General features: G+C 39.7%; 7 protein-coding genes across 9 annotated transcripts in view; 2 read left to right on the top strand and 5 right to left on the bottom strand.

Moving 5' to 3' along the window:
- Window positions 1-15913, bottom strand: part of LOC146660481 (forkhead box protein O1-A-like) — an 18513-nt gene extending 2600 nt beyond the window's left edge. The window contains exons 1-4 of the mRNA XM_085420366.1: window positions 15085-15913; window positions 3051-3242; window positions 1764-2933; window positions 1-1637 (exon numbers count right to left, since the gene is read on the bottom strand). The exon at window positions 1-1637 is cut by the window's left edge and continues 2600 nt beyond it. Of these exons, the coding sequence (XP_085276492.1) occupies window positions 1776-2933; window positions 3051-3242; window positions 15085-15684 (1950 nt within the window). The 5' untranslated portion in view covers window positions 15685-15913 and the 3' untranslated portion in view covers window positions 1-1637; window positions 1764-1775. The remainder of the gene's footprint in view (window positions 1638-1763; window positions 2934-3050; window positions 3243-15084) is intronic.
- A 1272-nt stretch (window positions 15914-17185) lies between these two features.
- mrps31 (mitochondrial ribosomal protein S31) lies at window positions 17186-20806 on the bottom strand. The gene is made up of 7 exons (XM_085420365.1): window positions 20626-20806; window positions 19586-20020; window positions 18793-18945; window positions 18529-18672; window positions 18357-18433; window positions 17806-17946; window positions 17186-17713 (listed from the first exon to the last, which is right to left on the bottom strand). The coding sequence occupies exons 1-7, from the start codon at window positions 20727-20729 to the stop codon at window positions 17478-17480; spliced, it is 1290 nt and encodes a 429-aa protein (XP_085276491.1). The 5' UTR covers window positions 20730-20806; the 3' UTR covers window positions 17186-17477.
- A 219-nt stretch (window positions 20807-21025) lies between these two features.
- On the top strand, window positions 21026-30875 carry taf6 (TAF6 RNA polymerase II, TATA box binding protein (TBP)-associated factor). Its single transcript, XM_085420364.1, has 15 exons — window positions 21026-21240; window positions 23191-23348; window positions 23481-23567; window positions 23680-23833; window positions 23919-23975; window positions 24071-24190; window positions 24309-24430; window positions 26785-26862; window positions 26968-27069; window positions 27182-27364; window positions 28378-28452; window positions 28538-28663; window positions 28786-28959; window positions 29866-30057; window positions 30306-30875. The coding sequence occupies exons 2-15, from the start codon at window positions 23193-23195 to the stop codon at window positions 30594-30596; spliced, it is 1917 nt and encodes a 638-aa protein (XP_085276490.1). The 5' UTR covers window positions 21026-21240; window positions 23191-23192; the 3' UTR covers window positions 30597-30875.
- Window positions 30876-32794: 1919 nt separating this feature from the next.
- LOC146660478 (thialysine N-epsilon-acetyltransferase-like) lies at window positions 32795-39522 on the top strand. The gene is made up of 6 exons (XM_085420362.1): window positions 32795-32924; window positions 33085-33136; window positions 35331-35414; window positions 35892-35993; window positions 37932-37972; window positions 38141-39522. Exons 1-6 carry the CDS (start codon window positions 32862-32864, stop codon window positions 38318-38320), a joined length of 522 nt encoding a protein of 173 aa, XP_085276488.1. The 5' UTR covers window positions 32795-32861; the 3' UTR covers window positions 38321-39522.
- LOC146660477 (uncharacterized) lies at window positions 33540-46929 on the bottom strand. Of its 3 annotated transcripts, XR_014913534.1 has the most exons (3): window positions 40107-46929; window positions 39599-39816; window positions 33540-34297 (listed from the first exon to the last, which is right to left on the bottom strand). XR_014913534.1 is itself a non-coding variant. In XM_085420361.1 (2 exons), the coding sequence occupies exon 2, from the start codon at window positions 46157-46159 to the stop codon at window positions 40745-40747; it is 5415 nt and encodes a 1804-aa protein (XP_085276487.1). In that variant the 5' UTR covers window positions 46160-46358; window positions 46653-46929; the 3' UTR covers window positions 39907-40744. The 3 variants fall into 3 exon arrangements, 1 of the variants encoding a protein (XP_085276487.1); XR_014913535.1 differs by lacking the exon at window positions 39599-39816; XM_085420361.1 differs by lacking the exons at window positions 33540-34297; window positions 39599-39816 and having other exon boundaries at window positions 39907-46358; window positions 46653-46929.
- A 56-nt stretch (window positions 46930-46985) lies between these two features.
- LOC146660476 (claudin-15-like) lies at window positions 46986-52551 on the bottom strand. Its single transcript, XM_085420363.1, has 5 exons — window positions 52329-52551; window positions 48209-48373; window positions 47426-47507; window positions 47201-47311; window positions 46986-47105 (listed from the first exon to the last, which is right to left on the bottom strand). Exons 1-5 carry the CDS (start codon window positions 52543-52545, stop codon window positions 47012-47014), a joined length of 669 nt encoding a protein of 222 aa, XP_085276489.1. The 5' UTR covers window positions 52546-52551; the 3' UTR covers window positions 46986-47011.
- Window positions 52552-56636: 4085 nt separating this feature from the next.
- On the bottom strand, window positions 56637-60032 carry grk1b (G protein-coupled receptor kinase 1 b). Its single transcript, XM_085419570.1, has 7 exons — window positions 59334-60032; window positions 58738-58865; window positions 58404-58561; window positions 58068-58151; window positions 57643-57767; window positions 57353-57554; window positions 56637-57242 (listed from the first exon to the last, which is right to left on the bottom strand). The coding sequence occupies exons 1-7, from the start codon at window positions 60030-60032 to the stop codon at window positions 56959-56961; spliced, it is 1680 nt and encodes a 559-aa protein (XP_085275696.1). The 3' UTR covers window positions 56637-56958.
- Window positions 60033-69872: the final 9840 nt, after the last annotated feature.

Genomic DNA, 69872 nt, shown 5'->3' with positions numbered 1-69872 from the left:
CTTTTTTCCAATACACAGCTTTTCCTCTATAATGTAATTGGTATTACTGATCAGACGATACACTACTTTATCTATTGATTATCAGTTAACTGTAATGATTTCTCCTGGTTGACAGTGTAATTGTTTTGCTGTTGATGGCTGGTTCCTAAAACACATTTCTAAATATAATCCCTAAAAGCTGAAATACTTTACTAATTTGGGTCATAATCATATACTATACTGATTACATGCTATCAAGTCCTCTTTTGAAGAATCTGGTGCTAATTTTCCAAATTGTTCTTCTAATTTCAAAAAATTGATCAAATGCCACTACTTGATAATGTAACTTATTTTCAATGTGGAAAGATTCATCTTGGTGAAGATGCCTCTTTGTCTGTCTTGCCTTCATAGTTACCCTACATGATGCTGTCTCCTTGCACCACAGGGTAGCAAGTGAAGAACTATTTTTAAATCATCTTTCAAGATCTACAAAGTAATGTGTGTTGGAAAATAGAATTATTGTGTTCCCAGTGTACCTTTTAACAAAATGCCTCTAAACAGCTTTTACACTAATCATGCTAGAGTAAAAATAAGACTGCAACCTCATTGCAACTAGAAAGGAATGGTAATTACCTGGTGATCACACAGATTTTTTTTTTACTGTTGAAAACCAATTGCAAGTACTTGTGGTAACTAAGTGGCTGCTCAGAGGTTCAGCACTCAACCTCTCGGTGCTTGCAGTTTGCCTGGTGGGAGGAAATCTGTCACCAAACAACCATTGTCGGACTCTAACTGCTATTACTCTCACGGATTGCAGAAGGTTTGCAAATAATTGTTATCTGATTTATAAATGCAGACACACTGACAACATATCATAATCAGTTTGAGTCAGTCTGCACTGATGAGACACAAATCAGTTTCTTTGCAAAAGAGGACTAAACCCAACTGGTTCTAGTCTTGTTATGTTCCTATATAACAGCAAGGTTGACAAGCACCTATGTCATTTCGCAATTAAATTGCAGCAGCTACATCACAATTTCTGTTTCAAATCTACGAGCTTCTGGCTTGACTCTGAATGTAAGTAGTTTGTGTAAAAATCTGTTTAATGTAGACAGCAACAGATTTATCACAGTTAATTACCATATTCTCGCAGACAAATTGCATGTAATTGCCAGCTTGACCTCCTCCAACCTGATAGCAAACTGACTCCATCTTATTGCCATTTACGGCTATTGGCTGCAAGTGGTTGCAGACCTGGTGCCTGTCTCTGAAGCAACAAATTCAAACTTGAACTTATTCACGCGTTCGTTGTACACAGTTGCAGTAATCTTGGTCATTCTGCAGTCATTGTTTCCCCGTGTGTGATTGTAGCACAAAGACAAATTCGTGTTACGCTGGTTCCTTCTTATGTATTATAACATACATACTTTTGAACATACATACAGTTTTTGATAGGTAGCTGAGAGCAAGTTCACAAGTAGTTCACTTATGCAGGCTTGTCTCTCTGTTTTATATTCACTGCAGTGATGGTTGCGTCTTATTTCTGCGTCAGGACATGACTGATAAACCTCTTCTGATCTGTGGATAATGATGGTGAAAGCTTCTTTGGATTCCACTCTCTGAATGAAGGTGAGCAGTAGAGTGATGTGGAGAAAAACCTGCGGGGGTGAATGAAATGGAAAATGTTCAGGGATGACAAACACTCTGAGGGTGTTTATGTTTGTTATCTGTAATAAAATGTAATATGTATAAGAAATTAAGGGCAGACTACTGATCAGTCTCACCTCTCTGCGATGCTACCCTGACACCCAGTTGTGTGTGGTCGTCTTCACCCTCTGGGAAAACCCATGAGGCCCAGCTGCTGGATCAAAATTAAAGTCCAGCCCCCCACCATCCATGAGTGTGTCATGGAGGACGGACTCCAAGTCACATTCAAACCTTTCAGTAGGCACACTGTCCAGATCACTGGGTAGGTGCTCTTGATGATGATGACTGTGTGGGTGTACAGAGTTGAGTTCTCTGTAGCTGTTGCTGCTGCCGTAGGTCACTGAGGCATCATTAGTGTGTGGAGGGAGTCCGAGGGGGAGCTGCATGCACGTCCTTGGACCAGCCATTCGAAGAGAGGGCCCTGAATGGCTAGTCAGGCGTATCATGTTACAGCTATTCAAGTCTTGTGAGGCAGCTGGACCCTGGCTATGCAGAGTATGTGGATTTACACGAGGAAGTGGGTGACTCTGAGAGGGATTCATCATTTTTACTCCATTATGACCACCCACATGGCTTTGGCTGCTATAAGTAGGTATTGGACAACTTGCCCTCCCAACTTCAGAGTGCATCATGTCCCTTCTGGTGTCTGGTTCTCCTGTCAGCAGCCCAGAAGGGAAGATATACTGGTTCTCGTAAGCCCCAAAGCTGGGCTTAGTCTCTGGAAGTGTCTGCATAGGAGCAGGGGACAGGGAGTGCATTCTCACCTGACTATACAAGCACTTCTGGTAGTCTTGCTGCTGGTGTGGGGTCAGTCCAGTGGAGTTATAGGGGCTACTCTGAAGCATGCCGGCGTTTGAGGAGCGCGGGGAGTGTGAGGAGTCAGAGCTGAGCTGGGAGGGTTTAGGAGACAGCAAGTTAAGGTTATCCAGCAGATCCATGACCTTTTCTGAGCGATGCTGGCCCATGGATCCAGACACCTCAGACAGGCTGGGCAGGGTAGAGGTTATCTTAGCACCAGCAACTCCAGGATACATTATGTGGCCATCGGACTCGCCCACATCATCCTGTTCAGAAGGGAAAGGTGAACGGCGACCACTCAGAGTACTGGCATCAGAGCTGGTACGCGTCCTAAAGGTTTTCCAGTTGTCAAAATCTTCGTTGCTGTGGGAGTTTGGACTTCCAAGCCAGGTAGAGTACTGGGAACTGGGGCTGCCTGCTCCTCCTTCAAGCCCTTCCTGTAGAGCCATCTAGAGATAGTAGAACACAAGAACACTGAGTACATGTAATCTAGATTCAACAGAATTAAAAAAAAAACCAAACATTTGGCTGAAATATCTATGAAGGTTCAGTTCAGGAGCAGAGACCTTTTTCTTTGCGGCTCTTCCTCTACTCTTGACAAACTTATTGCTGTTGTCCATGGAGGTAGCTCTGCGTCGAGGTGACTTTCCATTCTTTCCTCCCTCTGGGTTCAGCATCCACCAGGAGCTTTTTCCTGTTCCCTCGTTCTGTATGCGCACAAAGCGACTGTGCAGGGACAGGTTGTGTCTGATGGAGTTCTGAATGGGAGAAAAGTGATTCATTTGTAAGTTTTCCCTCACACAAATATCATGGTCAGTTTAATAAATCAGTGCCTGTCACTGAATATGATACTGAACAAAATAAAGTATCGTCAGCAACATAACTTAAGAGACTCTTTTCTCCAGAAATACAGGACCTATTCAATGAAAGAGGGAAGCGGTGATAAATGTTGGACACAAGTGTGACAAAGATAGATGACAATTCATATTACACTATAGTATAATAGTGCAAAATTTGACCAAAGAAACATTTCTCGTTAGTTTCTTCACTCGGTCTGCTTTTTTTTTTTTTCCTTACATTTTTCCTGTTTTCTGAATACATTCTGACTTTTACGTTGTATTCATCAGTTTTTCTCATGCTTTAACTGCTTGTATTGTTTTGAAGGCCCATGAGAGAGCTTACTAGGGTGTCCATCTTTCCTCACTGCGGACTATAATCATGTTTCCTGTGATTTCCACTGACTTTAATCAGCGCAGCCCAGCAGCAGCAACAACAACACCGTTCGCTTTGGATCCAAAGTGAAAAACAACAGTGAAAAAACGAGAAAAACAACAACAAAAAACAGGGTAATTTGGAAGACACGTTACAGAAAAAAAACCATCACTGCTTAATCTTGCCTGTGCCCATCATCGAAAATTACACCTCTGAAAGAGCTCATTGAGATCACTGAGCTGCTCTCTTTTTTTGTATGTGGTCAAATTTGTCCTCGTCCAAATATGCACACACCTAAAGCCTTATTCAGTAGATTTTTAATGCCATGTTATGTATCCCAAAAAGGATGCAGTAGACTCCTCCTGTGGTAATGCTCTCAGGAAGAAAACCAGTGTCGGTCGGGAGGTCATGAAGACAGTTAGACATGGCACAGACACACTGTACAGACTGGTCTTTCTGTGACACTAATATGCAACTTGCTGAGCTTGATGGGGGGGGACAATGAAAGACTAAAGTGTAACACAATACGTGCAAGTATGGAATTTCCCCCTAAACACCCATGTGAATAAGAAAGCAGCTCCCTGCAGTTATTAAACCCAGATGTTCCCAACCGCAGGATTCAGCAGGGATATACAAAGCACTGAGATAAAGATGTTCTCATCCAAAACAATAGATGGATTGTCTCAGTGTGTCTCTGACATTTTGGGGTTAAAGTTAAGCTTCTGGCAGGAATATGACTTCTAATCTATAAAACTACTCTCAGTGAAAGTATTATTTCAAAGTGGAAATTATCAAAGTAGATTCAAGGAATAAAACCAGAAAAAACTGCAAAATTGGAACAACTTTGACGCTTTTCAAGTATTCTTTTTTGTGCCGTCGTCATAAGAAGGTGCTGAAAGATGAGTTCAACCTCAAACTGTAAACTGACAGAGTGAAAACAGAGAGCGGTACACAAGTTAGATTTTTTTTTGTTTTGTTAAACAGAAACTAAGAGGAGGTCACAGAGTTCGAAGCTAAGTTGGGGAGGGCGACACTGTAGGATGTTATTGCCGGCAGTGAACTCAATGAGTGAACTCAATGAGTTCACTGTGTGCTAAACACGAGCTGCTCATACGAGCTGACGGGGACATGCAAACAGGTTGGATGGCAAAGGAAGAGCGAGGAGGAGAATCATCAGATGTGACACGCTGGGTAAGACCCGCTTCGTGAGACTCACCAAAACAGCTTCTTTGGACTGCACCCCACCACCAAAACCAGACTCCTCCCTTCTCCTCCAGTGACTTTTAAATGAGGCTTCCTGTGTCAGAGGACATCCTGCACATGTAGACTGAAGAGACCTGAGGTTGTATGGTTTCAAAATGCAATTCAATCATTGCATTTTATGCTCATTTGATTTACGACCCTTTTCTCCCCATTTTCCTTTTTTTAAATGATCTCCTGTAACTAAAGACAGGACCGGACATCTTAGCAGTGTGCTGCACAGACTCAAGCCTGCAAACCAACATTTATTTCACTAACCAAATGTGAAGTCTCGCTCACGCATGGCAGAGATCACTGTTGATATGCAAATCTCTACAGCCTTTGATTAGCACCTACTACAGATTGTGCACTGCAAGGCAGTGCTGTGGAAAGGGAAATTTTCTTCTCTGCCTTATCTTTGACAAACCTCAACTCAACTCAAAGACAACAAAAATTCCCCTTCCTTTTTAGTTCAGGAGGTGCCCCACTCAATCATTATTTCTTTGAAAGAGCCGCCTAAGGTCCAGTCTTTTTTTTTTTCTGTTGTGTTACGGCATATTTTGTAGTAGTAAAATGTGTGCTTTTGTGGTTGCAAAACATTTCATGAGAAATCTATTTTTTCCTCCGCTGACCTGCTTTGGCAACCAGGGTAGTGACGAGGTCCAGATTAAAGAGAAACTTAAGTGACATAAATGTTTAAGAGCAAAGATCCTCTTAGAGAAGTGATGCCACACAAGTCTGCAGAAGAGTATTACAAAGAAATCTGCAACATTTTCTGCTCTACACTTGAGGACATTTAGTAGTGCTGCCCCTGAAACAAACCGGTGCAGCACGGAAGAGACATTAGACAGCTTATGCAAGAAATCCTGAAATCAGGAAAGACTGAGTTGGGACAAAATCTACTTTCAGTTCGTCCTCAGAAATGGGTCATTAGGCTTCCCACATGAAAGGAGAAAACAGCACCTGCCACAACTCAGGTGAGATACCCGGTAGAACACCTGAGCTGGAGTAAGGAGAGTCATCCATCACCATCATCCATAATGCAGCATGAAATGACTCCTCCTACTGGACTTCAAAACAATCTAATTGACGCAGCTGCTGTTTCTTGTGTAGTGAAGCATGAGGCTTGCAGTAACGGTCGCAGGGTAAGTAAACAAACAGGGCTCGGTTGCAAGAACAGGTGCGGCCTCAGTGAAAGTGGCCTCAGTTGCAATTGGTCTATGCATTTTACATACAGCGCCAGCTACAACCACAGACAGGACAGAGGATCTCCCAGGAGGCTGACTGCTGGAGACCAGCTGCTTCTCAAATCAGTAACTTGGTTTTTATCTCAATGATGAAAGCTTACATGTAGTTAGTGATGGGGAGGGGGGAAGGGAGAATGACCTTGTCTTCCCATCAGTAAATTTCCCAGGCAGGAGAACGTGAGAAAATATAAATATAATTTTTTTCTTTGAAGGCTTTAAAAGTTAAAGTGTACTGTGACTTTTGATGCTAAATGTTAGCTTAGGTTTTCAACCTTTAGATATTGCAACCCTGTAGATAAGCATTTGTGTTTGTATTTGTGCCACTGCTATATTTTTTCATTATCTTTTACACAGTTAGCAGCAAAACCTATAAATGGAAAATAGTGCAGTTTTTTGCTCATCGCTGACAGTTATTCAGTCCTTCTCATTGGATTGCTTGATTTCCCAGTAAGAGAGCCAAGAGGTACTGTCCTAATCTTTGCTAACATTCGCTAACGCTAGCCACGATAAGCTGCAAAAATGCCCAGGTAAATAATGGTGCAATTTGTTGCTCACAAATTCAACTGTTTTTATATATTCAACCAAATATAAATGCTGTTAGTCACACCTGTTCAACTGCTCATTAATGCGACTGACTAAGCAGCTAATCAAATGGCCACAACTCAATGCATTTAGTGATGTCGATATGGTCAAGATGACCAGCTGAGTCTAAACTGAGCATGGGGAAGAAAGCTGATTTAAGTGATTTAGTAAAATTGTATGGCTGTTTGTACGAGACAGGCTGGTCGAAGTGATTTATAAAATGCTGCTCTGCTGGGATTTTCCCACACAACCATTTCTTGGGTTTACAGAGAATGGTCAGAGAAAGAGAAAATATTCACTGAGCAGCAGAAAAAAGGCCAGCTTGCTTTGATCTGATCGAAAGGGAATAGTAGCTCCAATGATTTTTCGCTACAATCAAGGTATGCAGAACAGCATCTCTAAATGGACAACAGTGAACCTTGAAGAAGACAGGCTATAGCAGCAGAAGACCACATCAGAAACCACTCCTTTCAGCTAAGAACAGGAGTCTGAAGCTATAGTTGTTATAGAGTAGTTATAGAGGTTGAGCAAAATTGAACAACAGAAGATTGAAAAAACATTGCCTGGTCTGATGTGTCTCAGTTTTTGGATGATTTGGTCAGAATTTAAGATAAACAACATTAAAACTTTTAAAATTTTGTATGATGGATTATGTAGAAAAAGTAGAATTGGGCTGAAAGATCTATCGCTTTATCACCTATTCAGGTTGTAAATCGTGTTTTTAAAAAACACGTAACTAAGTAATTAATTACTTTTGAAAATAAGTAATCAGTAAAGTAACTGGATTACTTTTTGGGGGAAGTAATCAGTAGGACTAGAAAGAGAGAGCATATTTCTCCTGTTTTGGCTTCCATTCATTGGCTTCCTGTTAAATCCAGAATTGAATTCAAAATCCTGCTCCTCACATACAAGGTCTTAAATAATCAGGCCCCATCTTATCTTAATGACCTTGTAGTACCATATCACCCTATTAGAGCACTTTGCTCTCGCTCTGCAGGCCTACTTGTTGTTCCTAGAGTATTTAAAAGTAGAATGGGAGGGAGAGCCTTCAGTTTTCAGGCCCCTCTTCTGTGGAACCAGCTTCCAGTTTGGATTCAGGAGACAGACACTATCTCTACTTTTAAGATTAGGCTTAAAACTTTCCTTTTTGCTAAAGCATATAGTTAGGGCTGGACCAGGTGACCCTGAATCCTCCCTTAGTTATGCTGCAATAGACATAGGTTGCCGGGGATGCCCATGATGCATTGAGTTTTTCCTTTCCAGTCACCTTTCTCACTCACTATGTATTAACAGACCTCTCTGCATTGAATCATATCTGTTATTAACCTCTGTCTCTCTTCCACAGCATGTCTTTTATCCTGTCTTCCTTCTCTCACCCCAACCGGTCGCAGCAGATGGCCGCCCCTCCCTGAGCCTGGTTCTGCCGGAGGTTTCTTCCTGTTAAAAGGGAGTTTTTCCTTCCCACTGTTGCCAAAGTGCTGCTCATAGGGGGTCATATGATTGTTGGGTTGTTTTTCTCTGTATCTATGAAGCGCCTTGAGGCGACTTATGTTGTGATTTGGCGCTATATAAATAAAATTGAATTGAATTGAATTAATTAGTTACTGATTACTTTTTTCAAGTAACTTGACCAACACTGGTTATACCAGCAGAAGCTCAGCTGTTCTCAGATAACCTACACAGTCACAAGACAGCAATCCACTGGAGCACCTTTGAATTGTGGTAAGATGGGAGTGTCGCATTATGGATGTGCAGCAATTGTGTGATGCTGACATGTCAATATGAACCAAAATCTCTAAAGAAATGTTTTCAACAGCTTGTTAAATCTATTCTATAAAAAGCTTGAAGGCAAAAGGGAGGGGATCAGCATAAGGTGTACCTCGTGTTTTTGTCTTTTTAAGGCATACATTTCAACATTTTACTGACCTCAGTGATAGATTCCGCTGCACTCAAACAAAGTGCTTGTGCTGTGTCTGCCAAAAGGTTTTCAAACAAAGTTGTAGAGAATGAGGAAACTGGAAGAACAATTGTCTATTAATCAAGATCACATTAGCAGGGAAATTAGGAAGTGTGCTAATCTATGTAGCTGCCAGTGACTACAAAGAGCTCAGCAAAGCCATTTTACTGCTGTCAAACTTAATTTCAAAGCAGGATTTTAGGTAATACAGGCTAAAAGGTTAAGTTACTGGAAAATGTATTTGATACTGCTTGACTTCATGAGCATGGCCAACACCCTGCTTCTTTAATTTACATTAAAATCCAGACTTGACTAAATCGGAGTGATTTTCTGCTAACATGTAACTACCACTACAAAGCAGTTATCTGGTAGAAATAAGAGAATAGGAAAAACGAGCACTTGCAGAGATTACGGTCTTCCTGTGCTGCCTTCCTGTGCACCCCTCCCCCTTTCTCTTATGACCTATGATGCACAAAGCTGTGAGCATAGGGCCTGGGTTTGCTTTAACAAGGCGGCAAAAAGGTGAGAAAGCCTGCAGAAGAAGAAGAGCATGCGAGCCTGGTGCAGAGAGTGCAACTCTTTACAGCTCCACATACAGTATGCAGACTACTTAATTAACAGTGAGCATCAAAGGAAGTGACCTGTTTCTGCAATGGCATCATGAAGACGAATGGAGAGATCTGCAATTCAATAATTTAAGCACAAACACTGCACTTCAATCATATTTGAATATTCAGAAATAACAAGACTATCTCAGCCAATTATTGTGAATGAACCGCATTCTTTGCACACTTCATCGGGTGAAAAGGTCACCTTTTTAAAAAAATGTATTTCTGTCATCCTCTGACCCCGTCTTTTGTATTTTGCATAATGGATTAGAGGCCAAGTACATTTTGTGAACATAATATATTTGGAGCTGATTATTATCCTGCACAAGCTGGAGGACAATGCAAAGATCCACATGCCACAGATTCCAGCGGCTCACACATGTAGACAGCAGACAGTACACAGGCCTCAGCCCCCAGCAAACCAGTCAGCTGATTGCTCCCCTCCTTCCCTTAAGCTATGGCCGTTCCTCTTGGAAAGCCCCTGCCTCAAGCCTCCTTTTCTTCATGGGGTTACTTGAAGCTTTTAGTGGGCCTCTTAAGTTTGAGGCAGACATCCCTTTTTAACCTTGTGATCCCGAGACAAATAGCTGGCAGTTACTCTTTTTTTCTCTCTCTTGCTTCTTTTAATAGTTGCTACCAGTTTTCAGGTCAGTGTCCTTAACAAAGTTCACAAGGCAACAATGAAACAAAGGTTGATTAATAAATTAGATGATCCATTAGCATCTAATGCAGTGAATGCTCCTTGTTGTGATTGTGTTTGTTTTCGTGCAGCCCACATAGAGTCATGTGAAAAAGAAAGTAAAACTAAGTACACCCCACAAACATTAGTAGATTGTGGAACCAGCTTTGGCAGCAATAACTGGAAGTAAAAATTTCTGTATGACTTTGTCAGTCTTCTCACCTCACTGTGGAGAATTTCTGGCTCACTCTTCTTTACAGTGTTGCTTCAGTTCTTTCAGGTTTGCGGTCATTTGTTTATGCACAGCACTATTAATATATCACCACAGAATGTTAGTCAGGTTGAGGTCTGGACTTTAACTGGGACATTACAACATCTTGATTCTTACCTTTTTTTCTTTAGTCACTCTATTGTAGATTTGCCGCTGTGCTTGGGATCATAGTACTGTTTCAGAACCCACTGTCAGACAGACACCCTCACGTTTGACCTCAGAATACTTGGTATACAGAGAACTTTGTGGTCAACTTCATGACTACAATGTGCCTAGGCACCGTGGCTGCAAAACTAGTCCAAATCATCACCCCTCCACCACCGTGCTTGACAGTTCGTATGAGGTGTTTGTGCTGGTATGCTGTGTTTGGTTTTTGCCACATGTGGTACTGCATTATGGCCAAACATGTCCACTTTGGTCTCCTCTGTCCTAAGGACTTTATTCCAAAAGTCTTGTGGTTTAATCAGATGCAACTTTGCAAAACTAAGGTATGTTGCTATTTTCATTTTACAGAGAAGAGGCTTTTTCTGTCGAGAGTTTTAACATTTAACATTCTAACTGAGGCCTGTAGAGTCTGAGATGTAGCTCTGGGTTTTGAGCAATTTCTCTGAGCATTGCACAGTCTGATCTTGGTGTGAATTTGCTGGGACGTCCACTCCTGACATGCTATAAACACCTGAATGCAAATAGCAAACTGTCAGAGCAACTGCTTTTACAGAAGTGCTCACAGTTGCTGATGCTCAGTTAGTCAAATTCACTGATTATCAGAACCTGGCTGCTACTTTTCCTCCTGATTCCTATGAAAGCAGTATTGGGTTGTTTTAAGCAGCAGGTGAAAGTTTCTACTCAGTTTCACTTACAAAGGATGTTGTTTGCAGTTCCAGGTTTCATATCTCAGTGTTTAGCAACATTTTAATCTTTAATGTTTGTATATGAAGAAATAATATTTGGGGCCATCAGGGATGTTTTTTCTTAACTGCAGAACTGTGAATGCCCGCTGACCACAGCATTTCCATCCAATAGTTCAATAAACATTTCACTCAAAACCACAAATGTAAACCTCCTGTTATCACTCACAGAGTCAAATCTCTCATAGCAACCCATCCAGTAGATTCTGTCGTGGACAAAACCAACCAATGTTTGTTCTGGATGAAAATTTCCATTTCTTTTTGTTTTAATCTCTACAATAAATGTAAAAAGGTTTTACTACACAGACATTTTTGTGGCCTTACTATGTGATCCACTAATGGAGAATATTACAAACTTGGTTAAAAACTGAAGCCAGTGGGGAAGAGATTTAAATTTATAATGTCTAAAAAAATGTCTTAAATTAACGTGGCTCTAGCTTTTCATTCAGGACAGTTCTAGTCACAGAAGCTGGAAAAAGGAGATCCACTACTCAAACTGGGAAACAAATCGAACAAATCTTGTTATAGCACTCAAGCAAGTGTATGGGTCACCGCAAAACCTGCCAAGAACTTTGGTTTGGGTTTTGCCATCACTCCAGTCCCGCTATTGGCTCTTATCGGCTGTAAGTTGAGGGACGATGACCTTTACCACTGTGCCATTTGGCTCATCCTGAAACCTTCAGTCTTGTTTGTCACTGGTTTCCAGAATGGTCATATGCATACATCAGGCGTGAGACAGGCAAATCAACACATTGCAGATCTGTAGGCTTGGTGACCTTTTGACCCCTGCGCTAGATAACATAGTGCGATAAACCTCTTCACAGGAGACAGTCACTAGACTCAACTCTGCAGGCTATCACCAAAGCAACCCAACGAAATATTCTTTCATTTGCAGGGCAATGTTTTCAAAAACTTCAAAAAACGGAGGGGGGGAAACGCTTTTTTGTAATCAACATGTTTTTGGGTGACACCTCGGAACTTCAGCGGCAGTTAAACTCAAGAGCGTCACTTCCTGTTCCATTATCTAATGTCACAGTTCATTGAGAAAAACAGTGGCACTGCCAGTAAAACGCTAAAAGTACGTTGCAAGCTGTTCACTGCTACTCACAGACCCACCAGTATCCCAGGGGAAACCAGTCCTCCCCGAGTTAACGGAGGGGCCCTCTGTTGTCCCAAAGGCATCATGATCACTGAGCTGCCACACAATATTTAGAGGGGAAACCAAAAGAATCTCCATGACATACAGTAGACAGAAAGCTGCTGAGGCAGTGCCTTTCCCCTTGCCCTGCGCTCCACCTATCTATACTTTTTTAGGTGTACTGCTACAATCAAGCGCAATGCCCTCCACCCACTATTAGATCCCTGGCTTATCTTTGTGCATCACTACAGCAAGAGACGAAACTGCTTTGTTAATAAAAATGTCAAAAAGCACAATCATAACAAGTAGACCAGCAATTACGTTTTTAAGTGGCACAAATGTTGAAATGATATAAAAGTGATTTTGCATAGACTTGGATTCACACAAATGCTGTGTATATGATCTCTTATTGATTCATCCTCTTTTTTCCCCCCTGCCCTGACCCTCATGTTTTGCAGGGTGGGGATGTTAACACATGGCACTGTTTTCCATCCACCGGGCAGGAAATGCATCATAGTTCATTGTGGGGGAACCGCCGTGTTTTTTTAACAGGAAAGTGTAAAAATAACTATAAGCCAGCAGTTCCAAGGCCTGGTGGGCATGCCAGCATTCAGGAATGGCGAGGCTGAAGCAAAGATGTGTTGATTATACGTAAAATATGTGAATGATCATGAGCTTTTGCTCTTGATAGAGAACTGAGAAGCGTTCGCTGCCTCGCTGAAGGGTAACAGAACCTTTCTCTTTGTTCTTTCTCTTTATCTCTATGACTAAGGAAGGGAAAGACATTCTTCATAAAGACAAAGTGCACCAATACAATTATTTATCTCCCGAATTTGTGTCTTAAAGACCACCCCCCCCCCCCCCAAACAAAAAAAGCAAAGGCCTTTAGTAAAAGAAATCTCAAGGTCCTATTGAACAAGCACAAACCCTGTGAGCAGAAACCCAAAGAGAGAGAGAGAGAGCAGAAGAAAGAGATAGGATGAAGAGCAGCGATCCCTTTCTCCAGGCCGTAGCATCCGCTAAGGAAACTCTAGAAGACAGGGACACAAAGATATGAGCACACAACTCAGGAATGGAGGATGTTTGACGTAGTTCCCAGCATCCCCTTCTGCCAGTCCCTTCCCCTCGAAAACACTCCCCAGCACTGATTGAGCTGTTTATGTAGCTTCCAGTTATTTCAAACAAAAACAGGCCGATTCGTCAGTGCCTGTACATTCAAGAGTGTGCAGATTTTTAAAAGAAGTAGGTTTAACAAAGTCTGTATATATAATAATCTGTGACAAAGCTTTTCAAGTAGGGTGGTGGTGGGGGGTTAAAACAATGGGAGCTATATATGACTGAGGTTTCCCAAAGGCATTTCCTGACAACTTTCAAATCACCTCTCAAGAGAATGCAGGGGGTTACAGAAAAGGCTGCGACACTGAAAACTCAAGCAGAATACGTTTTGTTGGGCGTGTGCGGGCTTTAATTGGCGTCTTCTGTTGGTCCACCTTTGGCTTTGTCTGCGGGCTTCTGTCCATCACGAGTGGAGTGACATCCTCACTGGCCGGATCAGCATGTTTGTGCAGGCATTAGGCAAATGTTTTCACAGCTCGTCCCCTGTACTTAATATTTCCAGGTCTGCACATTCAAATTGCAGTTTTCAGGGAGGTAGCAGGGTTTCCATGACTGTGGAAATGCTGCGCAAGTCAATGTGTTTTGTGATAATACAGGTTGGCTCCCACATAGGTGTGTTTGCGGGTGGGGGTGGGGGAATCCACAGAGCATACCTACACATCTTTATCCTCAGTCAAAACCCAATTTCACATCGCTCAGTCAGGTGTTTTTCTCAAACAAACCTGAAGTTTGTTTCTGCTTTATATAGAGAAAAGCAGTCTTGGTGGCATCTATGGGATGTTTACAGTCAGACCAGCTGGTTTGTCCTCTGCTGCTTTAGAGCTGCATGTGTCCTCAGTGACAAAGCAGAGAGGCATGTGCTACCACTGACAGAGGAAACCACTCCAAAACTTCAAAGGTTACTCAGAAGCCAGAAGTCAGCAGCCCCTCTAAAAGCTAACCACCATCGGACAGGTTTGAAATCCCACCATGGTGTTAAAAGAGAAAAGGAATGGGTTACTCCTGTTATTACTTAACTGCTAATAAATCCTGAATTAAAAGTTATAATCATATTTAAAAAATGTGATGGGTTGCTTTGCATAGCACAAATGTGAGTGCTGAGTGAATATACTAAACCAAATGCGTTGCACTATGTGCACACAGTGAAAGTGAATACTGTCACTTTCCTGAAGCAAACCAAGTTTTCTAGATAAAATAAAATCACAGGTTTAAGAATTTAAGGTGTAAATATCCTGCCACGACGTCTCTAAATGCGAGTGAAACAGGGCTGGGTTTTTTTTTTTTTTTTTTTTAACTACAAAGGCAATTAATTGCACATCAAACCTTTGCATTTCCTGCTCAGCAGATTGTGCAAAACGCCTTACAGTGGCAATCGGTGCAATAAGACGCTAATGAGGATGTGGCCTTGATATGTTTTGTGCAAGTTTCCACTGTCTGCATATAAAGTCTAGCACGTTCAAATGTCACTCCCTAACTTTTCTTGGTATCATGATTTTGTCCAGCTTTGCTGCTGGCGGCTCTTTTTTCATTGGTGCTGCTTGCTGTGCTGTGGTGGTAAAGATGGTTACAGCGCATATATGCATCTCAGCTCACGCGCACACATCCTACTGACAGCGAATGTTCACGTGCACGCACACACTCACCTTCCAGCCCGCGGAGCTGGTGCTGTCTCCTTTGTCTTTGAAGTAAGGCACGCTCTTAACCATCCAGTCGTAAATCTGAGAAAGGGTCAGCCGCTTCTCAGGTGAGCTGTCTATGGCTTTGGTGATCAGGTCTGCGTAGGACATGTTCCCCCAGGCGTTTCGCCGGGACGAGCTGCTCTTCCTTTGCCCGGGTCCACCCAAAGGTGGGACCCCAGGATTTGGCACCTGTTGCTGGGACGACAGCTGTGGACCCGGGACCTGGTGCTGCTGTTGGAGCTGATGATGATGGTGTTGATGATGATGTTGGTGGGGGTAATGATGCACACAGTTGCTATCCCGGCACTGAAAAGCATTGCAAAGCGGCTTCTGCTCTGAGTATTCTTTATAGTCCTCCTCCACCAGGTCGAGGTTTCTGATGAACTCGGCGTTTGCTGCTGGCTCCTGCTGCACAGACGGTGCTGGGGAGGATGTGTTGGAGCTGGCCGGGTCGATGAGCTCCGGCCGGGGCAGCGGCCAGGTGCAGGACCGCGGGCGAGAGAGAGGCTCGAAGTCCGGGTCTATATCGCCCGCCTGCGGCTGTTGTGGCAGTAACTCAGCCATGTCAGGGTAACACCGATCCTCTGTCACATAGATGTTCACTTAAAAAGAATTCGCCAAATTGTTAGTAAAAAATATAAAACGGTGACATAAACATCGAGAGGCTAATAATGAGTCATCAAGACCGAAAACAAACCCTAAAAGAGAAAGAGTCGTTTGTAATGTAAAATAAAGAGATATCTAAAACTGAAGTTCACACCATACTGTGTCAGTTAGCAGCAACTCTCAAGTCTGCCGCTCTAACAAGTGGTAGACAGTACCACACTCCGGTGCTGCCTTCACGGCTTACTCACAGGCTCCATCCTCCGAGCTTTGCAACTTGAAGGTGCGTTCAAGTGCTGTCCTGTTGACAAATCACGCCAAATGGACCCTCAAATTTGCAAATCCACATCAAGGGTGATTTAACTGCCTATTTGATGCTACAGTTAATAGTTTGGGCACACTTTCTCATAGCATCGTATCTATGTATTTGTTGGTGCACTTGAGTTTAAAATCTTATTCCACGATTTTCTGTGCTTGGTGCTATGAGTGACAGTCATCTCGACAAAAATAAAAAGTTGTCGTTACTCAATACCAGTTTTAAAAATATGTAGTGAAAGGGTTGGTTAGTCAGCTATCTCTTTCAGTTCGCTTGTCATTCAAACACATTTTGGCGGGACTTGAATGCACCATACAAGCTGAGAGGGCATGTTTTTAGTTTCAAAACGTTCTGAGGGGGGGCTCAGCTGATTCAAAACACTGCCCTAAGCTTAAAAAAAGAAATATATTAGGGCCATTTGTACAGGTTTTTTTTTTATTACTTCCATACAAATATAGCAAAAAATGTTAATGTACTCCTAAACTTTTTTTAGTTGAAGTATCTGGATGCCATCTTTAAAACTGTGGGGAATCCTAATGTAATGCGCAACCACAACGTTCAGTAGCGCTATCTAGTGGCCAAGCCTTAACAACTCTACATGAGTGTCTCTCCCCCCTACTGCACTGTATGGCCCAGACAAACAGAAACCAGGAAGTGTTGCCAACATCTTATCATGCCAATCACTCTGTTTAAGGAAAAGTGAACAAAATGTGGAAGTGGGGCACTTTGAAACATCAACCTGTCAGTTTCCACTTTCTCAGACAATAGATCGAGCAGGGTGTTTTTAGACCAGAAAGGATCCGTGTGGCACGTTGTTAAACAGGTTGTTTAACTTTAAAAGCACTTCCTCTGAGAAGGGGTACAGGGTTCATGGTCTGATTGTGTTTTCTACTGTAAACTTGATCTCAGATCCTCAATACCGCTCACAGGTTATAGTTCTTGCAACCGGTCTGGGAAAACACAATCACTCATGACTGCAAGGTGTTTGTATGACCTGTGACACTTAAAGAATACAAAAATATTTTCATCTGCACATTTTCTTTGTCACACAAAGGTCATTAACAATCCATTCAGCTAAAGTGTTACTTGTTTTTAAAGTAAGTTACTCTAATGACCTTTTATAACAATATTTCAGTGTAACAAGAATAAATCAACACAACCATTTTATTTACATCACTTAATACCACTTGTGAATCACAAAAATATTGCATTGACTATGTGTGCAGCAACATTTCACTTCCTTTCAGGGCATTTTTCTCAATAGCATGACATCCAATATCTCCACTAAGTTCTCTCCTACAAGAGTCAAGAAACCAGGAAGGTTTTGACTGCCGCATAAACTGTATGAGTAATGATCACGGTGGCAAAGTCTCGCTTTAAAGTGTTGGTTTTATGTGACCACAAAGAGCAAATGCAGACATATTAAACCGTGTTAAGTTTATTCAAGGTAAACATCAGCCTCCTTAAGCACTTCCTCTTTTTGATGGAAGTAGTCCCTGAACCAGGATATATGCTCCTTCTTCTGCTGCACAGTCAGATAGGGGTTTCTGGACAGGCCGGTCACTACTAGCTCCATGAAGTGACGCACTGGCCCCTCACGAGGGAAGCCCTCCTCCAAGTGCTTCTCTAAGAAGATGTGCTCATGGAATGGGACCTTGGCTTCCTCTTCGAGGCCTAACACAGCAAGAATGAACAGTCAGTTTCTCTCTCAGAAAAATGTATTTTCCCCTCTTTTAAAAATAATGAAGTCAACCTTCGTTACTCACCAGCTTCATTGTTTACTGGGTACTGCCATAGTTTCCCTTCTTTGGTCCACTGGATCATTTCCTCAAACCCATTTCGAAGCATCTGATTGGTCGATAGAGACAACTGATTTGCAAAGTCCATGTCCCACAGAGTCGGCTTAGCTGAAAATATGATACAATGACGTTAAAAGCAAAAGATTTTGCAATGTGACATGAAATATGTTTACGGAGTGACAGGCATTAAAAGCATCACAGTCTTGACAAGCATTATTAAAGCACCATGCTTAACATGTTTGATACTGTGTCATGTTTCATCAGTTTAAGCTTGAAAAATCAACTGTCACTCATGACTTGCTTACTAGAAGTCTTCATGAGGAAGACCACTGTTAAGTCAGTGATCTTCTGGTGTGGTGCATACATTTTGAAGACAAACTTTAAAAATGTTTATTTTTAGGCGTTAACAATGAGACAAGTAACACCAAAAAGTGGCCTCTGTGAGCAAACATATGAAATGAACAGTAAGCTTCAAATTGAAAAAAAAGAAAGAAAAGAAAATCTAAATCCATCAATACCTGCTGCTGGTTCAATTCCATCTTCATCAGCAGAGGAGGTGAAGATGTTAAGTCTTTTCCCTAGCAACAAGTTCCTCCTTAAAAAAAGAAAGACATTAGACACAAGATCCATTAAAAACAACAACAAAAAAAACACAACAAAATGAGTGTGAAGAGCTGATAAAAATATTACCGTTTCCGAACACTGGACAGCTCGGAAGTGATTCCTCTGTAATGTGTATATCCTCGCCCGTCGTCATCAAACCGGATCTGATCGGCTGGCCAGGCATTCTGCCGGTTAGGATTCTTGCCTACTTTCATTTCAGCGATAATCACTCTGAGAAAATATTGTTTGATTATTTTTTGTTAAATAAGCTTTTCAGAAAAGAAAAACGGGGGGGGGGGGGGGGGGGGGAGAGAGTAACAATCTCATTAACTACAGTTATTGGGGACATACCCGAGGTTGTTAATGTCGCCTTTCTTCTGAGCCTCAGCGATTGCCTCGTGCTGCCTCAGCTGCCTGAGCAGCTCAGATTCAGCCTGGCTGTGGTTAGGCAGAGTGGAGGCAGCAGAAGATGCTGCAGCAACCAGATCAGGATCCAAAGTCTCACTAAAAACACAACCCAGGGGGGCACAAAATGAGTGAATGAAATGTGACAAAAGTATAGCTCCTAAGGTTTGGTTTTTAATTGTATGGACATAAGTATTGGGCTACTCTGAATTCAGGTGTTTTCATCTCCAATCAACCACTGATCCATGCAGTATACCTTTACAAACATTTGTGAATGAATGAGTCATTCTAAGGAGTTCATTGAAATCAAGTAGCTGTAATAATATGCAACAAGTCACATTAGTGGAGTTTCTTCCCTTCTAGAGATTCCACACTCAGCTGTATGTGGTATTGTTGCAAGGGAGAAACATTTTGGAACTACAGCAACTTAGCCATGAGCTGAGTCACCAAGTACTGAGGCGCACAGTGCATAGCACAGACTAAACCATTACAATCAGCACAAAAACTGTGTGCTGGGTGCTGGATGGCATAGGTTTCCATAGTTGAGCAGCTTGTGTAGGTCTAACATCTAGGTAGCCCAGTACTTTCCATGTGATGTAAGTAACTATAGATGAAATAAACTTGAAAGAGAATCATGTGGAGTGACTGCTGTTGTCATCTTACAACTTTATTGGCCAATGGTGTGAATAACACAAAAAACTTCAATAAGGCAATACAACCCTTCTCCAACTTCTCTCACCTCTGTGATGAATCATCCCCTGTAGCCTTCTGATACATACTGATGGTGCTCTCCATAGGTGCCGCCTTCGGCTTATATTGTGTAACAGACTCATAACTTTGCTTTGCCTTCAGGTTTTTGAGCTTCCTTTTGTTGGTGACTTCTACTTTCATGGCTCCAAGAAGATTCAGGAGACTCTCCTTCCCACTCTTAGCTGCATCATTCTTCGTTTTCGCTGGCTGCTTTGATGCAACCTGTTCAGTTTTAACATCTGTCTGCTGCTGTGTGGCGTCTCCATCATCTGCCTTTAACACCGCTGGCTCCTCCTTCAATTCGACCACCTCCGCTTGGTCACCCTCTTTAACTGCCTGTGTTTTCTGGTCTTGGTTATTCTTCTTTTCACAGAGCGAGCTTGAACTTGTGCTGAAGGTTTTTACCCCACATTTATTTGTAACCCTGTGTCGAGAGATAAACAGATTTGTGCATCAGAAGGAGCCAAATCTGAAAAGGTCACGATTCAGACTTTTGATAATTATTACATTAACACAATATCATCAATATTGAACGTAATAAATGCAAAGGAGGGGGCAACAGTGTCTGGAAAAAATAACATTATTATACATTATAGATTTGTATGCAATTCCATGCAGTTTTAATCTACACCATTTACAAGCATACCGCTTAAAGACAACATGACAACTTGTGATGCTTTGCATATATCTTATATAATATACATATTAGTCTGTGCATCTATACGTGAATCAAACTTTTTTTTTCAGGTCCGTGCGATTAACTTCACATACACATTACCATGGAAACAACCGCCTGAAGAGCTGTCAGTCAAGACGTCCATCCCCCTCTTTAGGCTAGAATAAGCTAGTTGCTAGCCACATGCTACTCTTGTTTAACGAAACAAGCAAAACTCAGCATATTTCGTTTGTACTGTGGCAACCTGTTCTTTGACATTAAGAAGCTCGGCAGCTGAGTCTCACGGTCATTAGTTACTCTGTTTCACAGTGTGGCCCGTTCAATCACAGCTAACAGTCACATGGTTACCTCACCTGAAAACCGTCTTGTCACATTTAGCTGCTAAAACACACGAGTCGTAGACATTGACTGAAGAACTTCGAGGCGCCAACAAAGTCCGAAATATAATTCTGTACATTGTGGCTTGTTGTGATGTCCTTCCACGCTCCTGTCGTTTACCTCCGTTGTTACCACATAAGGTCACCCCTGTAAACTTTAAGAGAATGACAGTTCCGTTCCAGGATGTGCAAAGACTCGATGTTTGCTCTTCAACGTAAGAGTGCCGAGTTTTAATTTAGTCTGGATTTATTTGTAACATTGGCAATCTCAATATTAAAGTAAATTTAATTAATTTCTTTAACATTTTAGTTGATTTGATTTTTAAATAAACTTTAGGCGGTTACTGTCAGTAGTATAGTCTCGCGAGACCGCAACCGGAACGTGAGTCAAAATGGCGACGAAACACAACCGCTCATTCACGAACTGAGGTCTCAGCTGCAGTCCGCGAATTAGTTTCTTATTTGCATCAAGAGATGGATATTCAGAGAGAAGAAATAGCTTCGCAAAATCAGCATTTTTGTAAACATTGATTGTTTTTATTCGCATAAGTTCCTGCTTATATTCAGAGAGGAGAAAGCAACTTCACACAGGTAAAACGTCAACGGAAGCTAAGTTATTAGCATGCAAGCTAACATGCTTAAAAATTAGCTTACCGCAAGTTAGTGTGAAATAAGTATATATTTATTCAGAAGCGTAAAGTTACCATAATTTCTTTATTTTTCACTGATCTTAGGTTCCAGTGAATATATATAAAGTGTGGCTTGTGTGTTACATGTTGTAGTTCGCTGTTGTTCCGTCAGTGTGAACAAACCCGCTCCTTGGAGCTCAGTGTGTTTGTTTACCTACAAAGTATTTGGAAAAGAGGAACTTGGACAATCTTTAAATCACTTAACATTATATTAAATGTGTAGTCTTCGCCTCCACATTAAGTTTCACAGTCTTTTTTTTTAAGATTTTAGATTTTATTTGATGGGTGTAATTACAACGCGCTAGCTTTGCAATACCTCCAGTCCTGTGAAATACCGTGGACTTGTTTTCATGATAACGTTGTATATCATCTTAAGAACAAGCTCCACAGACTTAATTGGTGTAGTTTTAAAACACGACTTCTCTCCTGTTGAGGTTTTGTTCGGTCTGTTATCGTTGCATTTACGTTAACAAATACATGCGAAACTTAGAGAATGTGTCTGACAGCAAATATGCTGTTGCTACCACAGGATCTATTATGAATAAGTTTTGTTGTGCTTTAACATTTGTTGCTGACCAGAAAGTTACTGTTGTCTCAGCAAACCTCCAAATAGTTTTTCATGTATTTGAGATTCTCTTATAACCCCTGCCAATCACCAGACGAGATTTTAGATCAGTGTTTGGGTCATTGTTGCACATCTCTACTATATAATAAGCCGTTATTGTATGCAGTGTCTTGAAGGGGTTCCTTTTGTGTGATTATCCACCTTAATGGTTTTGTCGTAGGGACTGCCCATCATTAATGAAAAGGGTTTTGGATGAGGGTCTCCTTGGAGATGTGTAGCTGTGAGGGTTTTTTTATGGTGAAACGCAATGGGACAATCTGTGTAGTTATTGCATTGAGTCTCGGAAACTAAAAGCACTACAAAAATGATCTACAAAAGGAAATATCTATAGTAAGTGAATTTAGCCTAAATGTCCTGGTTTGGTGGGTATGTAAACAAAGAGGAAAGAACATTGTACTTAGATCTGTGCAGGTATTCTGAGGAATATTCACTAAGCACCTCTAACATTCCCAATATACTTCAGGCCCAACAATAGCCACAGTAATCACACATAAAACCAATGTAAGGGAGCTGGGTTATCAGAACAAGACTCAGCTGTACACCTGCACTTAAAGGAAAAAGTACACTCTTTTGAAGATACTAATGTTCACATTTTGGATAGAGAAGCCACAAAGTTTGAAATATGAGTAAAGGATGCTTCCTATGTGCACCTATAGCAACTGAGGTGGTGGACTATATAACAGTCAGCTATAATGCATTCTTGAGATCAATTCGCACTCACACCTTGACCCATGTCATCTTAATGGCTCACATGATGGGCAGGCTTAGCTGACATGTTACAGAGAATTCACAGCATGGCATGTGACCTTAGTGTGTCACACCCTGAAACTTGTGACCCTGATGACACGAAGACAGAGTGGGTCAGTGACATTCAGGACCACCTTCAAGGTGGCAACACATTAGAAGTTAAATACCTGGGAATCCTCATCAGCCTTTAGAACTGAAGAAGCCTTTTCAATGAGAGCTGAAATGTCTCCCAAGACCCTACAAGAACAAGTCCACTTGCCTTCAAAGGAAGCTTTTAAGACTTGATTATAAGCTATTTATAATCAGAACTCTGTCAACAACATAGTATCACACTGTGATTGTTACTTTAAGTCCATTTGAGTATCTACAATTGGCTATGAACTATTAGAATTTTGTGTTTTAGTTCTAAGTGTGATCTTGACTTTGTGTGTGTGTCTACGAGAGGTTATATTTACAGACCTGTGTGCTTTCTTATGTCAGCCATGGCGGAAGAACGTCGGCAGAAGCACTGTTCGGTCGTCCTGCCTACAGAGTCAATGAAGGCCATGGCAGAGTCTGTGGGAGTGGGGCAGTTACAGGAGGACAGCTGTGTAGCTCTAAGTGAAGAGGTCAGCTACAGAATAAAAGAAATTGCACAGGTAAAGTATGAATTATCAGAGAAAATATTGCCTTTTATTTATGTGGAAGAAAAATGCTCAAAAAACAGTTACTGGAAAATCCAGATTTATATTTAAATCCTCTTTGGTGGTTTTTTTTCTCCTTTTACATAGGATGCTTTGAAATTTATGCACCATGGGAAGAGACGTAAATTAACCACCAGCGATATAGACAATGCTCTCAAATTAAAAAATGTGGAAGTAAGTGAGAACTTGTGTGTTTTTAAATTAAGTACTTTTTGCTGGCTTATTAAGTGATTTGATGGATGCAGTTGGAAGGCAAGCAAGTCTCAATTAATTCCTTTCGGTACAGCCCCTGTATGGCTTCCAGTCGCAAGAGTTTATCCCTTTTCGTTTTGCGAGTGGCGGTGGAAGAGAGCTTCATTTCTACGAGGAAAAGGAAGTTGACCTCAGTGACATTATAAACACGCCTCTTCCCAGAGTCCCACTAGATGTGTCTCTTAAAGGTATTCAGAGAGTCAATTTTTTTTTGTATATTTTTGTCCAGTAGTATATTTAACTTGTACTCTGTGCTTGTTTGTTCATCACCAGCTCACTGGTTAAGTATTGAGGGGATGCAACCAGCTATTCCAGAAAATCCACCACCAGGTTAGCGCTGACCAGATTTTTTTCTATTAAAGTACAAAGTTAAATATCTGGAGAAGAAACGTAGACACATTAGATATATTTTGTTTCCTTTTTAGCAACAAAAGAGCAACAGAAAGTTGAATCTACAGAGCCTCTCAAAGTAGTCAAACCTGGTCAGGAGGAGGAAGGTACGATTCAAGGCAAGGGTCAGGGCACAACAACTCCTGACGGTAAAGGTCAGTGTCTTGTTTTCTATTTAACTTTTTTTTCTCTTACATTTCCCTGCTTTAGTTCATTTCAGTTTTGCCTTCACAATGCTTGTTGATAATGTTTATCTGTATCCGTCTTGTTCAGGAAAGGAAAAGGGTCTAATAAGGTTGAAACCACGCAGCACTCATGAGCTTTCTGTTGAACAGCAGCTCTACTACAAGGAAATCACAGAAGCATGTGTTGGATCCTGTGAAGCTAAGAGAGCTGTAAGTTCTGCCTCTACTTTATATTAGTATTTTGTATTATTGAACATTTTAGTAATGGTTTTGTTTTATTAATGAAAACTACAAATGTATTATACAATAAATATATATATAAAAATATAATATAACTTAAACTTGTGCATAAAACAAAATGCCCTTCACTGTTTTTTCTTGGAAGGCCAAAAAAAAGAGTTCTGTCTGAGTTTAAGTGAGTTTAAATGAGTATCTGGCGATTGCAAAGAAGAAAAGCGAACATATCCACATTCTCTGCTGTCAGCTTTCAGCAAACTGCCTAATTCTTCATGCCAGACTAAGTTAACAGGTCATCTGCACACATTCGAGTTTATTTACAATTCGCTGTCCAAAACTGACAGCGGTGGATCGAGCAGCTACAGAGTAGAGCAGGGCGATATGGCCAAAAATATTTATCACGATATATATTTGAAAATTTGCGATAACGATATAACTGACGATATAATTGATGCGAGACAAAATACAACTCCACAACATTACTAGCGCAAAAAGACAACCTTCCATTTATTTTCACGTAAACAAGAAGCTGGTTTTTATGTACATTAAAGCTTTATAAAAATGTATCAGTGCAAATGCAAATTCCTTGCTGAAAGTTTAACTCAAAGGCATTTCCAGTAGAAATGGGCTGACATATCCTGAGCATAACCATGTATAATATCCACTGAAGTTAAAAAGAGGTGCTTTGCAACATTAAACTGCAGTGTGCAGTACGCATTTTTCGGACCATAAGGTGCACGGGATTATAAGGCACATTAAGCGAAACAAAGCAGTCAGATAAATCAAACTTTATTAAACTCATTCTTCTTGCTTCCTCCACTTCTGTACCATTGATTCATTAGTGTTGAATTCTCTGGCAGCTGCTCTATTCCCATGTTGTTGCAGTATATTAATGACTAACCTCGTATTGTGGATGGATTATCTCAGTTGTTCTCCTGACTGAAGTTTGGTCCGTTTACAGCATCCTGCCATGCGATTGCATTTGTCTCTAACCATGAAGAACCTTCACGTTAACTTTTATAAGTGGAAAAGTGTTAGTGTTCGTCCTCCAGCTTCACTGTTTATGTTATGCTAACATAGCTGTGTCGCTAGCGATCACGTAGCACATCATTATATACCAGCTAGCCCAACTTCAGTAACCCTACAAACGTCACTGCTGTTTAGTTTCCTGTCTTCATTTATGTTGGAAGTGATAGCAGAGCTGTACGTTTGATTTTTTTCAGAAATCTCTCAGTCAGAACATGCAATATCATGCTTAGGTAACTAGCGAAACTAGCGAGCTAACTTCCGCTAGCTTCCTGCTAACTTCTAACTCCGTTAAATGTAATAACTTTTGTTTTCATGGATGCCTGGAAGTTAAACTTCATAGTTACACCTGGTAAAGCAGCAATGCTGATCGTTTTATTAAAGATGAAATAATTTAGACAGTTTTCAACTCTCAGTGATGCTGCAGTGTTGTTTGACCTGAAGTCAAATATACGGAGTTTAGGACCCAGATTACTCCCAGATTTAAGAGCATCTTAGTCCGACAAATACGACAATAACAACGGCCGCTTGCATGTTCTGCAAAAAAATGTGCTTTGTTGTGTATCTGACGGACAAACACCAAACCAGTTCCACATCATGGAAGTTGCACCATTTTTACAAACCAATTCTGGTTCCTCAACAATCGGCCATGTGCGTATGAAAACAAAGGCACTGCGCATGCGCGTTTTACTCCCATTCTATCGCGATATTTCATTTTCCTATCGTTGCCTAACATTATACCGGTATTACCGTGAACGGTATAATATGGCCCAGCCCTACTACAGAGCTCTCTTTTCTTCATGTTGGAGCTTGTTGATCAGGTGGTTTGATGAAGGACTAAAGCTAACTTTTCCCAGTGAAGCTTTTAATGGTAAGCACAGAAACATGTGCTGCTGTTTTGGATGCCTAGAAAATCTAATGGCGCAGCCTCTGTGCACTTTGTGTGTGTGTGTGTGTGTGTGTGTGTGTGTGTGTGTGTGTGTGTGTGTGTGTGTGTGTGTGTGTGTGTGTGTGTGTGTGTGTGTGTGTACAGACTGTGGCCCCACATTAAACTACTAACATGGTGATAGTTGAGTCCTACAGAGTCATGGATTTCTAAAAGCATTAAAAAAAAATGTCATCTGGGATTTTTTATTTTTTTATTTAGTTGTTTGTGTTACTTATTCTAAAACGGGTTGTTGTTGTTGTTATAAAGTAAAATAGTAGTGCAGTCTAATTCTGTCATACTATCAAAAAGTTATTTCAGGCCAGTTTGTCACCTGACTTCTCTTTTTAAAAATGTTTGTATATATTTCGCACAGGAAGCCTTACAGAGTATTGCTACCGATCCTGGACTTTATCAGATGCTTCCAAGATTCAGCACATTTATTTCTGAGGGCGTAAGCACATTTCCAACATCTTGTCTTCTCAACCATTTCTTTACCTCACAAAAAAGCCCTGAGCATATTTGTGTTCAAAGTGCTGACCTTAGGCTCTCTTCAAAGGTGCGTGTAAACGTGGTGCAAAACAACTTGGCTCTCCTGATTTATCTGATGCGGATGGTCAAAGCTCTGATGGACAACCCCACCCTGTATCTGGAAAAATACGTAAGTGATGGAAACAAATACAATGTTGTATTATTTTATGAAGCTTGTAACCCAAAACATACTTTCAATGTGATATTCAATTTTTTTTTTCTCTTTTTCTCTCCATCTACAGCTCCATGAGCTCATCCCGGCTGTGGTAACCTGTATTGTGAGTAAGCAGCTGTGTTTGCGACCGGATGTTGACAACCACTGGGCTTTACGGGACTTTGCTGCTCGTCTTATGGCCCAAAGTTGTAAAACCTTCAGTACAACAACCAACAACATTCAGTCTCGTATTACCAAGACTTTTACCAAGGTGAAGTTTTTCTTTGGTAATAAATATGTTGTTCCCATATTGAAGATGTTTTGATATTTTATATATATAGTGAAATGCACAGAGCAGTTAGGGTTAGGGTGATTGGCAGTAATAAATTGGCTATAGGTGTGAATGGGTGTCTGTTGCTCTCTTATCCTTACGAGAGATTTGCAACCTGTCCAGAATGAGCACCAACTTGTATCTTATGATGGCTGGAATAGACTTCATAAGAGACTAAATTGGATATGTGGAAAAGGGGGGATGGAGGGAATCATGCAGAGTATAAATTTGTTTAACTCTCTATCAAGTATTAAACAGGCTCTCTGGATGTATTTCATAATTTTGGCTGTAATACTTTTAAAATGACAAAATAATTCTCTTCTTTCAGCAACCATTCCATTTATCTCTGTTCTTTTTCTCTTTCATTTTCCCAAATAGTACTGTGAAGTGCACATGGTGTAGTGTAGGCGGTGTTAATTTGTCTGTCAGAAGTTAAACTAAATAGCTTCACAGTTTCTCAAAATCTAATTGATGACAGTGTAAAAATGCAGGTATGCATCAAGCTGTGTTGTGCAAGTATGTCTTAAAATTATTAATAATAATAATCAGTAACCAAATATGTCATTGCCAATTTGTAAAAAAACAAACAAATTCTAGTTGTATTTTAATGTTGTTTAAGAGTGTATCTACCCTTTTGCTCTTTAGTCTGATGGAATCTTACTGGCCCTGTTTTGTGAGCGTTGTTTAAGCAGGTGTGAACTTGGTAATCTCCTGTTGCGACTGAAGCGCTCTGAAGCTTTTCTTTGTGCTTTGCATTCTTACGTAGTAACAGTTCGATAATAAACCTTTACCTCACAAATGTATCCTCTAGTCCAGGACACAACAGTTGAAAATTCTCATGTGATTCACAGGGAGGCTTTGTAGCTTTTTTGGACTGATTCAGAACAGGCAGTCAAACACCAAGTAGGAAAACACAGCAAAACACATGAATCCACTTTTTTTTCTTCTTCCAGAGTTGGCTGGATGATAAAACGCAGTGGACGACACGGTACGGCTGCATCGCTGGACTTGCAGAACTGGGACCAGATGTGAGTGGGGTTTTGTTTCCTCTTCTTCTTGTTCTGTCTGTTGCAGTGAAACCAACCTGCTGTTTTTATCTTTTATCCTCTGTAGGTGATAAAGACATTGATAATTCCTCGGCTTGCTGTAGAAGGTGCTCGGATCAAAGCAGTGATGGAAGGACCTGTGATCTCTAATATCGATAAGATAGGAGCTGAACATGTTCAAAGCCTCCTACTGGTAATATATGAACTTTTCTGAGTCTCATACATTAGTTTGTAAACTAGAGCAGTCCAAACAGATTACATAAACCCTGAGATTGTTATTAAAGTGTTTTGTTTTCCCTTCTCCTTTTTACAAAGAAACATTGTGCCAGTGTTATTGCCAAATTGCGATCTCCGCCTGACAACGTGGAGCAGTATCGCACAGAATATGGTTATCTCGGACCCATGCTTTGCTCCCATGTAATGAAGGCCAGGACTCAAGCAGCACTGCAAGCTCAGCAAGTCAACAGAACGACATTAACAATCACTCAGGTATAACTTACACCCAGTTATCACCAAAGTATCCTATACCATACCATCATTTATTTATATAGCAATTTAAAAACAACACACGGCCGACCAAAGTGCTGTACAGCAGAAATACTAAAAGTATATAAGTAAAACTATATGAATAATTATTATTATTTTTAATTTACAATTAACAACAAAATAACAGTGTCAGTTACCCGCTAATTCAAAAGTGAGGGAATGAAAATAAGTTTTGATTCTGGATTTAAAGACCACCACTGAAGAAGATTGCCTGATGTGAAGAGGAAGATGATTCCAAAGCTTCGGGGCAACAATAGAGAATGCTCAGTCTCCTCTAAGTTTCAGCCAAGACTGAGAGCAACAGCTGCTCAGGCTAACCGGCGTGAACGAGGGGGGACATAGGGCTTCGGCAGGTCGGACACATATACGGGCGCCAGACCATTTAAGGCTTAAAAAAAACAGTAAAAGGGTTTTAAAATGGATTCTAAATTCAATTGGAAGCCAGTGTAAGGAGGCCAGAACTGGAGTAAAATGCTCAAATTTTCTTTCACCAGTTAAAATCCGTGCGGCAGCATTTTGCACCAGTTGCACCAGAGTTCCCTGGCTAACCTTTATTAAAAGGGAGTTAGAGTAAACCAAGGGTGAGGTTATAAAAGCATGATGGCAGTTTCCAAGTCATGCCTGGGGAAAAAAAGGCTTAAGCTTTGACAGACGTCTGAGGTAATAGAATGAAGATTTTCACCACTCCATTTACGTGGCTGTTAAAATGTAAATGAATGTATATTTAAAAATACTTATCTGTAATAAGAGAATTCAAAATTAAAATGGCATATTAAGATTATTACAAGTGCTATTGGTAACTAGTACGTTTGCCTTCGTTTAATAATGAACAATGACACTTTCTTTCAGCCGCGTCCCACCCTTTCAGTCTCACAAAGCGGGCTAAGTGGGTCATCAGGTCCTCGCACTCCCAGCATCATTAAGGTCCCAAGCTCCCTCACACTGATGTCGCCACGACCTGGTACCCCATCACAGCCATCTCCTCCAGCTACTAAGTACATTGTTATGGCAACCAGTGCAGGAGCTGCCTCAACTCAGCAGGTGATTTTAGTTTTTTACCACCACTACAGGAAATCTTTATAAACTGTTTTTCCATAAAGGCACAAAGCCTTTCTCATATACTTGACCTTCATATTGGCATGATAATGTGCCAGATTTGACATTTTATAAATGCTTAGTGTTACAAAATGGAAACGCAGTGACAAAACTTACTGAATAAAGATTGCTGTTGATGATTGTGACTTCTAATAAAATCTACAACTGCTTGCATGTTTTTTGTCTATCGTCAGGTCATAACTCTCAGCTCTTCACAGTCAGCTTCACCAGTAACTAGTACTGTTCCCAGTGCTACATCTACCTTGCAGCCTTTGGTAAAACTGGAGCCTGGCAGTGGCCCTGGACTGACAGCTTCACGACCTCTGCAGAAGTACATAGTCGTGTCTCTTCCCTCGTCTGCCTCGTCGTCTTTGGAGACTAAGAGCTCTGTGCTACCCACCTCAATCTCCTCAAGTTCACTAGATGGAGGGATGAAGCTGGAACGGTCCGAGTCTCCTGGAGCAAGCACACAGTCGCCACACTGAGACTTGTATGAGTAGTGGAGATTCCTATCAAGTTGGAGCACCTGAGCACACAAGGAGATTTGTTTGGGCTGAACTTAATGGGGCAACCTCTGAGGTGATATGAGGGGGCAATATCTGAACTCTTGACTGATTGAGAGAAAATGTGACCAGAGGTAAATATGTTGATGCCCGATGAAAACCGACCAATCTGTGACATCTTCACTGTTTCAGCTTATATTCAAATTGATTTCATGTTTCTTTTTTACCCTAAAATAAATGATTTTTTATGAAATCTTTCAACTGTATGTGATTTTTACATTTCTGTTGTCATTTTAAGTGATTCTTTGGTATTGTCATTTTTGGTATGGATGGCTCTCAGAGTTTGTAAATTGCTGCCAACATCCAATATCTGAGCTTGCAAAACAATCCACATGGGCACCAAGTCAGTGCAATAAATGAAAAAGGTGCAGTACAGTGAGGACAAACAACAGAAATGCTACAGTAGAGGGATTCTGCTCTAGTCACATAAAAACTTGGCTATTTTAATTACAGCTTGCCAATTTTTTTGTACTCTTTATATTTTCAGATGAAATTTAAATATATAACTCCAAACTTGCATTAAATTTGAGGAAAATATGTATGAATTTGTATAAATCAAGTTTGCTGCTACATTGTTGTGTGTAAATGGGTCTAATGTGTAATGAAAGGCAGCTTTAAGCCCAAAGGTTATAAGATAACCTGCAAAAAAAGACTCAGCCTCAACAAAACTTAGTTTGAATTCAAAGTACCCATAAAAAAGTTTTTAAAAAAAGATTCAATCCTGCATTTGAAATGTTGAGCGAAAGGTCACTGAATGCAGAATGATTTCTGTCAGCAAGTGAAAACTGCAGAATAATGCCTTTTGTTTTATATACTGCAATATTTATAGAGATGACATATAGTGTTACTTTGTGGTAAATATGAATTTTAAAGGCTTTTCTTTGCTTAAGTCAATAAAGAAAAATAGAGGCCACAACTGCGTTGTTTTACTTTTATTAGACCTTTGAAAGTAAAAACGGTGAAAGAAGTACAATTCTTTTGCAGCTGTTAAAGTTTTCAAATACAGTGAAAATGAAACGTTGAGGCAGTTCACCCCCAAAGTAAAAGCTGCACCTATTGGAATTCTTTCAGTAAATTTAAGAGCTGAACCACATACACAAGCAAATACAGTAGTTTAAATACTGGACACTTTTCATATCTTTCTATTACTTTCACACAGCTAGTCTCCTGTGTTGTGTGATGAGGGTTGTGATTCACGTGTACATATACATAATCTTTTTTTGTTTGTTTTTGGGGTTGTTGTTTTTTTTAATGTTTTTGACTGAGCTCACTTGTCACTTCGGGTGACTATTATCACAATAGGAGAAAAAATTTCAATATTTAAATTTCTTGAAGCTTTTAACTGTACCATAAATAAAATAAGAACATTAACATTTGTTGTTTTAGTTGGAAAGCCATGTATGGCTGAATGGTTGTAATTGTCCATGGGTTATCCATAACCTTTTTGTTGAGCCTTTAAAGGGGGCTCAGTGTATATAGAAAAAATAGTGGGAGCTCACTCCCATTAGCTGTTTTCACAAACTTTTAATTTCAGGGTTTTTTTTTGTTTGTTTGTTTTTTTAGGGCCCCATAAAGCCTGTTGTGTTCTGACGTGTCATATAAGTTGACAGGTTAAAAATCCAATATCTGTCAACTAAAGAACAAGAAAAAACAGTAGTTTAACTTTTTAAAAATGATATTCAAGAAAAATGACTAAGCACCCTAAAAACAAACAAACAAAAGTATAAGTACGAACTTATGAAATTTGTTCATATTTAAGCAATTTGCTCATTTATGTGGTTCAACACTTACTGCAACTTTGGAGGTTTACTTTTTACTGTCTTTGTGTGCGGTTTGTTTGAAAAGGAGCAGGCGGATATTTTTGTACTTGTACTATTTTAAATGCACGTAAGTGCTCCTAATTGTGCGAAATTTTGTTGTTGGTAGTTGTAAAATGGGGCTCATATAAAGACTTATTGCCTTATCCAAATCGAAAGGCATACAAAACGGTAATAATAATAAAAATCAATCAATCAATCAATAAATAATACATTTTTTAAAGTTCCAAAATTATTTTGACCTTTATTTTGAAGGCGGAAGTATCAAGGCGTGTACAGACTTTTTTTTTTTTTTTTTTTTTACCGCGTAGCTTTTTTAGAGCTGAAAACTGGCAAAAAAAACCCCTGAAACTCTGCAATTACTGTAGACATGAATTTCAAAATACGGCGTGCTGCGAAGGAAGACTGCAAAGACATATCGAGGATGATAATGGTGAATTATAGTTAACTTATCTCTGTTTTTCCCACTTCGCAGTACTTTGATAGGGCTCTGTTAAACGTTAGCTCAATATCTGAAATGTTAGATTTTGTTTCCTAATAATTCTCCAGAGTGTGTTTCTCAGTTGACATAACGGTAAAACGGCATTTTTCAGGATTTGGCGATTTATGAAAAGATGCCTGACCAAGTGAAGATTTCGCATGAAGGTAATTCTCCCATTAGTTAAATGTTACGGAAAGTAAAGATTTATTTGTCTAAAAGCATACCGTTTTTTTCTGTATAACTTTTAATGATGACTTTTTAAACCGACTGCAAAAGCATATGTATAATATGATGAACCATTGTTATATAATTTTGTTATATAATGACTGGCAGTCAGACCACAGTCCTTAAATCGAGTGCAGCCATGTTTACACTTAATAAGTAACTAGCAAGGGTTAAACTCCCAACAATCAGATTGTCATACTCAATCATCATTATAAACCCCACTATTAAAAAGTAAGCACTTTAAAATCATTAAACATAAATATCAAAGTTGTGTATTTATTCTTTTTATAATTATATAGTCAGTGGTAACTTCATTGCCCCCAATGGGAAATCGATTTGCAGTATGTCCACACATCAAACAACACAAATAACAAAAAGAGAGAGAACAGTTAAATTGTTTATGGCAGAATATGAAAGAAGGTTTTCTGAGATTGTTGTAGAGAAAACTTTTATTTTCATTTGTTGCCTCAACAGTTTAGGGACACACAACAATAATGCAAATGACAGTAACTGTCACAAGTCATGTTTATGTTATATGAAAGAAATGGAATAAGGTATAAACATTCCCAGCTCCAAACAGACCTTTCCAGCACAAATAACTTGGGTGAATTTAATTATTTTCACAGTGTCTGTGTCCCATTTTACTTTTCTCATGAAGCCAGAGAGATTAATGACATAGAACCTGGCAGAATTTAATGTTTTAAAGGTACAGCTAACCACTAGATGTCAATAGATAGCAGACTTCATCAGTTGAGTTGTTTTCATATGCTGCTCAGTTCAAGTGAAAAATCCTAGCTATGGTGGTCGCTGTAGGACAAACAACTCTTGCTGTAGTTCTGCTGTAGTTCATCTCTGTTGTTACCTCAACTGTCAATATGTTTCCACATTTATTTATGCTGGAGAAGGTTGTAGAACTTGGTGAAAGGAGTTTAAGATGAGTCAATGAGTGAGTGAAACATTTGTCCGATGACAGTGAGAGTTGAGTTGTAGAGCAGTTGATGCTGCTGTAGTGGTGTCTCTTTCCTTTCTCTGATGAAAAAACTATAGGTATGATCCATCATATCTTGATTTTGAAACTTGCCTCCACAGCAGGTGAACATCTAAAAACAAACAAACAAACAAAAAAAACTAACATTATACCAGCTAAAGTTAGGTTAGAGTGTCCTAAAAAGAACACTTTCCCTCTGATAAACAGAGGCTGGCCTCAAAGAATTTCCTGGCCAGTCACTGTATTCAAGATGGCCGGGCAGCATGGTGGCTTCACCAAACCTGATGCCTGTTCTGATGTATTTTTAGCTGATGAATTCCAGGTTTAGAATTGAACTTGGAATTAATCTTCCAGAAAACATTAGTTCGTTAGAAGATGTAATAACACACTAAACAGTATTTATTCATGGGTACAACATTCTTTTTTTCTTCTTTTTTTGCTGTTAAATAATGTAAAAAAAGAAAAGAAATGAGCTTCTTTACCTTTAGTTAAGTTGGTATTTAAAATGTGCTGCCTTGAAGGATGAATTTATATATAACTATAAAATTCATATATTAGATGCAGTTATTAGCTGAAACAATAACTGCAGCTCAGTGAGAACGAGTGGTAATTAGTCCAACAATGATTAACTGAATAAGATTAGGATTAGGTCCCTTAGATATAGGTGTATACGGTCAACTGCAATTCTTCGTGTACTTTTCCCTATCAACTGTCATGCAGCTTCTTTTGAAATACATCCAATCTCTCTTTTATTATAAGATAAAGATAGCTGGATTACTAAGTGTCTTTAAAAAACAAATACAACCAGATTGTTTTGATATCTTGTGTTTTTCTATTGTGCTCAGAAGTTGACGACACACTGTGATCCCAAGCTTGACACAAAAGCATCCTTTTAAGTAAAAGCCTTTGGAAAAATTTACAGTAGAGGACTGTCATTCACAACTGGCTTAATAGAGACCCTGATGCTTCTCCTACTCAGAAAATGTTATTGTCACTACTTACTATTAATGAAGAGACAATTTTAAAGAGAATTCAGTTTCTCAAATGTATGTTTTTGATGTTTCTTCTTGTTTGAGAGCTTTTTATTGCTGTTAAAATAGAGATTAAACATGTCTATATGAATAACTTTTTCTTGTGCAATTTAGAGTTAGAGCGCGATGGTTTCTGCCAGAACCCCCTCTTTGAATGCCTCGTTGCAGAAGTACCAGAAGAGCATAAGTCTAATGAGGGTAAATGTTCAATCATGGCCTTTTGTTTTTATTGTAGTCTTCCTTGTCTGCCACACTTGATCTTATCAGTATAATAAAAGGCTTCTGGCCTTGCTGTTTAGATATACATGTCTGACAAATTGTGACTGAACAAGTGTTACCTCATAAATCAACAGTGGCACATGAGGCTATTCTTCCTAAAATTAAGATAAGCATTGTTCTTTCACGTGTTAGAAACAAACATAAACCTTGCTCAGACAAAGCAATGCTGCTAAGTAATTAGGAACTTCCCAGCTCACGTCACCACAGCTGCACAGTCAGCATTAGATTATTTTAGTTTAAATTTAATATCTTTAGTCCTTATTAGCAATAGCGGTCTTTTACATTAGCAGTCCACATAAAAGTGTAGTTTAGTATAAGGAAGAGAGAGGTTTTTCCATGATATTTGTCGTAATGTTTACTTCCCTTTGAAATATTTGCCTCTTTTTGTTCATATAGGATTCACAGTTATCGGGTACGCCCTTTACTTTTACACTTACAGTACATGGAAGGGACGGGCAGTATATTTGGAGGACCTGTATGTGATGCCAAAATTCAGAGGTACAATATTTTTTGTGTGTGTGTGTGTGTGTGTATATATATATGTGTGTATATATATGTATATATATATATATATATATATATATATATATATATATATATATATTAGGGGTGCAACGATACAAAATTCACGGTTCGGTTCGATACTTTGGTGTCACGGTTCGATATTTTTTTGATACAAAATAAAATGTTCATGCCTTTTTAATTTGTCATTTATTAAAATTATAAATATATATTTTAACTCAAAAGTACAGTTTTTAAATTTAACCCTAACCCTTGTGCGTGTTTTTTATTTTGACAGCGAATGCGCACCTGCGGACCACTTATGTGCAGCCCTGGTTATTTAGCTCGTCATATTGCAGCCACAGAAATTCTTTTGTCCATGAAACCATAAAGCTGCACTTTCTTTTTGCTTTATAGTCTGATTTGTCATAACTTTTCCGTTTTGTGGTAAGCTTTTCTTTGGCTGTCACTTCTTCACCCTGACCCGTCTTACAGTATTTGGCTCAGCAGAACTAAAATATATATCCTGCTGCTTTTACACAGGCACTCACATAAGCTCAGCGATTCTCTGCGCGATCAACCTCTCATATGTTTAAGCTGCGGGAGATTTCACTTGTCATGTTTGCATAGTAAGCTAACGATTGATAAGACTATGTCAGAGGAATTGGTGCGCAAATTATCATCACTCACCAATCAGTGCTGTCGCTCTCTATACACAGTTCACGCGATTGCAAAGTGAAAGCAAAAAACAAGCGCAAATTCAAACGCGATTTCAATATGTCACATATTGACAGTGGCTCACCGATGCCAATGACATAATTACCCAGCTACATTTCCGAAAGAATGCAAAAGCATTGACATATATTTTTCCTTCCTACAATAGCCCGACGGGCAGGGCAGAGATAGATTTTGGTAGCCCGACTGGAAAAATCGCTAGCCCCGGGACGTCGGGCTAGCGATATTGCAAGCCCTGTATCTGATTGAGGAATCACTCATCTTTGGAAAAGAGTTTATTACAGAGAAATAGCTCTTTCCAAAATAAAAGCTATACTATCCGCTTCTTCTGGGCTATATTCTCAGCAGCATAAGGAGAATCATGTGCTAACAGCTGTCTAAATGACTCGGGTAAAGTTTGTAGCATGCATGCTTGTTGTTTTTGTCTTTGCACTAGGATGATGTCAGCGTAAATGTGCAGTCATATTCGTTGTGTTCCCACTAGTGCTTTCAGGTTAACCTCGTTAAAATGACCTTAACGCCACAACACAGCAAATCTCCGTTAACGAGCTACCCCTGATAGCCCCGTGCATGGGGCTAGATGGCCAACACGTTAACGAGCTAACTGTGCTAACACACTAGCTCCCACCCATGTAATTGAGCATTGCGTGGCACATCCAACATACTGTTTTACTTTAGTCCATGACGCGCTTACCTTCAGGGTCATACGTCACATGAAAACCAAAATAATTCCAAACGCCAGATCTGAATGAGGGTGGGAGAGGTTCAATTTGCCATGTTGCAAGGAGAGCTTAACTTCTGTCTCACTAGCTTGCCCTGCGCTCTTCCTTCTGACGATGCTGTCTGTGTGGAGCGATCAGTGGATCTGCGCTCGACAGTGCAGCCTAGGCAGAGTAGTCGAACGCAGATTCACTGAGCGCTCCACACAGACAGCATCGTCAGAAGGAAAGTTGATAAAATAAATTACAAATGTTGTATTGTTCGATACATATGCGTACCGAACCGAAAGCACTGTATCGAACAGTTCAATATCGATACGAATATCGTTGCACCCCTAATAAATAAATAAATAATATATATATATATATATATATATATATATATATATATATATATATATATATATATATATCAATCAATCAATCAATCTATCTAGATGTATTTGTTACTTTATCATGTTTATAATGGTTTCCCCTGTAGGAAATGGCATTGGTACAGCCTTATTGAGCAAAGTTGCAGAGGTAAGACTGTTTTTGTTGTTGTATGGAAAACCTATTTTTTTTAATTTGATTTGTTGCATTTGGACGCTTTTGATTTTTTTCTTCTGTTTTGGTTAATATCAGCTGTTTTGTGTTATAGTGAGGTAATAGTGCATGATTAAGAGCAGGACAATTTTTTTATTTGTTCAGATTGGGAAAAAGAAGCAGTGTGTGCGGCTGCAGTTGTCTGTGCTAAATTGGAACACTCCCTCTCGAGACTTTTATGCTGCTAAAGGAGCTCAGGACCTCACTGTCACTGAAGGCTGGCACGCTATCCGCTTTGATGGACAGAACCTGGACAATTTAGCAAATGAAGCACCTAAAGATTGACAAGAAAACTATGTTCTTTACCCTTCTGTGCAAAATGGTGCTTGTTTTAAAACGTTTTTGGTATTTTTCTCCATAAAACAGCCTTAATTATATCTTGTGTGTGTCCTTGATTTAACAAATTAATTTACAGGGGGCGAAGGATGTGAAATACATATGAATTTAGTATTTTTGATGTGATACGGCTATCCCTTTTGATTTCTTCTTCTATAGACTTGAAATAGTATCGCTCAAAGTCCCATAAACACAGACCCCTGCTAAATAAAACACTGAGTAGCATAAATCAGTGGTTCGGTACATTTTTATGTTTTCATGTACGTTTCTGAGGAACTGAAAACCCAGTGTATTACTTTCACTCTTACAGTGATGCAGCTACTGTGACCAATTAAGTAATGAAAAGGAAGAGATATTAAAACAACCTGTTAAGAATGAGGCTTTTAAGAATGTTAAGAATGCGAATTTTTAAAGTGCTGTACATGACTTTATGCTTTAAATATTATATTTTAAACTCTTCCTTACATTTAAATTATTTATCACCAATCAGCAAAATGTTTCTTGACTCTCATTGGGTAAACCAAATCCCAGATGTGACATCACAGCTTTCCAGCAGGTTGCAACTGTGAGATACTCCAAAGGTGATTTTTTGTTCCTGGAAGATGGCATTTTTAAAGTGTTGAATCTGTATTATGTGAGAATGTAAAACACAATGTGTCACCAAACTAAAATGGGCATTAAAGAATAAAGTGGGCCCTGAGAAAGTACTGTTGTTAAGTGGGTTATATGACAAGATTTGAGCTCTGAGCTTTTTTTTTTGTTGTTGTTGTTGATTTAAACATTCAAATGAAAAGCTGCTGTGCAAGCAAGTTCTGTGAATGTCCTTTTTTATTTGACTGTGCAAAGTAGTTAATAATGACAACAACAATGTCACCTGTGCTAAACACCGCTGAGCATCACTAGCAGAAATCATAAACGTGTTAACATTCTCATAATTTAGGGCATTCGATTACTGTGAAATGGTAAATAACTGGTAAATATATAGTAAAAAACCATGCAAAAATCTTGAGAAATGTATAAAATCAACAAAGTGACATGTAAATATACTCTGTGCTTATGATTGTTTCATTCTTTTTACTCAAGTGGCTCCTGCAGAAAAAATAAAAAACCCAAAACAAACAAAAACCGCACTGGCTGAAACCACACGTGTATGGGACCATTAGAAAACAAAATATACCAACTGTGTGCTTAGTTGGAAGTGTGACTTTTGCATCAAAATTTACTTACTGTAACAGATTTTGTCCTGGAACCTATGACCGTAATTGATATTATACTGTCACAGTTTTCATTATGTCCCCTATAAATGATACCTCTTCTGCCCTCAGCTGAATGTCTCTATCCAGCTTATGCAGTGAGCTAAACATAAAATGGCTTCAGTAAACACTCAGGAGACCGCGTGCCATTCTTCGGAGCTTTACTGATCCTTATTTTCCTTTTTTGTAAAACTGTAATAACAGAAACAGAATACAGTGTATTCACTCTCCATACAAATACACAAAGATTACATTAATGTTGACTTATGTAAACAGTCACTACACAATCAAGAGATACAGAGATGGTAAGAGATACAGCTAACACCACATGCTGGTATGCTTCATGTTAGCAGGCTAAACAAAGGGCTAACAGCTAGCTTGTGCTAGTAATGTAACAAACTCGCTAAACACACAAGAAGCTCATTACTTTGCTGAACAAGGTACTAATAAGTGGGAACAATAAACCGTTTTGCCACACTTACAGATTATGCCTTTTCAAGGGCGTCAGATGCAGGAATTTACAGAGACACAGCCAAATGGACCTTCCCTGTCGAGCGCTGGGAGAAAACCACTGCTTGCGCTCTAACATGGTGCTACCCTGTCAACCCACTAGATGGCAGGCTTTGCCCAGACAAGATCAGGAATAAACATATTTTCTGACATGTTGCAACAGTTAATTACAGAACGAATGATTATGACCCGCCATATAACAAACTTATAAAAAACATGCCTTAGAAATAACAGGAGGGACAGAATACTCCCCGCCTGACGTCTGCAGGACGTCACACCAACTAAAGCTGAATCCCACTATTACAAAGGATATTAAGAGTCTTTCAGACTTAGCTCTTAGGTACCAACAAGACGACTTCACTGATGGGTCTCAGGTACACTCTACATTCGCCACTGCGGATGATCTTGACTTCAATCTTCCTTACTCTGCCATCTTGACTGGGGAAGGTCTTTGTGACTAGCCCTAGTGGCCAGTCAATCCTGTTTTCTTGTCCCTCTTTGAGCAGGACCACATCTCCAATTTGTAGATTGGGCTTTGATGCCCTCCACTTGCGACGACCCTGTAGTCCGCTGAGGTACTCTCTCCTCCATCGTCCCCAGAAGATGTTGGCTAGGTACTGTACACGTCTCCATTGCGCTCTAAACAGGTCCTGATCGTGGAACTGACCTGGTGGTACTGGGGGCGCACCAACCTTTTGTGTGAGTAGCATGGCAGGAGTGAGAATCTCAGGATGCTCTGAGTCAGCAGAAATGTGGTAAGTGGCCTTGAGTTGACTATTGCAGTGACCTCCGACATGAATGTCACTAACACCTCATGTGTGAGCTTTGCATTTCCGTGCTGCAGCAGCATTACGTCAAGGATCCGCCGACTGACGCCAATCATGCGCTCCCAAGATCCAGCCATGTGCGATGCATGTGGAGGGTTAAATTGCCACTCACAGCTTCTGTCTCCAAGATACTTGTTGATTTTGTCGTTATGACAACCCTTCTTGTCGATTTGGAGTTCTCTGCAAGCACTCACAAAGTTTGTGCCGCAGTCGGATCTGAGTAGTTTAACAGCACCTCGCATGGCAACGAAACGGCGCAGAGCATTAATGAAAGATGAAGTGTCCATTGCTTCTATCACTTCGATATGTATGGCACGAGTGCTCATACACGTAAAGATCACTGCCCATCTCTTGGCCTCTGCTTGACCTCCTCGTGTCTTTCTGACTGTAACAGGCCACGGACCAAAAACATCTAGGCCCACACACGTGAAAGGAGGGTCTGTACACATTCTGTCTTCTGGTAGATCTGACATGATCTGCTCTTGTTGCTTGCCCCTTAATCTGCGGCATATGACACAGTTGAAGATGACACTACTGACGGCTCTTTTCCCACCCACAATCCAAAAACCTGCAGCTCTGATTGCACCTTCGGTGAAGTGTCTGCCCTGATGACATACTTGTGCGTGAAAGTGTCTGATTATGAGCTGGGTTATGTGGTGTTTACTGGGAATGAGCATGGGGTGTGTCTCATCTGTTGACAGTTGAGCTCTTGCGAGCCGGCCACCGACCCTAAGGACTGCATCAGCGTCTATGTAAGGACTCAGCTTGCTAAGTGGACTTTGTGTGCGAATGGACTCACTCTGCTCCATGCGCTTGATGTCATCCGCATACACCTCTTTTTGAACTGCACGAATGATAGTAACCTTGGCCTGCTGGAGCTGTTCTTCTGTAGCATAGTTGTTGCACTTGTGCCATCCACGACATGTGCTCTCTGTTTCACCTTTAAACGACTCGGCAATGTGCAGCAGTCTGGCAATAGTTTTTAGCAGACGACTCCAATTTGAGAATCTCTCGAACCTTGTGGTCCCGAGCTCTTTTTTTGACAGAAAGGTGGCACAGGATACGATATCTGGGCGCAGCTCAGTGTCGTTTTCAGGGCAAACAAGGTCAAAAGGTTCTTTCTGTATTTGTCGTTGGCCTGAATCTGTAAGGAAGGCAGGTCCGCTAAGCCATGTAGAGTGAGACAGATGCTCAGCGGGCAGTGCTCGTGTGGCATGGTCAGCTGGGTTTAGCTGTGTGGGTACGTAATGCCATTGGTGGGTCTGGGTAGAACGCCTAATGCGCTCCACACGGTTATGCACATACACATAAAAGCGTCTTTTTTCATTGAAAATATATCCAAGGACCACCTTCGAGTCGGTGTAGAAGTTCACCTCATCGATAGTAGTGTGAAGCTCCTGCTGGACCATTTCCGCCACTTCTACAGCCAGCACAGCAGCACAAAGTTCCAGTCTTGGAATTGTGATGTCTGGTTTTGGAGCCAGCCTGGCCTTTCCAAGAAGAAACCCAACTTCACTGAGCCCATTGCCTGCTGTGAGTTTCAGGTAAGCGACGGCTCCAACAGCTTTTGTGGATGCATCACAAAAAACATGCATTTCTTTTCTCTGAGATTCAGATAGTGAGATGGATGTATACATGCGGGAGATCTTGAGCTGTTGTAAGTGCTTTAGGGAATCTTTCCATTGCTGCCACTTGTCCTGTTTCTCCCTCGGCAGCGGTGCATCCCATTCGCTAATGTCCATAGAGATCTCTCTCAGAATGGAGCGGCCTTCGATGCTGACTGGCACAGCGAAGCCGAGTGGGTCATACAAACTGTTGATGACTGACAATACACCACGTTTGGTGAAAGGCCTGTCATTGATTTCAACTTGAAATGACAATTGGTCTGTCGACAGGTCCCAGCCTAACCCAAGGCTGCGTTGCATGAGTGGGGCGTGTTGTCCACGTTGGAGTTCCTGCGGGCCTGTGGCTAGATCTTCACTTGGGAAGGCACTGACGACTACAGGGCTGTTGGATGAGATCTTGTGAAGGCGGATGTTAGACTGAGCCAGCATCCTTTGTGTTCTGTGAAGGACCTCAATCGCCTGGGTCTCAGAGGGAAATGACTTTAGCCCATCATCTACATAAAAATGGCGCTCAATAAATTCCCTTACATCACTGCCATATTCTTTCTCTCCTTCCACAGCAGTCTTCTTGAGTCCATAGATGGCAACTGAGGGGGACGGGCAATTCCCAAAAACATGGACTGTCATGTGAAACTCGTCCACTTCTCCATCGAGGTCGTGATCGCGGAACCACAGGAAACGCAGATAATCACGATGGTCCTCTCTGACCGTGAAGTTGTGAAACATCTGCTCCACGTCAGCCATCACAGCATGTGGGTCACCTCGGAATCTGAGAAGCACGCCCACAAGGCTGTTATTGAGATCTGGGCCTTTACACAGTACTTGATTCAGAGACACATTTTCGAACTGGGCGCTTGAATCGAAGACTATTCTGATTTTTGCTGGCTTTTGGGGGTGGTAAACACCAAAGTGTGGGAGATACCAGCATTCTTGGTGGGGTTTGAGAGGGGGTGCCCTTTCTGCATGACCTTTGTCGAAGATCCTTTTCATAAACTCCACATAATGATCTTTCATCTCCGTCTTTCTCTTTAATGTCTTCCGTAGGGACATGAGGCGGTTGAGAGCCTGCTCTCTGTTGTTGGGTAAGCGACGTCGGGGATGACGAAAGGGCAGGGGGGCGACCCAGTTATTTGCATCATCTTTAGCAAACTCTTTGTGCATAATGTTCAGAAACGTCTTATCTTCTGCAGAGAGTGCCATTTTGTCATCATCAGTAGTTTGTTGAAAGATGTGTTTGCCCAGTTCATCTTTGACCTGTGTGCTCTCAAAAAGGGGGCATTCTTCTGTGATCTTCACTTTTGTGTAGATTCTGTTGCCACAGGGAGAGAGAAAACTGGGGCGGCCATTATCCAGTATGTTAGTCTTGTAGGAGTTCAATGTGGGTCTGTGAGCTCCCGAGAGGCAAACATCCCCAACAATTACCCATCCAAGATCAAGCTTTTGGGCATAAGGTGCTTCATTGGGCCCATTTGCCTGGCGTCGAACCTTGTGAGCCTGAATTACATCACGGCCTAAGAGGAGGAGAATATCTGCCTCTGGATCAAGAGGGGGTATTTGTGCAGCTATGTGAGCTAGGTGATGATGAGCAGCTGCAGCTTCTGGGGTGGGTATCTCACTCCTGTTGTCAGGAATCTGATTACACTCTGTCAGTGTTGGTAGTGGTATGGACACTTTTCCGTCCACACCCTCAATGACAAAGCCGTGAGCTCTACGGCCTGTTTTGTTCGTTGTGCCAGAGCATGTTTTCATTGTGTATGGAAAGGCTTCACCATGTACATTAAACATGTCAAAAAAGGGAGAACGAGCCAGTGACACATTACTTTGGTCGTCTAAAATTGCGTACATTTTCGTTTTCATTTGAGGGGCTGTGCTGTGATATACTTTCACCATGCAAATTTTAGAACAAGACCGTCCTTGTTGTCCCTGTCCACATACCTCAGTGCAGTTAGATGTAGTCACTGTGGAGCTCGGGATGTCTGGCTCCCCGCCGTGTGCCTCTGGTGTAGAATCAAAGCTCCCACTTCTCCAAGGGGGTGGCCCGGCATGCATGGCGGAGATGTGGGTATCGCTTTTGCACTCCAGACAACGAATATCAGCTTTACAGTCTTTGGCCCTGTGTTCTGTTGATGAGAGACACTTGTAACAGATCGAAAGCCCTTTGAGCAGACTTTTCCGCTCATCCAGTGTTTTCATCCTAAACCCTCTACATTTTGCAAGTGAATGGGGCTTCATGTGTACTGGACACCGTTTGTCGGGATCAAGAGAGTGAGTGTTAGATTTGTTGCTGGGTGTGCCAACCTGTGTTTTGTTTGCTGTTAGCGGGGCTCTAAAATGTGATTGTCTCACCAGCGGCCTTTCTATCCTCATGTGCCCAGTGCTGTAATTTTGTAGGATAAAGCTGGGGTCAGTTTTCATTTCAGCATTGCTATTTACGAACTGGACAAAGTAGGAGAAAGGCGGATAGTGCACTCTGTGTTCTTTCTTATACTTGGACCCCTGTTTGATCCATGACTCTTGCAGGGTATGTGGGAGTTTTTCCACAATTGGGTTTATGCCTCTTGGAGTGTCAAGAAAGCTGAGGCCTGGCAGATATCCTTCGTTTTTTGCTGCTTCAAGTTCCAGGAGGAGATCTGCAAGTTCCTGTAGAAGGTGATTGTCTCTCGGAGTAACTCTGGGAAAGCTCTCTAGGCGTTTGAACAGAGAAGCTTCAATAACTTCTGATGAGCCATAAATCCTGTCTAGCCTTTGCCATAAACGCTGAAGACCTGTTTCTGGATTGTTAACATGGACAGCCCTGATTCTCAGAGCATGCTGGAGAGACTCCCCACTAAGCCACTTAGTGAGCAGATCGAGTTCTTCACTGCACTTTAGGTTTAAATCTTCAGTGGCATTGTGAAACGTAGATCTCCATGCTAGATAAGTCTCTGGCTTGTTATCAAACACTGTCAGTCCTGCTGTCAGTAGGTCACAGAGGAGGGCAGCGAGGTCTGATACATCTGCTTGTCGTTGTGGTTTGGCTGCTCCAACATAGTTGGACCAATGGGGAGGTGGAAGTTTGGGCTGCCAAACAGGTGGAGAACTGGGGGGGTACCCACGCGCAGCTGCTGCTGATATGTCCGGCCCTGTAGTGTGGGTGTTGTCTAAGTCACATTTTTGCTCTCTACTGTGTTTTGACTCACCTTCCATATTAGTGTTATTGTGGAAGTGGGTATCTACATACTCTTGAGTGCGGCTGACAGCCGCAGCTATTGTGGCAGGAATGTCTGGTGGCTTCACAGACTCTGCTTGGTCCAGAACTGCAGCCTCTAGGACCCTTGCAGCTGCAAGTGCTGCTTCTGCTTCTCCCTCCTGCTTCAGAGCATTTAGCGCTGCCTCCATCCGGGCCTTTTCGACCTCCATGTCTATTTGGCGTTTGGCATATTCTGCTCTTGCTCGAGCAGCTTCGGCTTCAGCTCGTGCTCGTGCTGCAGCAAGGCTTGCTGCTGAGCTGTTTGACCGGCGTGAAGCTGCTGATCTGCATTCCGACCTGACTTCCAGCTGTGAAAGCTGCGAGGTGTCCCCGTGGTTGGACATGATTGCTGTCGCTGGAGTGTCTCAGGATCCTGGCAGTGCACTTGATGCGTGGACAATCTTTTTACTCTTCTGCCCTCAGCTGAATGTCTCTATCCAGCTTATGCAGTGAGCTAAACATAAAATGGCTTCAGTAAACACTCAGGAGACCGCGTGCCATTCTTCGGAGCTTTACTGATCCTTATTTTCCTTTTTTGTAAAACTGTAATAACAGAAACAGAATACAGTGTATTCACTCTCCATACAAATACACAAAGATTACATTAAATATTGTTGACTTATGTAAACAGTCACTACACAATCAAGAGATACAGAGATGGTAAGAGATACAGCTAACACCACATGCTGGTATGCTTCATGTTAGCAGGCTAAACAAAGGGCTAACAGCTAGCTTGTGCTAGTAATGTAACAAACTCGCTAAACACACAAGAAGCTCATTACTTTGCTGAACAAGGTACTAATAAGTGGGAACAATAAACCGTTTTGCCACACTTACAGATTATGCCTTTTCAAGGGCGTCAGATGCAGGAATTTACAGAGACACAGCCAAATGGACCTTCCCTGTCGAGCGCTGGGAGAAAACCACTGCTTGCGCTCTAACATGGTGCTACCCTGTCAACCCACTAGATGGCAGGCTTTGCCCAGACAAGATCAGGAATAAACATATTTTCTGACATGTTGCAACAGTTAATTACAGAACGAATGATTATGACCCGCCATATAACAAACTTATAAAAAACATGCCTTAGAAATAACAGGAGGGACAGAATAATACCAGATTTATTTTTTTTACTCATTGTCTCTTTCAGAAAGATTCTGAAAAGATTCTTACTTTTCCGTCTACACATTAACTTCTTAGACATATGCGTTTCTGTCATAGTTGACAGACTGAGAGGGTGCCACAGTTGATCGCACGTGTCCTCTGGAGGATGGTTGGAGTGGATACGGTCTAAAATACAAAAGGCACGTTTAATTTTATTATATTAATTATACACCTGTTATATGTATAATATCTGGCGAATTAAACTTTTCAGCAACAGTTACATTTTTTCACTGTCAGTCATAATTCCGCAGGAACACAGCAGGCACGAGCCTCCACAAATGGCAAGCGTGCCTGAAGCCCAGCCAATATAAAGCGCCTCTCCAAGCTCATACCTGCAAGACAATAAGATTTATTTATATGACATTTTGATTGTGATATTTATTTAATATTAACAATTTTTAATCTATGTTATGTGCTTTCAGCTGATGCAGATTATATTGACTTACTTTGTCCCTTGGTAAAGAATGTCAAAGAACTGCTGGGTGATGTTTGCTGCGTACCAAGACACGGCAATCATGGTGCAAAGCCCTACAAAATGCAAAAACAAGTTAAATTCACAGAGTAGTGCACATATCTTTATTAAAAAAAAGTCAAGTTTAAAAACATTAGGCCAGTTGTGCAACAAAAATGCTATCTAAATGTTGCATAAGATTTTTTATATTCCTTTTTAAAAACTTTACAAGTTGTAGTTCAGTAAATCATATTAATTATGTAAATTAAAAATATGTTGTTAAATGAAAAATGTATATATCAAATATAGCTTTTTCAAATACAGGGGAAAATACTTTTTGGTCAATGAGATGATCCTATAACTGGGTTCACACACTGTTTTTTTAAATGGGGTAACCAATAGTGCTGTTGAAATGCATAAACTCTTATTAATGACGGTCCTATATCAGCAGGTTTGTTAGCGTAAGGATAACCTTTTGAACTAGTAAACCATTATATAATGGTGATATGATAGCATGTCTTGTGAAAAGTAGAAATCGAACCAGGCATGCTTATATTTAACCAGGTGTTCTGTGCAAACATTCATTTGGGAGTGTGAACTGTCTTAAATCTGTCACATGACTTTATGGAGGCTAGGTTGCATTTCTCAAATTGTAAGTCTGGTTCAAATAATCAGGCAAAAATTTCACATGTAAACACTAAAATGCTTGTTTTAAATGAAAGGTTTTTTTTTTCATTCCTTTTTTTCATAGATCTTTCATCCACCCCCAAGTCTTTACCTTGCAGTAAAAAAAACACTCCTCCAACTGCAGCAATCTTCCCCTTTAGAACATAGTTTTCTCCACCTATTTTCGAGCACTTCATTCCTACAAGCGTAGCCACCAGGCCAAACGACCCAAACACAATTGAAGCAATCATCAGTGCTCGAGAGGCCTGAATGTAGCCTGTGTGCAAATAAAAGACAGAATAACATATTGATTTATACGTTTGTGTACCGTATGGTTATATCTAAATAAGTAACAAAGATTTAAGCAGTAAGTTGGTAAGAACTTTAGAAAAAGCTTTTTTTGTTTGTTTCTATTAAGCTTCATATAAAAAATTCTTGCCCTCAGATTTTCATTTGTTTCACATTTCAGTGAGAGGCTCCACCTTGAATCTCACAGGACAGACACAATGATATGAGTTGATTAAGTTCAGGCAGACCACAAATATTTTCAAATTATTCCACATTTCACAACTGATAAAATAGTCAGCAAATTGTAAAAGTATCTGTTGTTTCAGAGAACAGGAAATGTTTATCCTTTCAGGTCTAGGCAGATCTTGTCAGAGGTGGGACCAAGTCATTGTTTTGCAAGTCTCAAGTAAGTCTCAAGTCTTTATCCTCAAGTCTCAAGTCAAGTCTCAAGTAATGTCAGGCAAGTCAGAGTCGAGTCTCAAGTCACTGGTGTAAAAGTCCGAGTCAAGTCACAAGTCTGAAACTTTGAATTTCAAGTCCTTTCGAGTCTTTAAAAAAAAAACAACGAAAAAATAATGTTGCAGTTATGCTAAATGTAAATATTAGACCATGTAATTTTAAAATCTGTGTTTTTCTCAACACATGACAAAATAGTGAACTTAGAAAATATACACAAATTGTGAAATTGCACCTCTTTAAAATGCAGCTGAATTAAACCTAGCTCCAAGAATAATTTTCACCGACAGTTCTGAGATAAGCTGCATGTTATTCTTGGATGCGGTTGTAGGACCAGCTTTAAAATCGCATGACAAAAATATCATACACATTAAAAAAAACTGTATCACCAACGTAGCCTGGACAACATTTGCTAGTTAGATGAAGTCAGCTATCTCATCTTAGCATATTTATATGCATATTTATAATTATACGCTTCTTGGAGTGAGTGCATACACTCATGAAGTTTAGTAACTTCAGGTCACTGCAACAAGCCCAGGTACAGTTTACCGACGGATGGGTGCAGGACCTTGAACTGCACCGTGTAGAACGAAAGACCATCGTACGTATCATAAGTTTACCAGTCTCACAAATCGTCGTCATAAATACACATTCCTTAACCGTTTATTAATAGGACCTTTGAGCTCAACGGTAATTAATTAGTAGTGGAAATAATTTCTGGTAGCATCACAGAAATGTAGCAGTGACAATAATATTGTATGCTGTAATCGTACTGGGCAATTAGTGATACAAAAAACCTGTTTTATCCTGTGAATAAAAGTATATGTTTTTGTCAGTGTACCATAATAACAGAAGCGAAACGCAATATTGTGTCAGGACAATTCACTATTTATGCACAATAAACAAAGGAGCATAGCGCCACAATTTCTGTTCAGCACCAGACTTGCTTGTAACCTATATCACCAATTATGTTATGAAAATGACGTATTAACTACTAAAAAACACTGACCTTCGTGTAAATGCTTGGAGCAGACTAACCTGTGAGCTGGAGGGTTCTGGGACGTTATATTTGACCTTTGAATGGCTGCAATCCAGGCCATCCGTCGCGTCTTTGTTACTTCGGAAACATGGCTTGAACAATTTCTCTTCAACGACGTAATCCGATAACAACCGATCTCTTTACCCGTCGGCTTCCCGTGGCTGTCATGCGACCGGCTATTGCAGTTAATAATACAACAGCTTCTTGACATTTTTGTGTTTCTTTTTATCGCTGTATAACTGATTTTAATTGAAAGCCTGCGTGCGCTAGTACCGCTTGCCACGAGTTCCCAGAATCCTTTGCGGTTCTACCCGTGAATGACGTCACATTTTCAATCTCTATATAATATGCATGTTAAATTTTATATTTGGGGTAAAATATCAAGTCTTTTCAAGTAAACCGGTTCAAGTCCAATTCAAGTCCCAAGTCATTGGTGTAAAAGTCCAAGTCAAGTCACAAGTCTTAGAACATTTTTTCAAGTCAAGTCTAAAGTCATAAAATTAATGACTCGAGTCTGACTCGAGTCCAAGTCATGTGACTCGAGTCCACACCTCTGGATCTTGTGACCGGGCTGTACAGCCCATCTTGGGTCTTTTTTTAGTACCAATCAACCAGAATACATAGTATAGAAATGTGTGCCTCAGGATTGTAGGCAAGACTGATAACTGTTTGAGTACTACAAAACTCTTTCTCTTTGGATCACTTTGATATGGTGAATATTTATATGTCACTTCGCATAACTTGATTCTTAAACAGTAACTTAAGAAATACAAACCAAAGTAGATGCTAATTGCTAAATGGGCATTGATTAATTATAATTCAGTCAAAGTTTTTATTGCATTTGTTTTTTTCTGGATTTTCTATTGCAGTTACTCTGTTCACCAGTACTTAGTACAGTAGAAATTTCCAGACAAGTAAACAACCGACACACCCTGAACAAGTAAAATGTTGATGAAAACATTCATAAAAAGGATCAACCTTTTTTACCGTTGTAAAGACTGTTTAATTATTTGTTATTAAGGATTTTTTTTAAAGTCCTCTGTTATAAGAGCTGATTTTTACAACATAGTTTAAGATGGTTTCAGATAAAATCTTACTTGGAAAGTCTTGGGCTTGAGTAGCTAAGCCAGATGAATCCTTAATTGACCAATTAATAAGTACTTAACTTAATAAAACGAAAAAACAAAACAAGAACATTTATGTGTTGACCACATACCAAGCAAAGATGGGAAATCACAGCAATAATTAACTCCTGTAGAGTCAGTTGCGCAGGACATCCAGAGGTTTTCATTGTTGATGGGGTGAGATAACATTACCATCAACTGTAAATTCCTTCCAGTATCGATTTGGAAGGGCGACCCTGATCATTATCCAACTGTGAAAGCCCAGAAAGGAAGCAAAAGCTTCCACTATTGGGTTTATAACGAAAAATAGATGTAAACGTTCATCTCCAAACTATGTTCCCACACAATCTTGAAGTTGTTAGCCACCGAGCCTCAATGTGTCAGAAAATTTTCCTGCTAAGATACTACAAAAAGTACAAATTAATGATTAATTCCAGCTCACCCACTCAACATTCCCTTTATTCTGAGTTCTATTCAAACTTTTCAAAGACTCAAAATGTTACCCAACTTACGGGGCGACAGAGAGGTGCTTACCAATGTCTATAGATTTAAAGCTACATGTCACCTTTTGCCATTTGCTTTAAGTCCTGTGCCAATGTTATTAACTATTTATTGATGGGATTCAAGCCATGCTTTGGCTCCTCATTTCACTCTCTCTACAAGGGATGATGGTAACAGCTGTGGTAATAGGTGATGAGGATGCATAGTTGCATTATGACCCTAAGTCGAGTCTGCTTGCCTGTCTGCAAATCAGACAGATTCATTATTAGTCTTTTAGGATCCCAGCATTTGGTAATGAATAAAAGAAGCATTTAACTTCAAAATGTACTCTCTTCCAAACAGTTTTAAACTAAATTGCCTAAAATGAACATGTTATCTCTGAGCATTGCTAAAAAAAAGTTTTACTCGTTCTGTAATGGAGTGAAGTACCACCAACCCTAAAATGGTTTTGAACATTGCGTTTACACACATGACAAAAATAAACTTACATGAGAAATTTGGCAAAAGGATTGTTTAGATTGAACAGATGCTGTTTATTTTTTCTGTCACGCCTTCAGATTACAGCCTGTGGCAGATATTGTATTTTTTTTTGGCTTTTATGAAGATTATTTGATTATTATTTCATATTAAGTTTAAAGCATTTCTTTCAGTATGATTGTAAAATTTGCTAAATCATCAAGAGAATAAAAATACATATATGAGAATATGCAAGCTATGCATATAATCCCAAGTACTTTTATATTAGTTACCTAATTAAATTATTGTAAACGGCGTATTTTGGAAGATGAAAAAAATATTATGTAAAAAATTAAAACTTTACTTACCTGGAAGAGCAAAAAGGGATGGAAAGTCACGACAGTTATAGTTCCCCGTTGAATCACTTGCACAAGACATCCATAGGTTCTCATAGAGATTAGAAGTTAATATAACACTGCCGTCTTGACTGGATTCCCTCCAGTGCTGATCTTCTAGTGTTATAAGAGTCAATATCCAACTAACAAAACCTAGAAAAAGTGCTACGACTTCAATGAGCGTGTTCATCTTGGCAGTAATTTTTATTAATAATTAGTAGAAGTAATAATAATTGGAGGAGCTCTAGTTGCGACTTCAGTATCTGATACACATTTTGGGAATGTGAGAACTGACTCAGGATTTTTTTTCCTCATGCACTGGTACCTGGACTAATATCCGCATTGCTTTATAGCCTGTAGCTACAATATAAGTGTGCTAATCCCGCCCAAAATACATGACATTACACATGGTAGGCAAGTTGCCATAGAAATGTGAGTAAACAAGGAGCATGTTCATAAAACATTAACTGTTTGTATTATTAAGAATGTTTTGCAGCAGTTCCAGTTTTTTGTTAATCTCTGAATCTTGTCTTTCTGTCTGTGTCCTGTTTCTGAGGAGTTGGTAACTTTCAATTTTAATGAGGCTATTTCAAGTTCCATGGGCAAATACTTAGGGGGGAAATGCTGAATTAACAGTAAAGCAAACACTTGAAGCTGCTTAGGTGATTTATAAAGGACAGAAAAGTATCTTTTTGCGGCACTAGTTAAACATTAACAATTTTGCAGCAGGAAAAAAGACCTGTTTAAATTCCTAACATTTGTAAATACTTTTTTTAAGTGATACAGCATATCGATCCAACAATGTCTGTTCTGTTGAAAGATTAGCTTGAAAAAGTGCAGAGCTGTCACCTAAAAGAATCTGCACAAAGGCCTGACTGCTACAACTCAACCTTGTAATTCATTAGTGTCTACACATGAGAAAAAATGTATGGAAATGTAAAAAAGTCCAGAATTTATCTATACTGTACAATATATATGAAATGTATGTTTGTTTTAAATTAATTTTTTGCACGTGCAAATCTCCCCGACTGTCCCTCAGAATGAATGGTGATGTGTTTACCATCTTTGACTCAAGCAATTCTTAGTTTCTAAGAAACTTCAAATCACCCCTTAAAGTCTGTATCTTATCAAATGGGAATTCTCTTTTGCTGCCAGCAATCAAAAGCATAGTTCAAAGTACTGTCATATACTTACAGTACTGAAGAGGAATTACACTTTTAATGTTTTGTTAATCTTTTATCTCCCTGCCCTCCTCTCTATAAATTTAAATACTGATTTACTTGTGTCCGCACTGACCTCTTTGCTTAAAGGGAAAATTGAACTGAATTAGACAAGTAGCCGGACTTGATGTTTAAAATCAACCCTAACTCTAATCCCTTCATTTTCTTATTCAAGACAAAATAATTCAAGATACAATTTTATTTTTATTATTTCAACGATTTTAAGTGAAGGTGTTAAATTTCACCTAGTTATAGCAAGTTAATTTACTGCAAGCGTTGCATATCCCTTTCACGTTTCAGCTGTAATTACTGGATATGTGCCACGCTTTTGTACCCCTGGCTTTCAACTCTGCTCCAAATGTTGTTTCACTGTCAATGTTTTTAAATCCAAGTTAGCTTCTAGGCAGGGTTCCTATTCCACACCGTTCCTAGAAGAGATCTATAAATATCATAAAGAAGTAGTCAATGAGGAGCAGCACAACCATTCAGTTAATGACAAAACTACTGATAAGGTGTAAACGAGACATTCCTTAACTTTATTTCTGGATGATTATTTTACATCTAAATATAGCCAAAATCAAAACATAGTCATTGTTTCTGACTTGTGTATGGGTGTGTGGTGATTTATATCTGGTACATTGTGGTTATCTAATGATTAATTGACCTGTAATTAATAAGCTGCATTGCACAGATTGTTCCATGCTTCTCCATAGCTAGCCGCGCCAGCCACCATCTACTATTAGTAATATACTGACATATGGATGAATCTGCTCTGAAACGGTTTGCTTTGCTTCAAGTAAACTAGTAGGTAAGGAAGTAAATTCATTTATAAAGAAATTTTGCATAGAAGATGTGACTGTAACAGTAGCTTCTGCACAAAATTCGCTTGAGACTATCTGATTTTCTTTGATTGTCTATTTAAATGACTTTCATAATTGAAAATATTACTTAACTGAAGAAAACTTTTGAAAATATCCCCTGTTTCAATTTTAGAGGATGATTCATATGTGGTTTGGTAATGTAGTAAATTCAGCAAAAGCCATTTAACAATGCAGCATATTTAAACCTCGGTCAGGTTTTGTGTGCTGAAGGTAGCAGAAATTTGATGAAGTAACTGCGTCAGTACTGGTTTTACTAGTACGGTACTCGACATTTCCCCATCCCTCTCTTTCTCTTTCTCTCTCGCACATTATTTTTTTTTTCCACAGGCAATCACCATAACCAGACAGCATGTGTGTCTGCGTGTGGGTGCACTTGTTTGTTGATTAATTGCTAAACTTATGACAGCACAAAACTTCCAACATAGTGGTAGGTTCATCGTCCTGTCAAGCAACATTTGCTATGTAAAATTAAAGTTACAGGGTGATTGATTTTAAATTTCTTTCTCTGTACAAGGTTAAATTGCCTCTGAAATACGTATATTCCAAAACTTATAGCAAAAATTGTGGAAAATTTGCACGTTAAGGTAACACGCAATCCATTTCAGGAGCATTACATTGCAAGATAGAACAACAATTAATAATACATGAATTTCCAATTATCTTGTAAAATATCACATAGTTGAAGTAATCAAAAGCAGAACATACCTGTTTGTTTGTTTGTTTGTTTGTTTTTGTTTTTTAATGAAACAAGAACTTTTCACGAGGCTTAATTAGAAAGGAAAGTTATGGCAGCGGTTTTTAAAATATACCTTCTCAATACCATAGTTTTTAATTTTGTACAAAAGAATAGAATGTTCCAGTTGTGAAATTTTAAAGTAACATAGTTAAATAGTTTATAAAGAACAAAGAAAAACTGAGATACAAATACAGTACTATTGCCTTAAAAGTACTGCCCAGACAATGAGTGGCTCTAGTGGAGATCTGCACTCTCTGAGTACTTCTGGTCTTTCTCTTTTATATTGAATTGTTCACAAACAATTGTTTTGTTTTTTTTACATGTTTGATAGTTACTTGTCCTCAATAAATGGTAAGCTGCATTAACTGTTAGCTTTTGCATGTTCTCTCTCTGTTTTGTGTTTTGTTTTTTTTCTTCTTCATCTTCATCGGTGTCCTCTTGACCGAAAACATGCGAGTTTGGTTAATTGGATGGATAAGCATGGATTTTCATTAGAAGGAAAATCAATTATTCGTATCCTGCGTTAATCAAGGTAAATGCAACAGGAAAAAAGCATTTGAGTTTCAGAAATGTAGATAAAATAATTGATAATCTGTTGCTGTAGGGTTTGATTAAAACATCAAAAAGAAAACAGATTTATTGCAGGTTTGTTCGGGGAACACGTCATCATGTCATGATTTTCATCATTATCAGATGGTTAATAATTTATTTCAATAATTACGCAGAATGGTGTAATTAAGGTCAGTATCAGTAAGAAACGTGTTCAACTCGAGACAAACAAGATAAATGTCCTTCAATAACATACTGTTCTGACCAACAGTGAGTCATTCACTTTTTTCAACTATTCTAGAAAATCCTTGTCTTTCTTTTCTCAGTAAGAACAAGCCGCCTCTTTGTAGAAGTGAATAAATAATCAGTGAAATGTCAACACAGTTTTGCTGCAGCTGGTAAACGTGCAATGAAATTTAATCTGCTGATTTGGTCTCGTCAGTACTGTTGTGTTGGTTAACAATGTAACCTTAGAGGAGGAAGGTCCTGGGTTTGATTGCAGGCTGGGGCCTTTCTATGTGGAGTTTGCACCTTCTACCTCTGACTAGATGGGTTCACTCTGGATGCTCTGGCTTCCCTCCCACAGTCCAAAGACACACTGATGGATAGAAGATTTGGTGTTGCATTCACATTGGCAAACAAAGTAATTTTTTTGGCTCTTCCACATTTTGTCATAAGCACAAGCTGGACATTTGCTATATATTTTATCACCATGTATATTCATATAAATTCAAATGCAGGCCAGAAAGTTACAAATGAAAAGAACCAACTCTTGCCCTTCCGGAGGTTTTATTGATTGCTTTTAACTCTTCTATCTAAAATGTTTCCTGTAATAATTACTTAAATCCTGTTTCTTAATAATAAATACATAAAGAATAAAAACATATTACTACAGTGTCAATACAGATTACATTGCATGTGATTTCTATACAGTTAGCTTTTCTATAATTACTGAATAAAAATCTTACCAATGCAATTAGTGCAACATATGTTTTGACAACTTTATATTTCAGCTATGTGTTATTTCACCATGCTGTACTTTTCTATATATTCTATAAATACTATAGATATTACATCATAAGTAGATAAAATATTTGCATGCAAATTCTACATAAATAATAACAATATAATATAAATTAAATACATCAACAACAGATTGTTGTACAAATGACTGATCTTAAAAATTAGAAGTATATCTGTTTTGCATCCATCTAAATTCAAAGCATTACACATCCCCCCCCTTTGGCTTCCACATAATTAGGGTCAAGGTCATTGGGCAACTTCCCCTTCTCTCCCCAGATATTCAGCTCTCCAAACACACCAGTCTCAATCATTTCCTCCTGCCAGGGTATTGGGACGTTGCCGGACGCAAAGTCATTGTAGAACTCAGCGTCCTTGTCATCCAGGACCACACCTTTGATTGTGCTGAAGGCACCCACATCATCAATATCTTTGGCATAGACCATTTTAGGATCGGGGACAAATGGTGGAGGTAGCATTCCTTTAGATGAAACACAAGAGATAAACAAATGAGCATCTTTTTGTTGCATCGTTTTCAATAGACATGTAATTAGGAAATACGTGCGCTTGTCGATGATATTTTTTCATCACCTGCTTCTAGACGTCCCCAGTTAATGTCTTTGAAAAATGGTTGATTCTTGAGCTCTGCGCACTCGTTATTTTTGAAGCCCAGTCGTTTAGTCGGGTCCTTCTCCATCAGGCCCTCGCAGATGTCTTTGCATTCTTTGCTGAATTTTGGTGTGTAAGAAACTGGATCATTTAGAATTCTGCGAGCTACCTCTTCATTCTCGACCTGAAGAAACAACATTATATACATTTTATTAGGCACAGAGAACCGTCAAGAAGGACAAGCAGGAGAAGAGAGGATGTATGTAAAGCACCTTTTCTCCTCGTACTCTAAAAGGTCCTTTGGCAGCAATCATCTCATACACCGTGACTCCCAGAGTAAAGTAGTCCACAGAGTAATCATACTGCTTCTTCTGAAGCAGCTCTGGTGCCATGAAACCTGTATTAACATGTAACACAGTTTCACACACAATAGTCCAGAAATGCAATCTACGTGTTGGTAAAGAGGTTTGAGCTGGCAGCATTAACCTGAAGGCTACACGTTTTTCTCCAATATGATAGTTTTTACCCCTCAGCCCTGAAAGGCTTATGTGGGCAGATGGGCATTCACCCAAGTTTGTGAATGCACAAACCCGAGAACAAGGGAACATAAGATTTTAAAATTGATATCAAAGGTTTATCTAAGGAGGCTGATAAGTGCAACTTTATCTTCAGGTATAACAGGAGTTAAATGACTTACCTGGAGTCCCAGCATATCCAGAAGTTGTATCTTTTCCTGGTGGAAGTTCAACAGCCAGACCCAAATCTGACAGGCGGACATGTCCTAAGTAAAAAGGCTTTGATTACAGCAGTAGCATATGGACACAAGTTTGGACATCATTTACCTACTGGTCATTTAGGGCTTTGTGATTGGGCGCTACCTGCATGTGATTTCTCTTTAGGGTTGTTTTTTTTGTTGTTTTGTTTTTTAATCTCAGGACAGGTTTGGACAGAGACTAAAAGATTTTGGCAGTGAACTGACAATATAAACAGACAAATGGAAAACAGATTAAGTGTTACAGTCTTAATTCCTTACCTGCATCATCAAGAAGTACATTTTCTGGCTTCAGATCTCTGTATACGATTCTGTGCTGATGAAGGTGTTCCAGCCCACAGATGATCTGAGCTGTATAGAAACATGCTCTCTTCTCATCAAAACCAGGATTTTTTTCATCGACGTTGTACATGTGAAACCTGCAAGAAAGGAAATAATATTGACTTCTTTTTTTTTACAAACTTATTTGTCGAGATGAGGGGAGTGGATCCTTCACCCGTGTTAACTACAGGAACTAGCACGTCATAGTCTAGCAAGTCATAGTGTTTAGGTTGATGTGTGCATATTTTTGCTGTAACTGATTTTGATCTAGCACCTTAAATCACCACCATTCATGATGGTCATAACCAGGCAAAGGTCTGTCTTGGTCTGGAAGGCATAAGCCAGCGTCACAATGAACCGACTGTGAACTTTTGCAAGGATGCGCTTCTCCACAATTGCTCCCTAAAGAGAAATTAAACATTAGCAAACATGATTAACGCAACAAAACCAAGAATGTGCAATGTCAGGAGGCCCTACATCTAATGTCAAGCCAAACAGATAATTTGTATTATTTTACTTCTATAAATTAATAATAGGTTGTTATACACAGGTCCATGTAAGCCAGAGAGATTCATTGCCCTTTTTTCTCCGTATATGACATTCTGTCTTACTACTGCAGGAAACCTAAGAAGCAACAAATACTATTCATAATGGCTTTTGTACACTTCAAAGGACGCTTTGAAGGTTAACTTTCGGATTCTGATTTCTTGACACATTGCAGGTAAAGTACATAAAGCTATGTGCATGTGCAGCCTGTGCTGAGAGCAAATCAACCATTGCTGAAAACAACTGTTTAGCTGTATATGTTCATTACAACTCTGAATGCTTTCTTGAAATAATGAGCCGCTTTGTGAAGTCTTAGCATTTTACCTCATAGCCTTTGCGTTTCTTCAGCCTCTTTTTGTCTAGCTTCTTGTTCGCATACATTTTGCCTGTTGCCTTTGCCTGACAAGCAAACACTTCGCCAAAACCTCCTTTACCCAGTACCCGGAAGTCCATGAACCACTCTTCATCAAACGGCTGGCTCTCCATCCATTTTAATTGAGCAAAACGCAGGAAGTACATGCTGTTCTTAAAGCCATCCACGGCCGCTTTTTCCAAGTGCTTGAGCAGCTGTTGTTCACTCTCCTTAAATAAGTCACCACGGACATTCTTGAGGTCTTCTTTAACTCGAATGATGGCCTTTTCCTCTAGGAAAGTGCAAAAATTCTTTGAAGCTGATTGATAGTATTTATTGACTATCAATTGAGCCTTCTGCAGTCTGTCCTTCTCTTGGCACACGACATATTCTTCAATGTCTTTCCACAGCTCTCCAGCATTTTTATGGGTTGCATCACTCTCCAGATATTGCTGGAAGAGACGCTTGCCGATGGGTTGCTTGACACACATGCTGTCAAAGGTGGTGTCTAGTGTTGCTTTCATGTGTTCACAATTTCTGATATGTGGGAGTTTCAGTCTGGCACGCATCTTTTTGTCACGCAGCGCAGCTGCTGAAGCTCCATCCGTGCTGCCACGGGCTGACACATAGGCAGAGTTTGCCACTACAGTCTCCAAGCCACCGATGTCCATGGCTACACCTTTGTCTGGCAAATGAAACCAAAAATGTCATTAAAAGTGCTGATAATAAGATTTTACTACATTAAAGGGGTAGCTAATGAAGATCAGTCTCTTTTGTAACACTGTCTTGAAAACTCTCATATCATTCACTAGACTATATTACAATTCTGCACAATTTTAAATAAATATTCTAACAAAAAATAGAACCCATATTGCAAGTTGCAACAATGTTTAAAATACAAATAAAACAATGCAATGATTTTCATACATTCATAAACCAATATGCATTCACAATAGACCAAATAAAACATCAAATGTTTAAACTGAGAAAATGTACAGTTTAAGAAAAAAAAACTGAGGCAGATATAGATTTGATGGCACACCTCTATTGTAACGCTGTAATAGATGCAGTATGCAGTTTAGGACTGTCCTACTGAAATATGCAAGACCTTCCCCTGAAAGGACACCGTTTGGATGGAAGCATTTGTGGTTCCATAAGCACTAATGCACCCCAGACCATCAGAAGTGCTCGCCTTTAAACTGAGAGCTGAATACAAGCTGGATGGTGCCTCCCCTGTTCACACCAGAGAATGTGACATCCATGTTTTCCAAAAGATCATTTCAAATTTCAATTTCTCTGACCACAGAACAGTTTTGCATTTTCCTTGGTCCATTTTAAATGAGCATTGGCTCAGAGAAGAAGGTTACTTTTCTGGATCATGTTCACGAATGGCTTCTTTTTTGAGTGATGGAGCTTTAACTTGAAGTGTGTTCACAGACAGTGATTTCTGAAAGTGTTTCTGAACCCAGTCAGTGGTAATGCCTTTTTTTAATGCTATGCTGCTATGGGCCTGCAGATCACAGTAATCCAATATTTGTTTTTGGCCTTGTTCCTGGCATACAGACATATCTCTAGATTTTGAATCTTCACAATTTTTCATTGAGGAACATTATTCTGAAATTGATACACAATCTGTAGTCTCTTGCAAATCTTGGAACCTATGCCCATATTTACTTCTGAAAAACTCTGCCTAAGATGTACTTTTTATATCCAATCAAGTTACTGACCTGTTGCCAGTTAACCTAATTAGTTTTTCAGTGTTTAGTCAGCTGTTTCTTTTTAATACCACTTAATGCTTCAGCATTTTGTTGTTCTCGTCCTAACTCATCACGATAAGGTTGAAGCGAATCAGAATAAGTTATCTTATTCCTTTGTAAGCTGCCGGGGTAGTGTCGGAGTAGCTGTGTGCCATCTTAAATTTAAGTAAACGCTAAACAATGATCCTAAAAATGTATTATCTGTTTCTATATCAATTTAGGTATGTTGTATGTAGGTAAGAATCATTGATGGTGAAAATATTAAAATGCTGTTATATGCTGCTCCCTGCTGTTTAAATGACAAAAGTGAATGATGAGGACTTCTGACAGTGCTAAACTTGGGGCGCTACAGCTGCATGACGATACAGTCACACAGGCAAAGGATTTCGGGGACCTGCATTTTATATAGACATAAATCTCTATATATTATAGAGTGATGTAGATGGTGTAGATTTATGTTAGGGGTAACATGAACTGCAAAATATGCTTTATGGATGCAGATATTAAAATGTCATATTAAAAGTATGACATTATTATTCCAAACATTCAATAGATTTTTTACTCTATCAATGAATAAATCTATGCCCAACTGAAATAAGAGTTTTGAGAACGACACAGATATTTGGTGATTTAAAAATCCAATTTTCTACACCGGTTTTCTTTCACACACATGAAGCAAAAACAGATTTTGCTAACATTTGGTATGGGTTCTTATTTATTTACTCATATATGCTCTGACTGGCTGCTCAGATTAACTCATTCTTATGTTTGTGGCGGTGCAAACATTTATGCCCTCTGGTGGACAAACTATAAAACATCAACACTCATAACACGGTTGAAGCATGTTTCTTCTTCCCTTTCTTCCTTTCATCCATCCATCCATTTGCTTTCGCCTATCCTTTCCAGGGTCACGTGGGGGGGGGGGGGGGGGGGGGGGTGCTGGAGCCTATCCCAGCAGTCATAGGGCGAGAGGCGGGGTACACCCTGGACAGGTCGCCAGTCTGTCGCAGGGCCTTTCTTCCTTTATTATTTTTTATTTAACGGCTATCATAAATGCTGATAACAGTACATCGGCGGCAGATAACTAACATCAATCAGTAATATCAGCTTGTTAATAAATTGAGCTCTAAATGCATTAGATGTATTCACTCTACAGCAGTGGCGGAGCGGGGGGGGGGGGGGGGGGGGGGGCTTACTGGGCTTAAGCCCGGGTTGCTTTTTCAGAAGCCCGGGGTCTTTTGGGGTGTAATTTTTTCATAGTTAGATGCCTGGCTGACAACTGTATAAAACAAAAGTTTGACCAGGTACCAAAGAAAATCATTCGTACTGTACAAATAATGTAAATATGACGGTGCATCACAAAAGATTGATATCAAACTGATCACTTGACCCATATTACGTTACTTGCTCTTCAAGTGAATCAACAAATGGCGAAATGAAAAGCCGAACAACAACAATGCTGTTTCTTAGCTTACATGTGTGTTTATTTCATATTTTCAGTTGTTACCCTCCACGGCTAAATAAATCGGTTTCAGTAATGCACTGATATACAAGAATGGACATGAGGTGCTTCTTTCAAATAAATAACTCTGGTAGATGTTATTTTATATATTATGCTTTGTATGTTGTTCAGTATATTCCTATGCAAAACAAGAGAAATTTCAATATACAGCAGTATAGTCACAGTTTAAACCAGATACTTACATACACTTTATGGAAAACAAAAAACATTTTTTTTACTGTACAACATCAAAAGAGAGAAACAGAGAGAGGAGAATGAGGACAGAACTGAGTGGGAACAAGAGCAGGTGAGACACACATGTTAGTCAAATGGTTGTTTACCCAAAGTATCACCGTATCATAGGTCCTCATGTATCTCGTACCTAGTGTTTCTTTTTAGGTTTGTTATTTTTCAAATTCTATATTTATTAAGTTTTGCAGGCTTGTTTGCACAACAAGGCTAAATAATTATATAAACTTTTCTCAATCTAAATAGTGGACTTTGGTAGAATTAAACAATAAGTGTAGTGCAGGTCTATGATGATTTTTAGTGCTACTATCATCTAGTTCTGTTTCTGATTCTGTCTTGGTTAAGTCCTAAGTAGTCCTGATTTTGAACTGTTGTAGTCCTGTTTTAATTCCGGATCAGTTCTGGGTCTGGTTGAATTGGTGTGTAGTCCTCGTGTCTTGATACAGCCCTGACCTTGTTCTGCCTTGCTGCTTAATTAAAAAACTACGTAGTTTAAGGTGTCCTGCACATGTGATATATATTTTTCCCTATTGAACAAAACTCAAAACAGAGCCTATTAATCTTTGTCATTTCTAACCCCCCCAATCCCAATCCCACATACATACTACCCTTTAGGGCTAAGCCCCGGGTGTATCAGATGTCTGCCTCCTTAATCTTGGTTGTTGATACAGGGGATTTACTTATGCATGACCTCCTTGCTCTTAAACAGTTCTGTTAAGTAAATGTATGTAGCTATGCATATGAGGAAGAAACCCCGATGGTGCCAATACAAACTTTTATCTGATGATTCTGTACAGCCACTGAATAATATTTCTGGCCCATTTAATTTTGAATGTAGCTCTTTCAGTGCTATTTATAATTACTTTTCAGGTTTTAATTATTTTTATGCTTCAGTGTCACCAGCACTGACTTTTTAATGTACTGCAAAAGCAAATGTATTAACACGATAACTCAGAGACGGGAGAGGAAGTCATGACAGTATTTCAAATTTGGTCAAAAGTTGAATTGATGTTACAAATATTTGGTGCTTACCTGGTAAATTTCTTGAAACGACACAGATGTACGCCGCAACTTAGCTTGTAGAAGAAAAAAACTGGAAGAAAGTAATTTTAATGTATCATGTGACAGTTGAACAAATCTCATTAGGCTATTGTCACAATCAAAAAATGCACAATGGTTAATTAAAAAAAAGATTTTACTTTATACCTAGGTACATGATGAACTCCAACTTACCTTGTTTTAAAGCAGCAAATTAAATCAGAGCTTGAGGCCAACAAATTAAATCCAATTGAACGCCATCCAACTTATATTTTCCTACTATTTTACCTGTTTGCCTTCTATTAATTAGAATATAAGCACTAATGTACAGCTCTGGCCTGTCGGTGTCTTGAATAAACCTGCTCTCTCCTCCTCTCGTCACTGTGTGATGTGTTGGACAGGTCAGTGTTTCAGGTTAAGGTTTACTTTGCACCTGAAATCCTCCTTCCTGGTGAGGATTACACCCTGACATTATTGGAGTGAGCAACTTGGCAGAAGCCACTGGTGAGTATTGGGGTGAGCATTTCAGACTATATTGTTATTTATAACTGTCCTGTTTTCCTTGTCCAAGGTACATTTTCATATGTGAATCATACCAATGAGAATTAGTGAATAGCATCATTACAAATTTCACAACAACAACACGGTGTATTGGCAGAAGAAGCAGGCTGGAGAGAAATAAAATGGATTATCTCCTCGGGGTGTATGCGAGAGCAAAACACTGCAGCATTTGTTAATACAAACTTTGAGGAATGTTATTTCTGTATGACCTTAGCTTCATCAGTAAGCGGGATTTATACTCATTATGTATGTGAATTCAGATCTTTGCAGAAGCATTTTAATGCGCTCGAACAGGTGAGAAAGAGATTATGTGGGCACATGGCAGGTGATAGGATTTGGCAGGTTGTTGAGGAAATGGAGAAGAAGGATTTAGATCATCTACCTAAAGAGGACAGAATAAATAAATGAGTTGCTTGCACAGTGTAGCTGTTGGGAATATCGCCTTTGATTGAGCAGAAAAGTTAGTGTGTTGTAATACTATTCTTGTAATGTTGACTTAACTACACATTCACTACATTATGGGACTGCAAGCAGTTGCATTTCTTTTATTACAAAAGTATTTAATGTCAATATAAAAACTGTTATCCTATTGATCTTTGTGCCAAGAACAAATAAATGCATTCAGCCTTCCAAAAGCTTAATTTTTTAATTGTTAATTTTTTGCATTATATGGGAATGGCCCTTTATCCCTTTATTTGATGAGATAAGCAGAGAGGAATTTTTACAGTTCACGATCTGATGTGGTGGCATAGTGCAGCCACCACAGCACTAGTTCTGTACGACTATATAGTGGCTCGATAAAGAAATAACAGTAATAACAGAAATTCTGGGCCTGTTTGGCTGTTTTAAGTCTCACTGTGTGCATCAAACCGCCCTCGGCACAAATCCTATTTAAAAGGGTTTGAGGTGAAACCGTTTTTACTGTCACGTCTAATCCAGCTCTGTGATGAAAAACAAACAAACCCACCGACCCAGACGGGGAGGTTAATCAAATTAGTCCAAAGACCGTGACAGTCTAGAGGATCTGACCACTATGTTTTCATCTGTGAAATCAAAGTTGATGTCACAGAAATGATAATCGTCTGGAAAAACATCCGTCTTATCCGGGTTTTATGCTCAATCTTCCATTGTCCTGTCACGAGACAATTTGATCAACTACTATATATTCAATATTCAATACTACACTAAGACCATTTAATTAATTTTGTGTTAAGATCTCATTATATTTGCAGTGCACACACTTTGGAGCTGTTAGAATATTCGTGATCCTCACGCAGCTGAGCAGTAAGTGTTCTTCATCTGATTAAACAGAGATGTGATTAAAAACAGCAGTGGAAGTCACTGTTCTATCTCACGCAGTAATCTCTAATTGAGCTCAGCGGAGCTGCCCTGGTTACCTGGTGTTTCTAACTTTAACTCAATGACACACATTTTACAGTGAGGTCAGTGTCCTTAACAGAAAGGTAAATCTGTGTTTGCTGCAAAAATTCTAAAATGTAAACATATAAGTCAAAAGAGGATTTACATCCTTTAATGTAATTAAATATGTTGCCTAAAGTGTTCACTCAGCCATCCAAATCATTGAATTCAGGAGTTCCAATCCCTTCCATCAGTCATGTAGGCGTGCAGACTGCTCCTGAAAGCATTTGTTAAAAAAAATGGGTCACTCTCAGGACCTCAGTGAATTCCAGCGGGGATACCATGACAGGATGCCACATGTCCAACAAGTCCAGTTGTAAAATTTCCTCACTACTAAATATTCCACAGTCAACTGTTAGTGGTATAACAAAGTGGATGTGATCGGCATAAACATCAACTCAGCCACAAAGTGGTAGGCCATGTAAAATCACAGTGCAGGATCAGTGAATGCTGAGGTGCATACTGTGTAGAAGTCACTAACTATCTGAAGAGTCAATCACTACAGACCTTCAAACTTTATGTAACCTTCAGATGAGCTCAAGAACAGTGCATAGAGAGCTTCATGGAGTCTGTTTCCATTAGTACCGTATTTATTTATTTATATAGCACATTTAATTACAACAGGAACGTTGACCAAAGTGCTGTACAAGAATAAAAAATACCTAGTAAAATAACCTATAATATTGATACCAAACATCAAATATGAATTAACAAATAACTCCGATGCTGTATTAAAAGCCAGTAAATACAAATTAAGATAAGATTTAAAAAGATTGACAGTAGGAGCCTGTCTGACGTGTAGGGGTAAACTATTGCACAGCTTAGGCGCTACAACTGCAAATGCTCGATCGCCCCTATGAACCAGCCTCGACCTTGGTATGGCTAAAAGCAAAAGATCTCTTGATCTAAGACATAGGTGTCAAACTCTGGCCCGCAGCCTAATTACATTTGGCCCGCAAAGCCATAACAAATTACTATTAGAGCTGGCCTACTGGTATTATACAGCTAATATATATATATATTGTTTAGTATTAAGCTTTGCTTGTTCCATATTCACATTTTCAGCAAAACTTGTTTGAGTCCATAAGAAAAGATTCATTCTCATATCTGGAGGAATAAATATATTTCAATAAATATTAACGTTAGCCTGCGACTTTGTTCCAGTTTTGAATTTTGGCCCAATGTGTGTTTGAGTTTGACACCCCTGATCTAAGAGATCTGGTGATATAGTGAAGCAGCTATATCACCAAGCACAATGCAACGTTTCAGATGCAGTGGTGTAAAGCATGCCGCCAAAGGCCTCTAGAGCAGTGGAGATGTGTTCTCTGGAGTGATTAATCATGCTTCTTCGTCTAGCAATCTGATGGATAGGTCTGTGTTTAGCGTTTGCAATAAGAACGGTACTTGTCAGAATGCATTATGCCGAGTGTAAAGTTTGGTGGAGGGGAGATTATGGTGTAGGATTGTTTTTCAGGAGTTGGGCTCAGCCCCTTAGTTTTAGTGAAAGGAACTCTTTCACAAGACATTTTGGATAATTTCATGCTCCCAGAAAAATTCCCATAAACACACTCCTAAACCTTGTGAAAGAAAGACTTGAAGCTGTTATGCCTGCAAAGAGTGGGGCACATCTTATTAAACCCTATAGAACCTATAGGTTAACAATGGGATGCCACTCAAGTTTATATGCATGTGAAGGCAGACAAGCAAGTACTTTTGGAAATATAGAGTACATTTAGAATGGATGGAAACCTTTCTTGTAGTTGTTTTTTTTTTATACTTTATTGATCCCCGTGGGGAAATTCCTCTCTGCATTTAACCTATTCACTCAGTGAAGCAGTGGGCAGCCACTGGGCGCCCAGGGAGCAGTGTGTAGGGACGGTACCTTGCTCAGGGGTACCTCAGGGTAGCTGTTCAGGGAAACAGCTTTCAGTTTGGTGTATCTGACATACTATAGTATGATAAACCTTCTGAGTTCTGAAGACATGGATATTAACCAGAGCAATGACCTTAGTTATAGACACTATTTGAAGAAGCATTAGGATAAAGTCAAAAAAGTTGGCCTGAAGTTCTTACAGATTTATTGCCAATAATATAACACATACACAAGTGTTCACAGCCTTTGCCATGATACTTAGATGTATCCTGTTTATACGGATCATCTGACAATTATTTCTACAAGCTAACTGGAGTCCACTTGTGGTAAATTCAGTTGGTTGAACATTAGTTGGTAAATGCACATACCTGTCTATATGGGGTCCTATCATTGACAGTGTATGTTAGAGCACCAACCAAGCCATGACGTCCAAGGAATTGCCTGTAGACCTCAGAGACAAGATTGTATAGAGGCCTTAATCTGGGGAACTGTATAAAAAAAAAACTGCAGCACCGAAAGTCCCAATGAGCACAGTAGCCTCTATCATCCACAAATGAAAGAAATTTGGAACCACTAGGTCTTTTTCTAGAACTGGCCTCCCAGCCAAACTGAGCAATTGAGGTAGATTGCTCTGAGATTGATTTCTGTTGTTTTAGTGTAAGACTGGGGGCTGTGGGAGCACTGCAGTTTCAAATTCCTGTGTATGACCTGAACAAATGGTTTTTAACAGTAAAGCTGACTTTGACTTTAGGAAGGACCTGTATTGGGGAGGCAACTAAGAACCTCATGGTCACTCACACAGAGCTCCAGCATTGCTCTGTGGAGAACCTTGCAAGGCAACTGATGGACTCTCAGACCACAATAAACAAAATCTGGTCGGACGAAACAAGGATCAAATTCTTTTTCCTGGCCAATATCATCCCAGCACCACATCTCCATCTACAATGATGGTAGCATCATTCTGTGGGTATGTTTTTGTTTTTTAGCCACAGGAACTGTGAGAAAAATATCAAGGTTGGAAAAAGGAAGGGAAAAGACCACAGACTGGGTCAAAGTTAATCTTCAAACCACCTTAAACACAGAAATAATAACAAAGGAGTGACTTTGCAACCAGAGCCAAGATTTGAACCCGACTGAACATCTTTGGAGAGATCTCAAAATAGCTGTGGAACAACACTCCCCATCAAACATGATGGAGCTTGAGAGGTGTTGCACACTTGAATTAAAATGAATTGAAACCAGTGTGGCTTTGTGAGTTCGCCTTTACTGCATCTGCAAATATATACATGGACATAGCACAGCGTTACACACTTTTGCAGTCTCACATAACGCTTATAGGCGCACTGCCTTATGGGTAGTGGCTGGCTTCTTTACTCCCGCTAGAGCTGCTCATTTTAGGGGATACTCCCTCTTGTGGTGTAACGGAGGAATAACTACGCTTCCTGCACTATGTCATTTTTGGAGACTGGGGCACACATTATTTTACCACAATCAAAGAAAATACAGATTTGAACAATCAGACCATTTAACTAACTACAATATTGTCACTAAAGATTATGGGGGGTGTCTTGTTTTGTCCACAATGTCTTTCTTGTCCTTACAGAGGTTCTGCAAAGAAGAATGGGAGAAACTGGCAAGCTTGTAGCATCATACTATTTAAAAAAAAAAGTAATTGATGCTTCAACAACATATTGAACAAAAAAATCTGAAATTAACTGTTAACTGTGTATTAGGTCAGTGTTTCCCAACCACCTTTCCGCGAAATGATCAGATGTGCCGTGGAAGATTATCTGGTTCCACCTTAGTACTGTAAGCAATCGGCGTGAATAATGGGCAGAACAATTACATTCTCTTCCACTAGAGGGCAGTGTAACTACCTTCTCTAATTAAATGGGTTGGCAACTTGCAGTAAAACAGAAGAAAACGAAGAATTAAAAAGTCATTCTGTGAGATGACGCAGTGCATAATTACGGAGCCCCCCAGGGGACATGGGAGAAAAAAAAAATTAGGGAGGAAAAAAAAAAATTAGGGAGAAAAAAAAATTTTAAGACGGACTTTTGCGAGATCTCGCAAAAGTATTGCGAGCGCTCGCAAAAAGTATTGCGAGATCTCG

This window comes from Rhamphochromis longiceps, linkage group LG10 (assembly GCF_057381845.1).
Source record: "Rhamphochromis longiceps isolate RC_006_pf linkage group LG10, R_longiceps_female_GT1.1, whole genome shotgun sequence".
Lineage (NCBI taxonomy): Eukaryota > Metazoa > Chordata > Actinopteri > Cichliformes > Cichlidae > Rhamphochromis > Rhamphochromis longiceps.
Note: the sequence above shows the minus strand (reverse complement) of the source record. Positions and strands in the feature narration are given on the sequence as shown.

Excerpts from the sequence above, each read along its gene's own strand:
- LOC146660476 (XM_085420363.1), bottom strand. The coding sequence starts at position 52,545 with ATGAACACGCTCATTGAAGTCGTAGCACTTTTTCTAGGTTTTGTTAGT. Across the intron at positions 48,374-52,328 it reads ATCCCTTTTTGCTCTTCCAG|GCTACATTCAGGCCTCTCGA; the intron begins GTAAGTAAAGTT and ends ATTTGCACACAG. Across the intron at positions 47,312-47,425 it reads ATTCTTTACCAAGGGACAAA|GTATGAGCTTGGAGAGGCGC; the intron begins GTAAGTCAATAT and ends ATTGTCTTGCAG.
- LOC146660477 (XM_085420361.1), bottom strand. The coding sequence starts at position 46,159 with ATGTCCAACCACGGGGACACCTCGCAGCTTTCACAGCTGGAAGTCAGG.
- mrps31 (XM_085420365.1), bottom strand. The coding sequence starts at position 20,729 with ATGTACAGAATTATATTTCGGACTTTGTTGGCGCCTCGAAGTTCTTCA. Across the intron at positions 20,021-20,625 it reads TGTGACAAGACGGTTTTCAG|GGTTACAAATAAATGTGGGG; the intron begins GTGAGGTAACCA and ends CTCTCGACACAG. Across the intron at positions 18,673-18,792 it reads GGCGACATTAACAACCTCGG|AGTGATTATCGCTGAAATGA; the intron begins GTATGTCCCCAA and ends ATATTTTCTCAG.
- taf6 (XM_085420364.1), top strand. The coding sequence starts at position 23,193 with ATGGCGGAAGAACGTCGGCAGAAGCACTGTTCGGTCGTCCTGCCTACA. Across the intron at positions 27,070-27,181 it reads CCCTGTATCTGGAAAAATAC|CTCCATGAGCTCATCCCGGC; the intron begins GTAAGTGATGGA and ends CTCCATCTACAG. Across the intron at positions 28,960-29,865 it reads CGACATTAACAATCACTCAG|CCGCGTCCCACCCTTTCAGT; the intron begins GTATAACTTACA and ends ACTTTCTTTCAG.
- LOC146660478 (XM_085420362.1), top strand. The coding sequence starts at position 32,862 with ATGAATTTCAAAATACGGCGTGCTGCGAAGGAAGACTGCAAAGACATA. Across the intron at positions 35,415-35,891 it reads AGAGCATAAGTCTAATGAGG|GATTCACAGTTATCGGGTAC; the intron begins GTAAATGTTCAA and ends TTGTTCATATAG. Across the intron at positions 37,973-38,140 it reads TATTGAGCAAAGTTGCAGAG|ATTGGGAAAAAGAAGCAGTG; the intron begins GTAAGACTGTTT and ends TTATTTGTTCAG.
- grk1b (XM_085419570.1), bottom strand. The coding sequence starts at position 60,032 with ATGGACATCGGTGGCTTGGAGACTGTAGTGGCAAACTCTGCCTATGTG. Across the intron at positions 58,562-58,737 it reads ATGAATGGTGGTGATTTAAG|GTTTCACATGTACAACGTCG; the intron begins GTGCTAGATCAA and ends CCTTTCTTGCAG. Across the intron at positions 57,768-58,067 it reads TGGATATGCTGGGACTCCAG|GTTTCATGGCACCAGAGCTG; the intron begins GTAAGTCATTTA and ends ATGTTAATACAG.